The following is a 70,611-nucleotide window of genomic DNA, read 5'->3' on the forward strand; positions in this document are numbered from 1 at the left end:
AAATCGTGGTAATGTTGCAAACATAATCTTGTAAGAGTAGCATCAACTATTGTGCACACTCGTGAGAAAAATTAGGGTACCAATATGGGTATGCAGGTATTTTCTTCTCACTCCCTTCATTGGGAGGTACCAAGCAGTATTTTCGATAAGTCATTAAAGGAAATACACTTTAATTACTTTATATTCAATCACTTTATTCATTCTTTTTTTTTCCTCCTTCTTTTGGCACGCACATGTGCATATTTAGGTTTCATTTTCTAGTGGTTAGTTTTTTAATTTTATTTTTTGATAACATCTTTCAATTGGGAAAAATTAACCATAGTAGAGCATGGGGGCATAATTGTTCATCATCGAATAATCATTTGAAACTTTTATATATATATATATATATATATGTATGCATGTGTGTATCAGATTTACTTATAGGGAGAAGCTATGAATCGTTCGGGTGAAAAATCAAATTTAACACCAGCCAATCAAATGCCGCCACGTAGGAGGTGTATCAAGTTCCCATTTACACCCACATACACTAGATTCTCTGCTTATGTTTTTTGTTTTTTTTAATCTCTTCCCCCTCTTTTCTCTCTATCTCCCTCCCCCCACCTTGTTGCCTGTGCTTGCTTGTAGAGATTCCTCCACAGGTGAAACACACATGACCATTCCTCCGCATTCGAAGAAGGTAACTTGAACTAGAACCAAACAACTTGCTTGCAGAAGAAAGTAGTACAACATTTTCTGTTGGAGTAGAATAGCATCAATGGTTTCACCATGTAAAAGGCAGAGATCGAAGCATCTAAGGTGAGAAGGAGTTGGCAAGGAAGGCTTTGTTGCCTCTCTATTGATCATCTCAACTTTGATCTCCATGGTTAGCTATTTGGTTTGCTCACTGTTGTGCTCCTTCATTAACGGTGTTCAAGTCGTACTCAAGCATTGTTGGTATCTTAATATATATAATAATCATAAGTAATAAGATTGTCAATTACTGGGTTACCTTTCGGGGAAAATGAATTTTGGTTGCTCAGCTTGCAAAGGAGAACCAGGAAAGCGTATTTACGAGAGATGAGAGCGTATTTTACAGAGGGAGTGGGGGTTGCTGGCGACGAAGTGTGGGGAGAGAGAAAGAGAGAGAAGATGGGGAAGAAATAGAAAAAATAAGTAGAAAATTTTAGTGCTCGTGGGTGTAAATGGAGATTTGCTGCACCTCCTATGTGGCGAAACTTTATTGGCTTGTATTAAATTTGGGTTTCACCCGACCGGTTGGTAGCTTTTCTCTTACTTATAAGAAGTTATGCGCTAATATTATGTGTTCTTATTTTACTTCTATTTTATTATGTTGATGTGACATATTAAGTCTTAATATACAATTAATTATTATTATTTTTTTTAACTCAAGAGGTGTTCAGTGTACAATGTATTTCAATATAGTAAACTATAAATGAGATGAAAGTTTATTAAATAAGAAATTTTATACTTATCAATTTTGAAGCGAAAGACCTAAATGCAAAATCTCTGTTTTAAATCTATCCAAATTACCCATCCAAATGCAAAATGCCACGTACTGGTCTACTACATCTTTGTTGGATTGGATAGTTGAGAACTTGAGATAGGAAAGTCACTTGCAATGAGACATTATCACGTGCACCAATAAATCCGAAGAAACTCCAAAAGGCTTCCTTTTATTTCCAAGCACCAATTGGCTAAGTAAGTTGGAGGGAAACTCATCTGGCCGTCCATTCAACATCGAACGGCCATGATCATTCACACCCCCAAAATGTTTTTCTTTACTTGGAAGCTTTTAGCAAAAGAAACCAAACTTGAAGGAGAAACGGAACAGAGCACTGCAAAAAGAGACAGTTTTGTTGAAGACAACCTATTTCCTTGTTATTTTTGTTTAAATTTTTCAGTTTCTTTAGCCCTCAAAGATTGCAAAATCTTAACTCTGATTTTTTATTCTTTTAATTTTTCACTCGAATTTTCTTTTTTCTTTTTGATTTTGTCTGAGAAATTCCTACTCTTTCTTTCCAAGTCTTTGCTACCAAATGTAAACGGAGTCTCCTCCCTGTAATCTCTCTCTCCCTCTCTCTCTCTCTGCATTCCTTCATGGCTTGTTTGGTTGCCGAGAAAAAATCCTCAGTTGTAAAATTTTTTATTTTTAATGCTTAATCCTGATTGGATTCTATTTTCTTTCCACAATTTCTCAGCTACCAAAACAGCCTCGTTTAAGCTGATCGCTTTCTTTGGGTTTCCCGTATATTTATGTTTTAGGATTTCTTTCATGGGTTTTGCTTTTATGTTTAAAAATGCAGGCTGATTTTGAGTCCAATTCCATCGAACCCGTCCCTTTCTTTTTAGATCTTGAGGTCAGTAAGCATTTCTCCTACACAGGTTGCCACAATTTTCTTGCACTTTCCCCAAGTTTCTCAGCGTCTCTATCAGTTCCGAGGAAAAACCCTAATGGATGTCGGCTAATTTCTAAAATTTATGAGGTTCTGTTGCAGAGGGATGGAAAAGGAAGCCAAGGGTCAAAGAGGGCACAACAACAATAGAGCTGCAGAGGACTTTGGGTTGCAATGGGGGAACAGAAAGAGGCTTAGATGTGTGAAAGTCAAAGACCAAAGCTTAGCCAACAAATTGGACTGTTTGGGGAAGAAGAAAATCACTTCTCGTGTCGATCGACGCGTGGTTGGCACTGCGGAGAGAGACTGGGTTTCTCCGCAGCCGCATCGAGTCAACAAGTAAGATAAACAAATTCCCAGATGAAAAGTGCAACGACATTCTTAAATGCTTCCCATGAATGTAAGAACTTCGATGTAAATTTGAGGTCTTTAACTGTGTTTCTTCGAAAACAAATTAGGGATCGTACAAATTTCAAGCTTTGAACGGCTACAAAACCAATTTACCCTGTTCGGTTGCTAGGAAAGGGTAGGGAGAAAAGAACAAGGAATAATGGAGTCATATAACAGTTTGTTGTTGTAGTGGATGCCATGTTTAGGTTAGATCCATGAAGATAATTTGATTTGCTCCCTTTTTTGAATTCGCTATTATTAGTATATATATGATTGTTTTTATTTTGGTAGGTTAATTTATTCTAATGATGTATTACTGTAAATGGATTGAAACCAAAAAAAGGAAGAAATTTATTTCTGAAATGTAACTTGTTCAATGAAGTGGAGGTGCATTCCTCTGGGGCAGAACATTTGTGATTTTTTTTAACATTTGCAATTCAATTTATACTGACTGGATGTGAGGAAAAGATGGGAAGAATAGGAATCATATTGCAGTTGTTGACGGAGTGGTTTTTTATGGGATGATATGAAGGTACTCTTTATTGTAATGTCATAGAACTTGTTCACAAAATAAAATCAAATTGATCATTTGGAGGAGGAAGGTGCTAACTTCCTATTTTGGTCTTTTAGGAACCCTGACTCACCAATGAATCACCAGAAGACGATGGTGTCATCGCCAGAGAAGGAAGATCGATATTACACGACTAGAGGTTCATTGGGTTTGGATGATAATGGGAAGGTGTTGATGGATCATGTAAAGGAGGACAGGGGGTTTGTTTGGCCAAAGCTGTTTATTACACTATCTAGCAAAGAAAAGGAGGAGGATTTTATGGCCATGAAAGGCTGTAAGCTTCCTCAGAGGCCCAAGAAGAGGGCTAAGTTGATACAAAAAAGCTTACTTGTAAGTCTCTTTCATACCCTAAGGGAATTTTCTGTTTTTATGAGAAAATTAGGTAAATAGAACGTTTGTGGCTTGGATGTGTATTTAAGCCTTTTTTTTTTCCCTTTTTCCTGTATTCCATGTGCAGTTGGTCAGTCCAGGTGCATGGCTATCGGATCTGTGCCAAGAGAGGTACGAGGTGAGGGAAAAAAAGTCTTCAAAGAAGGTACTTATTGGTCTCTCTCTCTCTCTCTCTCTTCCCCGCCCCTTTTTTTGTGGTTGTTTAATGCTTCCCTTAGTCTTGGATGCTGAGAAAATGCAGTTAACAGAAGAAAATTTAATGGAAATTTTTAGAATTAATATCTGTTTTTAAATAGATTCGTAAGTGATTTGCCTAAAATGTGATGCAGAGACCCAGAGGATTGAAGGCCATGGGAAGTGTGGATAGTGACTCTGAATGACAAATTAAACGACCAATAAGGTTGGCAGGGAAATTTGATTCTTCTGTGGTCAAGTGCTAAGTTAAAGGAAGACAACGCGGTGGTTTTGGGGGGTGGGGTGTGGGATGAGTCTCTCATATTTGTTTTACTTCTGTAGAAATTGCCTTTGCCAGTTTTAACTTTTTGGAAATAATTTTCGTCCTCATTGTTCCATTTCCTTTAATAATATGCTTTTATCCACTTTTGATGCATGCTTTGCATTGCGATGATTTTCTTATCACGGGTAGGATTCTGGCTTAGATTTTAGGTCGAGCAATACGACCCCAGATTCCTTGCCCACTGAAATGGAAATAGGGTTGTCACAGGATATGATATTTTCTAATGCTTTCTGAATTGGGATTCAATGCAGTGATATGTGGCGGAATTCAGTTTTTGTTTTATATTAATTATTCTGGGTAACGGAGGAGTAATGAACTAATTAATATTTCTATTTGATTTTATGAGTAAGATATTAATTGATATTTATATTTTCTTGGTTTAAAGTACTAACTGATTCGTTTTAATTTTCTAAGCAAGGTGTTAATTGAAAATATTTCTATTTTTTGACCACGAACCTATTGACATTTACATTTTTTTTAATCTAAGGTAATAATATTTGATATCTTTGTACAAGAAGAAAAATTCTCCATGTAATAAATCAAAGGTTCCTTGCAAAAACACATGAAGAAAATCAACTCGATTGCGTAAAAGAAGATTACAACAAAATGAAATGGGGATGTCATATGCACAACAAGAATCATTATACAGCTCTTACAGATACAAAGCACTAGTACAAAACTGCAGCTGAAATTACCAGCCACAAATGCTTTCTGCATTGCATTACTAATTATTTTTCCTATTTCTTCTCAACTTTCTTTACACAATCACAGTCACAACTCCTATATCCCTCACAGTGTTCGTTCTTTATGTACAGAAAGCTCCCGACAACCCTCTCCAATGTCATGCATAAGCACATAGCCCCCGAGAGAGAGAGAGAGAGACTGCGAGGCTCAGGGAGCCACCAGATATAATGATAACCATTTCCATTTAATCATCCCTCTTCTCTGGATAAGCGCATTGCAGTTCATTCAGGAATAATAGTTTTCAAAGCTGACCTCGCAGAATGTTTAAGCTTATAGTTGCACTACTCCAATGGATTTATAACTCAAAGGCCATCCTCATAGCAGATAATCACGTCAAAAACCTGCCAAATTACATAAAACAGAAGTCCAGTGCGGGCAGCAACATTCCTCAGTAACCTCGTAACTTTATCAGGTACGAATTGACTCTTGAGATTGTAAGTGATCCAATCAAAAAAATTTCCGTTTTGTTTGTGAAGCGCGGCTAAATCGTGTACAAGGGAAAGAAGATGACGACGAAGACGAATAATTCTGCTCACTGAGGTCCAACAAAACCTGCCTGTAAGGAGTTCATGATCCACGGACAACCATAGCAATTCAAAAACTCTGCAAATCTCAGCCCAACGGACAAAATCCAATTTAAGAGCCATCCTGCATACTATAAAGATTCCAATATTATTGATGCTTTCGTGAAAACAGAGAGAACAAATGGTGCTTCTTCCCCAGGGTGTATGGTTGTAGGCACTATCGTATAACCCTTTGGATCCGGGTCTAAAACCATTTCACATGATATTTCTCTAGAATTGACGTAGTCTGTCCCACCAACTGATTCATGCAGGTATATGTTGTAAGCTGCACGACGGCCTTGAGTTTTGAGTATCCTCATCCCAATGTAGAACATCAATGAATCATGACTGGATTGATAATTTCTGAAGCCAGCTGCAGTTCTTGAGAAACCCACACCCTACATTCAGTCCTCAAAGAAGTTAAGGACACAGTGAAAAACATGTTCTCAAATAAAAATTCACTCAAGGCCCATTACAAGGCTTACTTGAGTTAAGGTTATGAACACATGGATTGGAAATGATGCATCCGATCCAGTGGCCCTCAACCGGAACTGTGGATTTTGATGCCATGTTTCGTAATCCTGGCAGCCACCAGCACTGTAACCACGCCATTGGCCATGAAAAGCATAGCGCATCTCTGGGGGGTAGACACGACAAACATATATTGATCGGAAATGAACCTGGAAGTCTTGCCAAGACATCCAGAATATACCATCTTTTGACTGTTTGAGAAATATTCAGGGAAGTAGCAATAAGATTTCGCCAAAGGTAAGGCAGTTCTGGATTTATAATAATGCATTCCTGTTAATATGAAATACCAGCAGATAGTACCTGAGGGATGTGCTTCAGCTTGTGCTTCAGCCTATCAGTCCATTCAGGTGACGTGTCAGACCAAGGACCATTCCACTCAACTTCATTAGCCCATGGATTTCTAATTTGAACAAGTTTGTGGCTATCAACTTCTCTCACCTAAATAATTTTCCATAGAAGAAAAGTGGTCACCTTCATGAAATGTTAGTTGGAATACAAGGGACAAATCAGACAAGTAGGCATCCGAAAATACCTGCAATAAAGAATATGCATGCCCTTGCACAATGCCACTGGAAGAAATGTGCACATCTGAACCCGAAGGACTCCCAGCACCAAGTAGGAACCCTTCTTGTTTGAAGCGCAACAATTGAGACCAAAGTCTACCACTTGCAAGATCAATCTGGGCCTGGGCACTCCTCATGTCAATTTCCTCACCAGCACCTCCAGTGAGGTCCACAAGAGCATCCTGAACCAGCCCGCCTTCCAGTGCCTCGAAAGAGCCATGCAATTTGGCATAGGCCTTCTCCAATATAGAGACCCAGAGCTCATTACCCTTCCTACTGGTAGCAAATGCAGGTTTGCCTGGTGCTTCGCATGGAATCCAATCATCGACAACAACTGGGACCCACTCACCCTATAAAAAAGGAAAAAGAGCACAGTAGGCAGTAATGAACATGCTAATTAGCAATAACCAACGGGAAATAAAAGCCTATTAAACTTTCTCGTCTTATACAGAAAATCTTGGAGTCAACAAATTGACAACACAAGTTCTCAAAATATAAATGTTATTTTTTTCCCAAGTAGAGTTTTGGTGCGTCCAGCAAACATAAAGTTAAAGGGCTTTCCTCTGGCTGCAGAAAAGTTAACAATTTTCTTTCATTACATTTAGAAAATGTCAAAAACAGGAAAGCAAGTTACAGTTTTACTCCATCACAGTCACAGATGCAGGCACACCATTTGGAAAGCACACTCCCAGGATTCCAATCCAAAGCAGACATGGAAAACATTTGATCCAGCAAAAACCCATCTTAAGTGCTGTTACCTGAATACAGAAGCGGACAGTGTAGATTCCTTCCTCATTATATTCTGGAGTAATAATAACTTCCGATATTCGTGAAGCCTCAGTTAAAACAGCTACAGCACTCAAAAACCAACAATCTCCCAATCGGCCCTGTTCAGTAGACAATTAAGAAACTCATTAAAGCAAGCAAGCAAGCAAGACATTACGCCAATCCTCATCAAGATGCAACTCCACCAAAATGCACATCATTCAGACCAAAGCTTCACGTGACATGTTAGATAAAAATATCCAACCTGACACACATCTGAAGGATTTGCTGTCCCAGAAAATAAGCACGGACCACAATCCAGATGGTTCTCTTTCACAATTTCAGCTGGCCTTGTCCACTTGGAAACAACCTAAGTTGGAAAACCAACGAGGCTGCAGCCATCAAAATAATAAACACATCTGACAGCAACTAACAAGCCAGGAAAACAAACCTGCAACTTGGAAGGGGGGTTTTTGGGATCTACAAACAAGGATTGATCACTTGGAGGAAATTCTTGATCAGTGAAATGTTTTTCTCCCCTTGCACAGAGGGCTTCTTTGACAGCCAGTTCCATTGAAAGCATCTGTTGATTGATTTCTTCTTGAGTTTCCATCCTAGGTTTTCTAAACCTCCTGGCAAAAGAATCCACATCGACCACAACAACATCACGTTCTGACCTCCTTTTTCTCCCACTTGAATACTGTCCATCCCAATCTACATCATCCCTATCATATAGATCTACATCCGCAGGATCACTATCCCACCCATCAATCTATATACAGCAAATTAAGCAGTAATTACTGAACAGTCGCTAAACATTAATTATTATCTTCGGCCTTTAAATTTTGCTCAAAAATACAATGACGCATAGTATTGAAAGGCACATACTCTAGAAGGAGAATCTGCCCATTGCCAATTATCTTCTGGAAAATTGATGGTGCTAAACTCAGCTGATCCAATAGCAGCATAAAGAGCAGCAATCTCGTCTTCAGTTAAGCACCTTCCCCAAAGGAAAACATCCATAATATGCATCTTGGATTCAACTCCTTCACTATCTGATCTCCCAAATGCATCCATATCTATAGGTGGTTTAACACCAACCCAAACATCTGTGCCCTGCTCCCAAATGGTATTACCTACACTCAATGGTAACCCAGTCTGGTAGCCATCAAAACCACCATCCAGAAAGCAGGTCGCCTCTCCTAAATCAGCATCAATTGTCATTGTTATAATATGCCACCTGCAAAGCATTTATAAAAAACAGTCCAGTAAGTTTTAGTTGAAGTACTGATGGTAATAGCACAATGAAACAATGATAGAGCACACAAAACATAATGGGTAAAAAAGGAAGTACAAAATAAATTCTACAAAAGAGAACCAAAGCACACGCACTACAGTGTCACAGATTAAGTTAAAATAACCAAGAAAAAGCCCAAACCTTCCATCAACAATACTTGTAGCACTAATACTCCACTCCTTTGAAACAGTTGTTTGTCTATCACCTTTAGTTATCAATCTAAGCCCCACTTGTCCAGCCTCAATACCTTGCTCAGAACCAGCTACCAGAATTTCCCAACATACTTTTTTCTGAAATTCAGTGCCCAAGAGACAAACAGGTCCAGATTCGGGTTGGATCATCACTGCGACGGAAAAAGTAACCTTTTGACTTTGACATACAATGGGATCAATCTGGCCACAGTTTCGGCCACTTGTAGTTGGTTCATCATCAAGAACACATACAGCACCAGCAACCCCTGTCTGCCAATGACAATTGACACACACTAGGTTCAGAGTCAGACAGGCTGATAATACCAAAAGGCAATATATATCCATTGACTAAGAGAAATCAGGAAGGCCCAAGTTAGTAATGGTGTTGAGACACTGCTACATTTCTATCATGTTCCCCAGAGTTTAAATCCAGGAAAAAATATCCTACGTAGACGATGGGAAAAACATGTGGATATGGATATGGCGCCAATAAGAAAGGGTGGTGCATCACCTTCCCATGGAAAGAAATAAATATTATACGGCCTGGAAAACATTTTTGGAACACCAATGTTCCTCAAGAGCAGACAGTGAGGGGCATGGAATACAGAGTGGTAATTGGAAAAGAATCCACAGAATGAAAATATCTTTTTAGATATCTCTGACAACATGCATTCCATGGTGCCTAGATCACTCGTGTTTGACTGGAAAAAAATTATTGACGTTAGACAAGCCAACCAAAAACAAAGTCATAACTAGAGAACTCAACCTGAACTGCTCGGCGAGCTAACTGAGCAATGCGTATTCTACGTGCAATGTTTGAAACCCTCTCTCGTGCAAAAGAATCATCAATAAGAGCATCAGCTCCAACTGCACGTACTGCAGCAGCCATAGCTGCTGCCTCTCTGCTGCCAGCATTAGGAATAGAGGAAATGAGTGAAGCTTCTATCTCCTTCCATTTACGTTCTTCTTTGTCCAGAAGAGCCTTCCTTCTTTCTTTACCTCTTCCCTCTTCTTCACGTCTCTGCATTAAAATTTCTTCTTCCATCTCTTTTTCTCTTATATAACTACAAAATTCATATAGATGGAGGTTCAGAAATACTAAATAAATTTAAGACTAGAAAAATAGAGAACCCAATATGCATAAGAGGCAAAATTTTCTTTTCTGACAAGTAACTACCTCTCCTGAATAATTTCAAACTGCCTACGGTCCTCTGGCATCCATTTTTTAATCTTCTTGGCGCTAAGGTTTGAAAACCCAATGCTATCAAGAAAGAGTCTCAGGCGAAACTCATCCTACAACAGCACAAAATCAATGATTAATCATTATCAACAATCAAACACCTTGTGCATAGTAAGCAGCACAGGGTTTATTTTTTCACCTGCACTCTCTCTGCCTTAGCAGTCAATCCAAGCAAAAGAAGTAAATAACCACCAAATTTATCCCACATGTACACCCATTCAGTATCAATTGCCTCTTCCAAAGCCAAAATACGTGCATGAGCACACATTTCTCTTCTGTGATCTACATCACTGGCAGGTTCACGGTGGAACGTTCTTCCATATCTGATTCTGCAGAAAAATGACCCAGCAACTAATTCCTCATTTCTTAAACGGTCTCTCAGTTTCATGATATCAGCTCTTGGAAGCACAAAATTTCCTGCCCTGTCACGCATTATGGTTGGATCTCCTACCAAAAGAGCTGCTGAACTGGCAGATCTCTGTGGAGCTGAATATGTTCCGGATAGTGCATTTCTGGTCTGCGAGGCAAATAAATTCAACTCCACTGAGCTTCACATTCAACTCACTCAAATAAAAAGAAAACATTCTATTAATGAAAATTAAAAATATATATTGTTCTCCTGCAAGCACTAAAACAAGATAAGTTCCTCACATTGAATACATACCATGCAAAGAGATATTAACTGATGACATCCTAGAATTTTCCATCAGGTGATTCTAAAATTTTTGGAGCTGAATAACGTGCATTTCTTTTGTCATGCAACATAGATATATTGTCATGTGATTCTAAAATTTTTGGCTTCTTGTTGCACCAATGCTAGTAGTTTCCTAGCATTCTAGAATGATCAACAGCAGCAATGATGGAAGAGGCAGAAAATGGTGGGGTTTTTATAAGTTTCTCACATAAAAATGTACCATGCAAGGAAATATTAATAAATTACATCAATAGAGGTTTCCATCAGGTAACTTCATTTGTCTTCATTTTCTTGCTATTCCAAGATTTTCAGTTTCTTGTTGCACCACTTGACATTTTCTTCAGAATCATTTTCTAATGTTAGTTTTTATGACATCTAGGAAGTCTGCCGAGGTTCTAGACAGCTTAATCCAAGCCTTTGCAGTATTTTATTATGTTAGATAAAACAAATCAGTCCTCTATTCCCTTGCATTTCAGAAATTGCCTCCAAATCATTAGTGAAAGAAATAGCTTGATACAAAATGTAGTGGAAATGCCAAGATAAAAATCAATAAATTCTTTGATTATGAAAACAGTAGACAGCCATTCCTGATTATGTATGCCAGCCAATAAAAAGCAAACTAATATCATTCATAACAAAGTAGCTACCTAAGTTTTAATTATGGTGCATAACTTTCTATTGATTATTTGTTCAATTCTCAACGAGTTGCTTGTACTGAACTTTCAGCAGCTACTATTTTGCCTTTAGAGGATTCTCTCTCTCCTTGCATGTCCATACGTAATCCCAGCTCCAGCACTTCTCGACAGAGTTAACCTTCTTTCTCAGTCTAATTCCTTTCTACATCTTTTTTTTTTTTTTTCATCCACTCCTTTCCTTTCTCTTCCTATTTTCCCACGTCTTTTGTTCTTTTCCTGCTGCTTTGATGGAGGGTGATAGCAGCTGCAGGTAGAATAAAAAACCTTTGTTTTCACAAATGTGGGTGGAAACGACATTCGTATCACCGAAAGTAGTAGAAGGACGGTTAAGTTTATTTCTTTAAGTGGGTCGTCGGCTCTATGGGTGGCAAAGGTGATAGAGGAATGCCAAGAACTTTTCCGACGTGAAGCTTTTTTAAGAGAACTGCAGATGGGTAACGGAGTCCTCACCATTCAACGCCAAGTTAAGGTCAGGGGTTGCTTTTTGCAACTGGCAGAATTTGGGAATGGTAGGAGAAGGGGTTTGCTGGTGATCCTTGAAGGTTCGAATGGCAACGGATGGGAAGGATTCGTGTATTACATTCGATTGCTCGCTGGCCTCAAAGCCCCTATTTCTGAGAATGCAAACAGAGTGTAGGATCCTCCCAAAGGTGCAAAATGAGTGCAGGACCCTCCCAAAGCCCGTGGAGGGGAATCTGGTAGTGGGAAGAAGATGGGGAGATCCTTCTCTCCCAATGGTGCCTCGTATGCCTTAGTGTTGAGGTCGCTGACATGGTTTCCGACAAAGAGCAGTTCCGCTGTGGTGGTAGGCACGAATCGCAATACGGGCATGATGTTAGGGGGTAAGGTGTTAGAAGAAGACAATGACTGTAGGCTCACTCCACTGGTGGACATTTTTCATTTAGTGCAGTCTGGCATTTGGGTGGGGGGGGGGGGGGGGGGGGGGGGGGGGGGGTTACATTGACAGGTGCTCAAAGGTAGGAGATGTGGAAGGGGAGGGGGGTATTGAGGGCTGTCAGAGCTCAGTTGGCAGGAGTCATGGAGAATGTTAGTTAGAGACCTAATGAATAAAGTAGATATGGGCTTGGGTCTAGGTTTAGGTGGTGGGTTGCTTGGGCAAGTGGGGAAGTCTAAAGTAAACACAGGCTGCGTTGATGGGCTGGATCTGAGAGGGCCGAAATCTAGGGGGTCAGGCCCAAGTAAACTTGACCCGTTCATCCTGAGTGGCTGGCTAAAACAAAGCTCAGACCATGTTAACGGGCCAAGCCCGAGTTCCACTCAGCTGGAAGGGCCAAAGTCTGGTGGGTCGGGCTCGCACACTAGGGGCCCGACTTCTTCACCAGTCCATTCTGAGAGAAGGAGGGGGGGGGGGGGGGTTCAATCTGTTATTGCGAGTTTGAGGCTTCTTGAAGGGACACTCTAGCTCTCCAGCGGTTGCTCCGCTCACCTCGTCACCATCATAGAAAGGGTCTCCGGCGCCAAATATGGCACAGTTCCCGGCCTTGGTAAGGTTGGCTCGGAAGGAAGCTTCTGCTTGTCCTCAGGTAGTTGGCAGCTCGCCGCTGACACATAAAGGGTCCCTGGCTTCCCGCGACCTCCATGTTCGCAACAAGGAGCAGTTTATGGCCTTGGTAGGGGTGAACAGATGCGAAGAGATGACAGCTTCAGTTGGGTTGGCTCGGATCGGAGCTTTTATCTGTCCTAAGGGCAACAATGGTTCCTCATGGCCTTCTGACTGCCCTCAGTCATCTACTTACGATGTCGCTGAAGTTATGGGCCAATTTTCAGTTGTCGATGAGGGTCCTTCCAGAGTCTTGTGTACTTTGGAAGAAGAGGATGGGTCTCTATCAGAAGATGAGGTGCTTTCGAATGATGGTTGGATGGGTCTAAATTGCAATTGGTTTGCAAGGAGTTTGGGTGTAAAAGTGAGATGCTTTCGGACGAGCCTAGCCCCATCTGTTCTTTGCCTCCAGTGCCTTTAGGGCTGGTTTACAGTCAAACTGAGTTCTTCAGAAGGTAGAGGAAATTCACAATTGTGTAGGGATTTCTTGCGAAGGTTTTGGGGATCAGTTTAATGCCCTCCTTATTGCCATTGAAGCAGGGCAGCCCCTTTTAGCTAGATATGCCCCTAAAAAATAATAGAAGAGAGGGAAGGGGGGGGGGGGGGGGGGGGGGGGGGGGGGGGGAGGGGGAGAGGGCACAATGATAGGGTGAATCTTGGTGTTTTATGAAACCTAAGATTCTTTCATGGAATGTTCGGGGACTAAACGATTAGAGCAAGTGCCTCTGGGTGAAGAATCTGATCAGGAAATGGAAGGTTGATGTAATTTGTTTGCAGGAGAGGAAGTTGAAGATAGTTTACAAAAATATAATAAGAAGTTTGTGGGGTTGCTCTTACACGGGATGGGTCTCTCTTGCTTCCGAGGGTGCCTTAGGAGGTATTATAGTGATGTGGGATAAGAGAGTAGTTAATTTGGTGGAGAAGAATGTCGGTGAATTTGTGGTGGCTTGTTCTTTCACGAATGTGGAAGATGGCTTCAGGTGGGGTTTTGCTAGAGCAAATGGACCTAATGTTGACAGTAATAGAAGGCTCCTTTGGATGAGATTGCTGGCTTGTGTATTGGAAAGGTCGAGGGACTCTAGTATTGGCTCTGCCATGGCTGACTTCTCAACTCTAATTTTTGAGCTGGATTTGGTTGATCTACCCTAGGCTGGGGAAGACTTCACTTGGTCTAATGGAAGGGCTAGGTCCAGATTGGACAGATTTATTGTCTCTCCTTCTTGGGAGGCTCACTTTCCTAACCTATGCCAAAAACGCCTTCCTAGGCTATGTTCTGATCATTTTCCCCTCTTATTGGATTGTAGGGATCTTCACGAGGGGCGGAGATACTTTAAATTCAAGAACATGTGCCTGAAAGTAGATGGGTTTACGGGCAAGGTTAAATCGTGGTGGTCCTCATATCAATTTTCGGGCACTCCTAGCTTTGTTTTAGCTAGGAAACTTAAAGCCCTGAAAAATGATTTGAAAAAATGGTACATGGAAGTCTTTGGGACCATTAATGATTAGTGGAATAATCTTTTTCAGGAGCTGCAGTGATTTGATGAAAAGAGGTTGATGGGGCTCTCTTGGTTGAAGATAATGCAAGGAAATTGGTTGTTGTGACTGAGTTGGAAAAAATCACCCTTATGGAGGAGATTTCTTGGAAACAAAAATCTCGGGCTTTTTGGTTGAAGGAAGGGGACAAAAGCTCAAACTTTTTCCATAAAGTAGCTAATTCCCACCGAAGGAATAATGCCATTAAGGTTCTTCATTCGGAAGGTGGGGTACTTACAAACAACGCTGAAATTAAGAATCATATTGTTCACTTTTATCATAAACTTCTCACGGAACAATACCCTTGGAGGCCTAAGGTTGACGGGCTGGTTTTTTATTCGATTGATTAGTCAAGCGCAACTTGGTTGGAGAGCTCGTTTGAAGAGGATGGGGGTGTTTAGTGTGTTAAGAGGGATGGACAAAGACAAAGCACCAGGTCCAGATGGCTTCTCAATGACTTTTTAAGGCTTGTTGGGATATTGTTAGGGAGGACATCATGAAGGTTTTTCTCGAATTTCACTCGTTAATGAAATTTGAGAAAAGACTTAACGCTTCATTCAGTGCTCTTATCCCGAAAAGGGCAAGGTCGGTGGAGGTGAAAGACTTCCGCCCCATAAGTCTGGTGAGTGTGGTATACAAGATCATTTCAAAAGTTCTTGCTAATAGGTTGAGTGAAGTCGTGGGGAAGATCATCTCGAAATCACAAAATGCCTTTGTCAAGGGAAGACAAATCCTTGACTCCATCCTCATTGCTAATGAATGCTTGAACAAGATTTTGGCATGATATTTGGTGTGGTGATGTTGCCTTGAAGAATGCTTTCCCTTCTCTCTATAGAATTGCATTGGATAAGGGTGCTGCAGTGGCTGATAATTTGGACATTTCTTTTGGTTCTCTCCATGGTCTGTGAGGTTTATTAGAGCTGTCCAGGATTGGGAGGTGAGGGATATTACTGAATTTTACAGTGCATAATATGCGCTGAATTTAAAGGCTGGAAAGGAGGTCAGGTTGCTTTGGTCTCATTCGGGGAACAAGAACGTCTTGGTTAGATCCTTTTATAAGGTTATGTCGACCCATTCTTCCATTGTTTTCCCGTGGAAGAGCTGTTGGAAAGTTTCCAAATTTATCCAGTCAACTCTCCTTGGATTATAGGAGAAATTTCTGTAATTATGTAAATAGTAAATATTCTTAGGAGATATTCTAGGAGATTTGTTAGCAATCGTCATTCTTTCCTTTTAGTTTATCCTTGTAGTCTATAAGACATACGGATTGTACCTTATTTTAGTTAATAAGAAATACTATTCCAATTCTTCTCCACTTCTAGATGGTATCAAAGCCTGGTTTTCTTTTCCTTTCGGCAGTCATAGCCTCTAAACCTAGGCCTTATTGCCTTAACCCTGTTCAGCCTCCATTATGTCTGAAATTTCCAAAACTTCCACCATGGCCAGACTTGAACCTGTGGTCAACACCAAAACTGAAACCAAAGTAGCCCATACCGCCCCATTCAGTCCAAATCACAAATATCCGTCTCAATAAAGCCAACTTCTTGACATGGTCTCAGTCAATTCGAATGTATATCCGCGGGAGAGGTAAGATTGGGTATCTTACTACTGAAAATTCCATGATTATAGCTTGGTTTGTGAATGCAATGGATGAAGATATTAGTGCTAATTACATGTGCTATCCTATTGCAAAAGAACTCTAGGATAATGTTAGTCAGATGTATTCTGACCTTGGAAATTATTCTCAGATTTATGAATTGCAACAAAAAATCGGCAAGGCCCAACAAGGGGAAGACAGTGTGACTAAGCATTTTAATGTCCTTAAGGGACTGTGGCAGGACTTGGATCTATTCAATGATTATGAATGGAAGAGCCCTGATGATTGCAACTACAACAAGAAGATGGTGGAAACTGTAAGAATTTTTAAATTCTTGGCTGGACTCAATGATGAGTTTGATGAAGTCAAGGGGAGGATTCTTGGTAGACAACCTCTGCCTCCAATCAGAGACGTATTTTCTGAAGTGAGACGTGAAGATTGACATCGGAATGTTATGCTAAAGAAAAAAGGGGCTGATGGAACAGTGGAGAACTCGGCTTTGGTTGCTGCTAATCCTACTGTTTTGGTTGCTGCTAATGCCTCTGTACAACGGTCATATCCCAATCAAAAATCTCGATTATGGTGTGACTATTGTAATAAGCCACGCCATACCCGAGAAACTTGCTGGAAACTACATGGAAAACCAGCAAATTGGAAGAGCAGCAAACCTGGACCTAGAAACAACCAAGGGTTTCCTAGAGCAAATGAAGCCCAAACCAATGTTCTAAGTTCAGAGCAGATGGATCATCTTCTTCAACTGCTGAAATCCAATCCGATATCTGGTACTTCTATTCTAGTTCCTTGGCCCAAACAGGTAATATGCCGAGTGCCTATTATAGTTCTTTAGCCTTTGCACCATGGATTATTGATTCATGCGCATCCGACCCTATGACCAATATATCTCAATTGTTTCAATCTTATTATCCTTGTCCGGGTAATAAAAAGATTAGGATTGCAGATGGGAGTTTTTCATCCATTGCAGGAACTGGTTCAATTAGAATTAAAATCTGTCCTTCATGCTCCTAAACTTACTTGCATTCTTCTGTTTGTTACTAGATTATCCCGTGATTCTAACTGTCGTATCATATTCTTTGATTCTCACTGTGAATTTCAAGAGCAGAGCTCGGCGATGATGATTGTCAGTGCTAGGATGATCGATGGCCTTTATTATTTTCATGATACCCTATTAAGCAATAGACAAACTCAGGGCTTGAGTGATAGTACTAGTTCAATCCCTATGTGTGAACAAATAATGCTTTGGCATCTTAGATTAGGGCATCCCAGTTTTTCTTATTTAAAATATTTGCTGCTTAGTCTGTTTAAAAATTTGGATTGTACTTCTCTTCATTGTGATGTTTGTCATTTATCAAAAAGTCACCGAGTTCCTTATAATTCAAAAGGCTACCGTGCATCAAAACCTTTTAATTTGATTCATAGTGATGTTTGGGGTCCCTCTAAGGTTACTACCTTATCTGGAAAAAAATGGTTTGTGACTTTTATAGATGATCATGTCAGCGGGAATGTAGTTTTCAGTGTACATATTTTAGTCATACCTTCCTTATTTAGCTTTCCTAATCTGTGTATATATACACTTCCTTACTTAGACAGATTATGTAAATAGTCCTAGTTTCCTTTTATAGACAGATTTGATTGCTATAAATTTGGCTTGATTCTAGCCTTGTATCACGCACACTTGTGCCTATATAATGAAAGGAAATCCTCACAAATGAGGTATTCAATCCAATTTGACATGGTTTCAGAGCCAAACCTTAGAAATATTTCTGGTTCTTCCTCGTGGAAATTTTTTTTCGTTGGTGGACACTAGTGCTACCATTGTCGGCACTGTCTGTGCGAATTGTGGCCTTCGATTTTGCTGGGCTGTGCTATTTCTTGGCTTTCGGCAGGTTTTATGAAGGGTTTGAGGTTTTCGGAACTTTCTGTGGTGGATTTGTGGCCTTCGATTTTGCTGGGCTGTGTTTTTTCTTGGCTTCCAGCAGGTTCTATGAAGGGGTTGAGGTTTTCGGAACTTTCTGTGGTGGATTTGTAGCTTCTTGGCAGTTTCTGTGAGTTGTTTTGGTTCCCAACGTTTTTTGTTTTTTTGGTTCACGGCAGTGCTCTTCTTTGGTTCTCGACATTTTGAATTTCTAGTGTATTCTTCTTGGCTGTTTTTTTATGAGCATCATGTCTTCGGACTTTTTTCATGTGAAATTCACGGGTAGGAATTATTGTGCCTGGGAATTTCAATTTCACTTATTTGTTTTGGGGAAAGAATTATGGGGTCATATAGATGGTAGTGATCCCACTCCTACTGAGCTTTCTAAATTGGCTCAATGGAAAATCAAAGATGCGGGTGATGACATGGATTTTAGGCTCTGTTAATCCTCTTATTATTCTTAATCTGAGTCCATATAAGACTACTAAAACTATGCGGGAATACTTAAGGAAAATGTATAATCAGGACAATTCTACTCAACGTTTTCAGTTGAAGTACAAGATCGCCAGTTACACTCAAGGCGATCTCTCCATTCAAGATTATTTTTCTGGGTTTAATAATCTCTGGGGAGAATTTACTGACATGATTTATGCCAAGGTGCCGAAAGAATCTCTCTGTTGTGCAGGAAGTTCATGAACAACGCGAGATCAGTTTTTAATGAAGTTACGACCTGAATTTGAGGCCACTCGCTCCAACTTAATGAACCGTAGCTCCATTGCCTTCTTTGGACGTTTGTTTTGGGGGAGTTACTCCGTGAGGAGCAGCATCTTGCCACATAGGCCACTTATCAGCAAGACAAAATGTTACCAAATGTAGTGGCTTATACGGCTCATGGGAAAGGCAAAGGACGCGACATGCAGAAAGTTCAATGTTTCAGCTGCAAGGAATACGGCCATATTGCTGCTCACTGTGCAAAGAAATCTTGCAATTACTGTAAGAAGCCGGGGCATATTATCAAAGAATGTCTTATCAAGCTAATGCTTATCAAGCCACTGTGAGTCCATCTACTTCAGCTAACTTTGCTATTGTTGGTGATTCATCTGCTCTTACTTCTGAGATAGTGCAACAGATGATTATTTTGGCATTTTCAGCTTTAGGGCTGCAAGGTAAAGGTTCACTACCATCCTTATCTTGGCTTGTTGATGTCAATGGACAGCTTTGCTGTCCATAATTAATCTTCTTTCCTTGTTTTACCTTTACGACATTTACTTAGGCTTGTACAGTTAGGATATTGACAGAATATGTAGTTTCCATATTAGGCTAGAATGCTAGAATCACTCGGCAATTAGTTTTCTTTCCATGTATAGTTCTCTTGTAAAGTTCATATATAATATACAGATCACTCAAAGACCAGGAATTCGGCTATTCACACAATATTTCGACTCACTTTGACAGTTGATTCTAGTGCGCCTAATCACATTACTAGTTCTTCTGACACTCTTAGCAATGTTCAGACTTATAATGGATCGTTGCATATTCAAATTGCTAATGGTAGTCAGTTACCTATTCATGTTGTTGGTGATGTTAATTCTACAGTTATAGATGTTTTTGTATCTCCTGAGCTTTCTACTAGTCTTATATCAGTAGGCCAGTTGGTTGATAACAACTATGATGTTCGTTTTTCTCGTGATGGTTGTTTTGTGCAGGATCAAGTGTCGGGGAAGATACTCGCGAAGGGGCCTAAAGTTGGACGATTGTTTCCTCTACATTTTTCCATTCCTGTTGTTATTTCTTTAGCTTGTAACACTATACACAATAAGGGTGAAGTATGGCACAAACGATTGGGTCATCCTAACTCTGTTGTTTTATCTCATTTAATAAACTCTAGTTTGTTGGGTAATAAAGATCAATTTTCATCTCCTCTTTCTTTTGATTGCTCCACATGCAAATTAGGTAAAAGTAAGTCCCTTTCATTTCCCTCTCATGGTATTCATGTTGAACGATGCTTTGATGTGATTCATAGTGATGTGTGGGGAATTTCTCCTGTTATTTCATATGCGAATTATAAATACTTTGTTACTTTCACTAATGATTATACCAAGTATACCTGGATTTATTTTCTACGTTCTAAATCTGAGGTTTTCTCCGTCTTTCAGCAATTCATCGCCTATGTTAAGATTCAATTCTCGTCAGGGATCAAAACTTTAAGGTCTGATTCAGGTGGCGAATATATGTCTCGTGAGTTTCATGAGTTCCTCCAACAAAAAGGCATTGTTTCTCAACACTTTTGTCCTTATACACCTCAGCAAAATGGTGTGGCTGAACGGAAAAATCGACATTTGTTGGATGTTGTTCGTACGTTATTGCTTCAGTCCTCTGTTCTGCCTCGCCTAAATTCTTTGAAAATCAGTCGTTCTTTTCTACTCATGTTGAGTCTTTACCTGAGATGCATGTTTTGCCGCATTTTGATGACTTGACTTCTTCTCCTGACCGATTCAAACCTGGACTTGTGTATGAGCGACAACGACCAACTTTGCCCCTTCCTGAGCCTGATCTGCCACTTGACCCAGCTCAGACTACCTCTTCTACGGATGATCCAGACTTCCACACAGTTCCTCGCCGTTCGACAAGAGTATCTCGTCCCCTTGATCGGTATGGTTTTTCACATACCCCTCTCCATGCTACTTTGTCTTCCATTCCCATTCCATCAGGTTATTCCAAGGCAGTTAAACATGAATGTTGGCGTGAGGTGATGGCTGAAGAACTTCGGGCTCTCCAAGACAATCACACATGGGATGTTGTTCCTTGTCCCGCTACTGTTAAGGCCATTGGTTGCAAGTGGGTTTACTCGATTAAGCTACGTTCTTATGGGACTCTGGATTGGTACAAGGCACAGTTGGATACTCGAATTTGTTGGGTATATTTGATGAATGGAAAATCTGAAGTTGAAATATTATTCAAGAATTGTTATAGTATGACCAAAAATCAATTTCATACAAAAATAAGCATACTTCGTACGGATAATGGTACATAATATTACATAATATTTCAACCAAGTTTTGGGAAATTTTTTGAAAGAAAGAGGGATTCAACACAACCCACGTGTTGTGACACCCCACAACAAAATGGCATTGTTGAAAGACAAAATCGTCATTTACTTGAGGTTGCACGGGCTATAATGTTTTCTATGCATATTCCAAAATATTTGGGGGATGCTATTCTAACTGCTTGTTACCTTATTAATAGAATACCTACCCGTGTGCTGAAGCATATCACTCCTTTGGCATGCCTAAAAAAATCCTTTCCTGATACTAGGATAATTTCTGATCTGCCTCTAAAAGTATTTGGATGCACTGTTTTTGTTCATATTCCAGCTCATCTTAGATCTAAACTTGATCCTAGGGCTGAAAAATGTGTGTTTCTTGGATATGCTCCCAATAAAAGAGGGTACAAATGTTTGAATGCAAAAACAAAAAAAATTCACATCAGTATGGATGTCATTTTTGTTGAAAATCATTCTTACTTTAACCAAACTTATCTTCAGGGGGAGAAAGAGAGTAGTGAAGATCAGTTTTGACAAACTTCTATACCAATGCCTAATGTTTTCCTTGACATTGGCATCCCTCTACAAAACATTCAAGGAACTAAAATTTTAAATAGTGAAAAAAAAGGAAATCCCAGTTTGCCTGTACAAAGCATAAGGGAATCACAAACAGGGGGAGAATTGCTACAGAATAATCCCTTTTCTGAGCTTCATGTTTATACTAGAGGCAGGTATCGTTCGAATACTAAGGATCATCCCAAAATTCTAGAGCAGAATCAATCATCACCTCCAAAAACAGGTCATTTGGAAATCCCAGGTAATCCTTCTACTACACTTCCAGTTGATCAATCTACTGACCTTGATGTACCTATAACCATTAGGAAAGGAGTTAGAACCTGTACCACACACCTCATTGCCAAATATTTATCTTATCACAGACTCTCTCATAATCATAAGATCTTTAAATCCAATATTTCTCACCTATTTGTTCCAAGGACCATTCAGGAAGCTATGGATCATCCGGATTGTAAGTTAGCAGTCCTTGAAGAGATGAATGCACTACGGAACAACGGTACTTGGGAAATTATTGAGTTACCAAAGGAAAAGAAAACTGTAGGTTGCAAATGGGTGTTTACAATTAATGCAAGGCTGATGGTAGTATAGAGAGATATAAGACGAGACTCGTTGCGAAATGATTTACTCAAACATACGAAATTGACTATCAAGAAACTTTTGCTCCAGTGCTCCAGTGCCCCAGTGGCCAAGATAAACTCAATCCGAGTGTCTCTCCTTAGCTGTACATTCTAACTGGCCCTTACACCAGTTGGATGTAAAGAATGCTTTTTTAAATAGAGATCTAGAGGACAAAGTGTTTATGGAATTACCACCAAGTTTTGAAGGTAATCCTGGCAGAGATAAGGTGTGCAAATTGAAAAAAAATCATTGTATGGGCTCAAGCATCTCCGAGAGCTTGGTTTGAACACTTTGGGAAGGCTATAAAGGGTCATGGTTACTGCCAAGGTCAAGCTGATCACACCATGTTCTATAAGCACTCAAGTGAAGGGAAGGTTGCTATTCTAATTGTCTATGTTGACGATATTATTTTGATAGGTAATGACAGCAAGGAACTTGAGAAATTAAAACAGATGCTTGCTAATGAATTTAAGATTAAAGACTTGGGTGACTTGAAGTATTTTCTCGGTATGGAATTTGCAAGGTCAAGAAAAGGTATTTTTGTTTCACAAAGAAAATATGTGCTTGACTTGCTTGGAGAAACAGGTTTACTAGGGTGTAAAGCAGCTGAGACACCTATAGAACCTAATCTTAAACTACAACCTGCCAAGCCTGAAGAAGTAACAAATAGAGACCAGTACCAAAGATTGGTTGGAAGGCTACTTTATCTATCACATACACGCCCTGACATAGCCTTTGTTTAGTATGGTAAGCCAATTCATGCACTCACCAGGGCTTGACCACATTAATGCAGTTTATAGAATCCTGATATATTTAAAGGGAACTCCAAGAAAAGGTCTATTGTTTGAAGACCATAAACATCCACAAGTTGAGGTATACACTGATGCAGATTGGGCTGGGAGTATAACCGATAGAAGATCAACTTCTGGTTATTGTGCCTTTGTTGGTGGAAATTTGGTTACATGGCGCAGCAAAAAACAAAACGTGGTAGCCAGAAGCAGTGCAGAGGTAGAATTTAGAGCAGTTGCTCATGGAATTTGTGAAGAGTTGTGGATTAAAAAATTATGGGAAGAATTGAAAGTCACTAATCCACTACCTATAAGACTGTATTGCGATAACAAGTCTGCCATAGCCATTGCTCACAATCTAGTGCTTCATGATAGAACAAATCATGTTGAGGTTGACAAGCATTTTATAAAGGAGAAGCTGGACAGTGGACTGATTTGTTTCCCCTATATCTCTACTATTGAACAAGTAGCAGATATACTAAGGACTACAAAAGAAGCAATTTGAAAATTTGATCAGCAAGTTGGCTATGGAAGACATCTTCAAACCAACTTGAGGGGGAGTGTTGGAAAGTTTCCAAATTTATCCAGTCAACTCTCCCTGGATTATAGGAGAAATTTCTGTAATTATGTAAATATTCTTAGGAGATATTCTAGGAGATTTGTTAGCAATTTTCATTCTTTCCTTTTGTTGTTCTTTCCTTTTAGCTTATCCTTGTAGTCTATAAGACATATGGATTGTACCTTATTTTAGTTAATAGAAATACTATTCCAATTCTTCTCCACTTCTAGAAGAGCATTTGGAGGAGTAATGTACACCTCAAGATTGCTTTCTTTGGCTGGCTCGCCTTCCATGGAAAAATATTGACTATTGATAAGCTGAGAAAGCGTGGTCATTTTATAATCAATTGGTGTTTTATGTAAAAGAAACGGAGAATCGGTGGATCATCTTCTTCTTCATTGCGATGTGGTTAAGGCTTTATGGGATGATATCTTTACAAGGCTTGGTATCGCATGGGTAATGCCTAGGAGGGTAGTAGATTTATTGTCATGTTGGAGAGGTATTCGGGGCATTGGGAGGTCGCTGTCTATGTTTAGTGCCTCTTATGGTGCACTTGGAACAAGAGGAATGGTCACTGTTTTGATAATAGGGAACGTTCAATGGGAGGGTTCAGGGACTATTTCTTTCTTTCATTGTTACTTTGGGCCTCGGCTATTGTATTGAATGAGACTAGTTTTAATGACTTTTATGTTGTTTTTCACAGCGCTTAGCTTGTAATTAGATTCACCTCTTGTATACTTCCTGTGCACTTGGACCTTGCCTAACTACGTGGATCAATAAAATTCTTCTTACTTGTCAAAAAAATAAAAAATAACAACTTTCTATTGATTAGTTGTATGGTGGATATCTGAAGTAACAAATTTGAAAGAATCACGAGATCCTCCGTGATCACGGCAAATCTCTAATCATTGGTCACAGCAAAATGCAACCACTACATATGCCTTGGCTAAACGAGAGCGAACAAAAAAATCTTATACATTTACAACTACAAGTTTTATAGGTGCTTACAAGTACATGCACACGCGCACACGAATGAATCAAATCTTCACTTATCTACTCCACTTAAAGGATCTAAATTCCAATAGCAGTTTAACTCATATTGCTCCGAATGCAGAACTGATGGAAGAAGTTCACATCACTAGCAAGCTCAAGGACTTCTTGTCTATAGCCAGTTAAAGTTACAGCACAAAATTTATTGTACATGCTAATTGCTAGATTAGACACCACTCTTAACGATTTTCTGAATACAGCTTCAACACCAGTATAACACCATAAACCAAAACAAACAAAATGAGGAAAAGAACAAAGATCAAGTAAACACCATTGTCACAAATTTTACTATACAATTTATACAAAACTGATAAAAAGACATGAACTCAAAATAAACAGACAACAATTTACCTATGTATTTACATGTTCGGTTGTCTGAGAGATAGAGAACCAAATAGAAACAGTAGTGCAGATCACCAAAGCTATTAACAACTGACTACTTGATATACCAAATAACATGATAAATAACAAGCTAGTCTTCATATAATAAATCTCATATCACAGTGATGAACCACTCCCCCATCACAAAAGAAAAAGAACACAAGTAATTATCTGGAAATCTAAGGATAATGTAAAAAATCTAGTCTGTAACAACCAAGAAGATACCTTTGTTGCAGATCGAGCAATTGCTTGAACAATGGTTTCCTTACTCAGAAAGTGCACGGCATCTTCCAGAATCTGGATATCAAAATTAATAAAGTCTTAGACGGAAGAAAAACTTTGAATATAGACATGGGACATTAAAGCAAATTTTTCTTTCTATAACTATCTCAAAATCACCTTTGATGCTTCCAAGTTGTAGTCGAACATAGAGAAAGAATACTACTTGTTATTCATTGATGTTCAACAGCATATATATCATATAAACCTAGCTTGGAACAAATAAGTTTTAACCGACTATAACACAGTGGTTTCGTAAACATATCTGCAAGTTGATTAGCAGACTTCACAAAGGGTGTAGAAATGTCACCACTTGGATACAAAAACTATTACACCTCATCTCATCTCATCATTACACATTTTCCAAATTCTCACACAAAATATAATAAACAATTCAACATTTCAAATCCCAAAACAATAATAATATTAAAAAATAGTATTCTGACAATATTTTATTCAATTCATCTAAAACCATCTCATCTCATCTTATCTCACTATCCAAACGAGCCCTTAGTATCTTATCCCGAAGTGACAATTAATCTCAATGTGTTTAGTCCTCTCATGGAACACAGGATTAGACGCAATATGCACTGCAGCTTGATTATCACAAAACAACTGAAAAGGGATAGGAGCTGAACACCCAATCTCTTGAAGAAAGTGTTGCAATCGTGTTAGCTCACTAGTAGTGTGATTCATTGCTCTATATTCAACTTCTGCAATAGACCGAGCTAATACTGTTTGTTTCTTACTCTTCAATGTAACCAAGTTACCTCCCACAAAGGTACAATATCCAATAGTCGATCTTCTATTTGAAGGAGATCCTGCCAATCAGCATCTGAAAAAGCTTCAAATTCTAAGATGTCAATTTGGTCTATATAACAATCCAAGGCCAAGAGCTCGCTTAAGATAACGAAGAATATAGATTACAATGAAGAATATGGATTACAACATCCCATTGTGAGACCCTGGGCATTTGTAGAAATTGTCTCACTACACTCACTGCATAAGAGATATCAGGTATAGTGATAGTAAGATAATTCAATTTTTCAACAAGTCTTTGATACCGACTTGGATCTCCAAATTGTTTACGATTTGGGTCCATAGGAGTGTCAATAGGCCGTGCACCCAACATGCCAGTTTCTTCCAGAAGATCAAGTACATATTTTCTCTGAGATAGGTTAATACTTTTTCTAGATCTACCGACTTCAATTCCAAGAAAGTATCTAAGTTAGCCCAAGTCTTTTATCTGAAACTGATCATGTAAAAATTGTTTTAGCGCTGTAATTTCAGCTGAGTCACTCCTAGTAATTACAATGTCATCCACATATCCAACCAACAAGATATGACCTGCATCACTATGTAAGTGAAATACCGAGTAGTCTGCTCGGGATCTATGAAGATCAAATGTCAATACAGCATCAGAGAACCTCCCAAACCATGCTCGAGGAGATTTTTTCAAACCATATTATGCCTTTTTTAACTTACACACAGTACCTCGACGCTCCCCTGAGCAACAAACCCATGTGGTTGCTCCATATACACTTCCTCATTTTAGTCGTCATGTAGGAATGCATTTCTCACATCCAACTAAAATAAGGGTCAATCCAAATTAGCAGCAAGAGAGACCAATACTCAAACAAAAGAAATTTTGGCAACCGAGGAGAAAGTCTTGTCGTAATCAATGCCATAAGTTTGAGTGTAACCCTTAGCAACCAAGTGGGCTTTCAGACGTTCCACAGAACTATCAGGATGGAATTTGATTATATATTCCCATCTACAACGAACAGGTTGTTTACCAGGTGGTAGAGGAACTAGATCGCATGTCTCATTATGGTGAAAAGCATTCATGTCATTTTTCATAATTGTCCTCCATCTTGGATCAAATAAAGCATCCTAAACTGTCTTAGAAACAGAAAGTTTTGAAAGTTAAAAAGTAAAACATGAAAATGATGGAGATAAGGCATGACAAGAGACATATTGGCTAATTAGATGTTGAGTAACACAAGAACAACTACCTTTTTGAAGAACAATAGGTGGAGAGTCTGAAGCACTCGGTAACTCAGGATCTAAAGATGGAGACAAAGTTGGTGGAGGCATGGTAGCCGGGGCCGCAAGCGATGCGAGTACACCTGTAAAGAAACAAGGGAAGGCACTGAGAAGGGTTGGGTAAAAGTGGGTGAGTGTGTAGGAGAAAGGGTAAGAGTAGGTAATGGTAGAGGATCACATTCAACAACCAAAGATGTGTTCGAGAGATAGGGTACAGACTCAGACAAGGTGACATCAACACTCGTGAAGTAATGTCTAAGAGTAGAACTATAGCAACGATATCCTTTTTGAGTCCGAGAATAACTAACAAAAAAATACTTGGTAGCACGTCGATCAAGCTTATCAAAGCCTGGGCCAAGGTTATGAACATAGCAAACATACCCAAAGATTCTTGGAGGGAGAGAAAAAGATGGAGAGGAAGGGAACAAGATGGAGAAGGGAGAGGAACCATCGAGGACTGATGAAGGCATATAGTTAATAAGGTGACATGTAGTAAGAACACTATCACTCCAAAAAAGTTTAGGAACATGCATTTGCAGTAAAAGTGCTCAGGTTACATCTAACAAATGACAATTTTGCGTCTAGCCACCCCATTCTGTTAGGATGTATAAGAGCATGAAATTTGATGAACAATTTCTTTATTACTTAAGTAAGTAGCAAAGACACTAGATTGATATTCTTTAGCATTGTCAGAACCCAAAACTTGAACTTTTTGTCTAAATTGAGTTTTAATTTCTTCCTGAAAGACTTTGAATATAGAAAGAAGTTCAGATCGTGCTTTCATTAGAAACAACCATGTCATACGAGAATAATCATCAACAAATGTAACAAAATACTAAAACTTGTTTAATACAATGTTGATCGGTCCTCATATATCAAAGTGAACCAATTCAAAAGGACTAGATGCTCGATTATCAACTCGAGGTACAAAAGACACATGATCGTGTTTGCTAGGCTGACATGCTTCACAAGAAAAGGAAGACACATTTCCAAGATTCCTAAATTGACGTTTCAAAAGAGAAAGAGATGAGTGTCCAAAGTGGCAATGCCATTCAAAAGCATATGATGATGAGGATGTGAGGGCTTGAGTGGGTGACTGTTTGACATCAAGGTAATACAGACTACCTGCTTCATGCCCCATATCAATCTTCTTCCCTGTCTTGAGATCCTGAAAGATACGTACAGAGGGATAAAAGGTCACAGAACATTGAAGAGTTTGAGTAATTTTATTAATGGACAACAAACTAAAGGGAAAACTAGGAACGTATAGAACAGATAACAAGGATATAGAATCAATGAGCTTAGTGGATCCAATGCGTGTAACTTTAGCAAGAGAACCATTAGCAAGAGTAACACTCTTTGGAAATGTCATAGTATCTAACTTAGATAAGGAATACGACAAACCGGTCAGATGTTCATTAGCTCCTGAATCGATCATCCATGGATCTTGAGTAGATGAGACAAGACATGCAGACGTTGTACCTGAATGAGCAAGAGTAGCTATGGAAGATGAATTCGCCCGTGTGCGACCCAAAAGCTGATCATACTCATCCTTAGATATGCTAATCATATCTGGAATTAGGTTGGAGCTCGTTGACGAGGATGTAGCATCTTGGAAAATGGCCTGATTAGCTGACCCAGATGGTCTACCATGTAGATCCCAACAATAGTCCACTTAGTGGTTAGTGAGACCACAATGGGTACACTTAAAAGATTCATGACCTCGAGTGGGATTACCTATGCCACGTCCCCCACGTGCACCTTTACCACCCCAGCCTCCACGCCCCCACCAGGAGCAACATAGGAGGTAACTAAAGTAGATCTCTCATTACTCTGATCAGAAGACAAATGAGATCCTTCTCCAAATATTGTAGCTCGCTGAAGTTGGGAGAACACGTCAAGAAATTAGGGAAGCCGTGGACTTGCCAAAATTTGAGAACACACCGACTCATACAAGAAACCGAACAACATTAAAATCTTCACGTTGCTGTAGCATACTTGAAACATCAGAATAGATAGGTTGATACATTTTGAGTTCTTCACATATGCTCATCACTTGATAATAATACTCTTCCAAGCCCTAAGCACCCTGTTCCAACCCAAAGAATTGCTGACACAACTCATAAATATGAGTTATGTTCCCAGCACCCGAATACATCTGTTTGAGATGCCTCCACGCCTCTTGAGTGGTGTCAAAATGCATTAAGCCAGTGCAAATATTAGGCTCAATACTGGTCAACATTAGGGTCAAGATTTGAGCATCTTCTTGCTCCCATTGAGCAAATGTAGAACTGGTTGAGTCAAGCATTGGATCAACGAAGTGGGTACGAAGAAGGTCCTTGCTTTTCAAAAAAAAATTCAACAGATTTTGACCACAACATATAGTTTTTTCCATTCAAATTCACCTAAGTTATAGGCAGATTAAAGTTTGGTGCAAGAGGTAGTGACTCAAATTTAGTTTCCATGGAGAAAAGTATCACAACAATTGAACTTGGAGACAGAATCCACACAGAATATGAAATATGGATGAAAAACTGAGAAATACAATTTAGAAAAGTAGAATCAGCTTAAGAACCCAAATTTTGGATCTGTATCGGGTGGAATCAGCCTGTACCGGTCAAAACAAGCACGTAATCGGCTCAGAATCGGCATGTATCGAGTCTCAACCAGTCTGTTTTGGGTCTGAACTAGGATGCATCGGGCTTGAACTGGCCTATATCAGGTATGTTTCGAGTATTGTCGGTACCAGCTTCAAAACTAACCTTAAACGAGAATAAGTTATCCTAAACAAGGATAAGTGAAGCTGGGTTTAACGTATTCTTGTTACCAAATAGGTGTTATTCCGGATATGAATAAGCTCTTCCTCCAGGTTGAGGCATACACCTGAGGATTGGATAGTTGAGAACTGCAACCAAACACCCTGAGACTTCGACGTCGCTAGCGATAAACAAGCCTTCCGACAGCCAATGACTACGGGAAACTCACCGGAGTGCACAGACAACGACTGCGAGCTGGGTTCTAGTGCCCAGTACTGGAGACAACACCTAAGGTCACTGGAAACACCTTGAAAAAAGCTGCCAGCCACCAACGACCAAGAGGAAAAACCACACTAACCACCACAGACAAAAAAGGTGATACCACACTAACCACCACTGACCACTCTGCGCCACTAACCACCACTCGCTCCGTCGCACAATCACCACCAACAGACTACTCAACTCTCTGATACCATGTAGTTGAACATAGAGAGAGAATACTACTTGTTATTCATTGATGTTCAACAACATATACATACTATATACAAATGACAATTATACCCTCATAAGTTACACTAATTACAACCATGTCCTCTAACACAAGTCAAAAGAATATTGTAAAATAACTCTTAAGTTAAAGCAATGTTGAACTTTAAAAAATTGGTTGTTATTACACAAACCTTAAGACTCAGGCATGGACGAGAAACAGCAAATCCAAAGGCTACAACAAGAGTAATTGCTGATACAGCAGCACCAGCAAACGGTGGATAAATTTTCAAACTGGCAACAACACCCCAGCCCTCAGTTGCCAAAGCAATCGCATAAAGCATGAGAAATGCAGCACTGTCAAGCCAATGATTTGACAGACAGTAGGTGTGAATAAATAATACTAATACAGAGGATAGGTAGAGCAAAGTAAGTTAAGAGTTAGAACATGCTAACAAATTAGAGACAAAAGATCAAGAGGACAATTAACAAACCTGACATTCTTTCCACAATCAGCATGAGCATCATATACATACACAGGCAGTACTCTTGGAGAATAGACCACAATTGGAGGTGAAAGAAGAACCTGCAGAAAAAGGGTTATAATATAATGCAAACCAAGATGAGAAAGAATAACCAGAAATTGGACAAGATCAAATATAAATAAAAAAGATTCCAACTTTGATTAGAGAGAGATTGATATAACTCACAGTCAATGCTCTTCCAGCAAGAAGAAACAAAAATAAAAAATAACCAACAGATGCTCCGACAAATGGTTTATCTGAACAGGAAGGGTGAAAAAGTTAATGCCATAAGCAGCATTATCATATAGGTTTTAAGAACTAATAGACTAGGAAAATTAAATAGGGTGGTGATGGATTGCCAATCTTCACCTTCAAACCAACCAACAAGAAATGCTGCCAAAGCTAAAAGACAAGCGAGGAAGCAAACAAAGAACGTCTGTGTTCTGGTTAAATAAAAATTGTTTGACGCCCAGTGGTGGATAGCACCAATAGCTAGTACCATCATGAGAAGAACCAAAAGAAATGCCACACCAATCTGTTTTTTATTAAGAAAAAGTTGCAAAGTTAGACACGTTCGTCACAGCTTAAAGCTAAAATTCACTGCAAACATCAAAGTGATCCTCACAGTCCAAGGTTTGACAACAACTATAATGGCTGATATTGCACAAAGCAGGAGTAGAAGACCAATGCTTATAAATACAGATACACCACGAGATAGTCTCCAATCATCATCTTTCCTGCAATATGTCCCATAGCACATTAGAAGGTGATCAAGCAGCCCTAAGGCTATTGAGCAGAAGTTATTGAAAATGCCCGAACATCGTGCTTGTTTAAAATTTGAACAGGAAAGCCAAGTTGCTAAACCACAATCACATGAAGAGTTACTCACCATTTATGCAAACCGGAGCAAAGAGATAGTACAGCTGGAATACAAACCAAAGGAATTAAAGCAGCTAGGAAATCACCCTTAGCTGGAACCTGGTCATCCCTAGATTTAATGACTTCTAAATAGGATGCACCACAAAATGCCACGAGAACGACTACAAAGAAATTGCAGAAGCAAAGAATATGATCGATTAACATCTCACTCCAACCCGGTGGAAGAAGCAGGAATCAAAACCAAAGCAAATTTAGATAGACTACCTGAAAATATCCCAACACATATGGCAGAGGAAAGGGAAAACTGATATGTTGAAAACCATGAAAGAATTGGCAGCACGCCAGTAACTACTAAAGCAATTGCAGATGCCATTGCCCAGCCAAGGTACAAAGATGATGCATAAGGAGAACTAAAGCTTTTCTGCTCACCAGTCCATCCCTTGTATCCTAAATCATCTAAAGGCTTTGCAGATACTATTGCAGCTAGAGCTAATACCGATCCAGCAAACAGTGATATGCAAAAGACAAGAACAACACCCTGAAAGAGAAGAATATTTAATTAGAACAAGAAAGGAAAGCTAGACGATACAAAGCAAAATCCAGGTAGAAAAGACACCAAAAAAGTGACCAAAAGTGATAAAACTCTCCGACAATAGATTTCCAAGTCACAAGTGCCTTTAATTTAAAAAGAAACAACTTTTGGTTCTTCAGGTAATTGCAGCTAAATGCAAACAGCAAATAAAGATTCCACTACAGAAACTATTCAGTATTTAAGTCCATATCAGATGATTTACGTAATTGGTAACATAGAGAAGTCATAGTAGAGAACAAAACTGAAGCAAGAAGATTTCTTGCATCAAGAACTCTCAATAACCATTTAGGGGAGAGAGAAAGGAAACAAAAAGTTGAAAAGTTAGAGAAGTGGAAAACACAAACAAAATGAATCCAAAGGCAAAAAAAGAAATAAAGACCAGTTACAGCCTAAATCATCAGATATAATAATATGCATGTCAAGGCAGTAATATGGGAAAATGTAGCTAGTAAAAAAGCAACAAGAAGCAGAAGAAGAAGAAGAAAAGAAGAAACATGCATAAAAGGAGAAAAACAAAAGGCATAAAAGCAATATACAGAGAAATAAAAATACAGAAAATTGAAACCTTGATTTTGCGCAAATGGATACATGGGTAGCATAAATAACATTGGGTTGGATTGGACATACATGGTCAGGTCTAGATTGGACAGATTTTTAGTATCCTCGGATTGGGAAGCTTAGTATCCAGAAGTATGTCAAAGGAGGCTGTCTCTTCTGTGCTCAAATCATTTTCCTATTTTGCTTGATTGTGGTGGTGTATCCAAAGAGGGCATCGGTATTTTAAATTCAAAAATATGTGGCTGAAGACTGAAGGTTTTGTGGACAGGATTCAGCAATGGTGGTCCTCATATCAGTTTGATGGAACCCCTAGTTTCATTCTTGCAGGTAAACTGAAAACTTTAAAAAATGACCTGAAGATTTGGAACAAACAGACTTTTGGCAACATAGGGGAACGAAAGAAGTCCATATTGGAAGAGCTTCGAGAGCTAGAGAGGACACAAGAGGGCCGGGCTCTTTCCTTGGAAGAAATATCTTGAAAGTCAGAGGTGGTTACTGAATAAGAGAGGGTTCTTTTGCTGGAAGCAATTTCATGGTGCCAAAAATCTAGAGCTTTGTGGTTGAAAGAAGGGGATTGAAATACAAATTCTTTCATAGAGTGGCCAATTCTCACAGGAGAACCAACACTATAGAGATGCTGAACATAGAGGGTGCAGCATGTACCGAGGCCCTGTAATTAGAGATCATGTTGTTGGTTTCTTTGAACATTTGCTTACAGAACAAATGGGGTGGTGGCCCAAGTTCGATGGTTTAGCTTTTGATTCTATTGACCCATAGGATGCCTCGAGGTTGGAAAGGTCATTCAAGGAGATGGAGGTTCATGATGTGGTGAGGAAAATGGCCAAAGACAAAGCACCTGGGCCAAATGGATTTTCTATGGGATTCTTCCAAACTTGTTGGGCAGTGGTGAAGGGGGATTTAATAAAGGTGTTTCAGGAGCTGTTTATGGCTGAAAATTTTGAAAAAAGTCTTAACGCTACATTTATAGCACTAATTCCTAAGAAGATTGAAGCATCGAATGTCAAAAAATTTTGGCCCATTAGTCTTGTGAGTGGGGTGTATAAGATCATCTCTAAGGTGCTTGCAAACCGATTAGGGGAGGTGTTGGGGAAGATTATAACAAAACCCCAAAACGCATATGTATGAGGAAGGCAAATCCTAGTTTCAATCCTCGTTGCCAATAAGTGTCTAGATAGCAGACAAAAATCTGGTAACTCGGGGATCCTATGTAAGTTAGATATGGAGAAGACATATGATCATGTTAATTGGGATTTCCTACTCTACTTGCTTGGGAGGCGTGGGTTTGGGGAGGGATGGTGCTCGTGGATTAGATGATGCATATCAATAACAAGATTCTCTGTGCTAGTAAATGGTAGTCCAATTGGCTACTTCAATAGTTTTTTTTTTATATAAATAAAAATATTATATATATATATATAAAAATCAATAGGAGTAACCAAGTACACTAGACGTATACAAGAAAACACCTAGTCCATACAAGAGAGCCCCTAATGATCCAAAAATCCCATGAAACCTACCCAAAATACACCAAGCCTGAATTGGAATGTAACACACCTCCCCAACCCCAACCCCTTCTTCAATAGTCACAAATTTGAGTATTTTCTTCTTTTGATTGGCATAGGGTGTCCAGAACAAAGTCAAGACTAATCCCGGGGATGCAAAGACTCTCTGCAAGGAGTTTCCCGCAAGCACACCTCAAGTAATTCAAGGGGAAATGCCCTAGTTTGATGGCCCTTAGAAATTGTTTACTCCAATGGTTCGAACCTTAGACCTGAGGATAATTCATGAATTTCTAACACTTTTTCCTTTGGCTAATACTAGATCTCTCGTATACTTGTTGTATACCAGGGTACTCAATTGTTTTTTAAAAAAAGTATCTTTTGAAGATAATTGTGTGGTTGCACTAATGTAGGGAAGGAAATAGACAGATCAAACCTCCTTTGTCCCAGGCGTATGATGATTTCCAGCATTACCAGCACATTGCACTTGATTAAACCATAACTGATAACCATTACGGATCCAAATAGGAAAGGCAATAGAAAGGCAAGCGACCATAAGGGGAACAGTCAAAGACAATCCAAGAAGTATTGATGATTTGCTGCAAGACAAACACAAAAACCAATGCATAATCACTTTAATGTCAACCTTCTACTTATCCCAAAAAAATCAAGGCATAACAGAACATTCAATTAATGTAACAGCCATATCAAAGGGTCATTGTAGTATATAGTAGTTTTTCCCCTTTGTAAACCCTAGTGTACTTGGGTTGTGCTCGTAGTGCTTATCAATAATGCTCTTTACTCATGGAAAGAATAGATAAAAAAAACTTAAAGGAACCAAATTTATTTTAGATTATAGCAAAGATCCAAATTAACCGTCAATCTGATTCATGGATATAAGGACAAGAAAGAAATCAATTAAAAAAATCTTAATAACCATCTTGATTTTCCATTACACTTCATTTGTAATATCTGAGTTCACTTAAACATATCATTATACACACTACGCTCCAAGACATTCTAGAAGCCCAGCTACAAATGAATCAGTGCTCTTAACCTCAACACAGAAAAGGTCTTCACGCTAACCAGTATAGATTGACTATCAACTAACATTTACGGACAAGTTCAAATGCTTTCAAGTTTTCACAGTATTTTTTTAACTACAGTACATATTAGTTGTTCTCTTTTACCCCACCACACATCTACATACTCATGACCGTATGAACTATGAACGGAGACAGAAGGGCTGCAAGCACATGTAATCATACAGAACCAAAGCAAAATTCTTACCCTGACAACATCTACTTAGGAGGAAAAAGATAGCCAAGAGCTACTTTCACAACAGTATCTTGGAAAAAGGCACAAAAATAAGGAAAGAATAAAGAGTTGATACAAAACTAAAGGTGTAGCAAGCCCATTGTAACCACATCGTATCAATTACATATCCTTTTTTGCCCTTCTGCTCAACCTACATGCAGTAAATTATAGACCTTACTAGTTTCCTCACTAACCTACGTCTTTTGCCCTTGTTCTAGCCATGGAGTGCATCTGACTTGATCTTAATCAAAACTGACCAATAACTTTTTTGTCACCATGATTGTTCTAAGGAGATCTAACTTGATACATCATAGTCCATGAGTTAAAGACTATGCTTGTAGCCAGCAAGTCCTTCCATTTAGTATTGTTTTCACCTACCGTACACACTGATCCAATTGCACGTCTCCAATTTAGCCATTCTTCTGGAGCAACATTGCTTTTATATACCCACTCTAAACTGTAAACAATAAGATAAAAAAAATTAACTAAATACGTCGCTTAGGTCACTGATCAGTACCTTATAGCCATCGATCTTATTCATTCCTTCAACTATACTATCTTTTACCAAAATCACACTAGAGAATCTTTTTTTTTTTTTTTTTATACGTAATAAGAAACTTTATTCCCAAGAATAGGCAAAGCCCAAGTACATAGGACGTATACAAAGGAATCTACTTAGCAGTCCAACTAATATGGAAAATCTCTTTTACTAAATCATTTCTTCAATATTGCAGTGTTTAGTGTTTACCGAACTAGTTTTCTTATACTAATATGCTGTCACTCACTCAAATATCATGCATGAAAGGAACTCAATGCAAAGTGACAGCCTAATGATTGAGAGGTCATTCCATGAGCATACTAAGCAATCAATTTTGAACTTAGCACTGGTATATTCTCACCCATGCCGAAGAGTATGTAAGATAACCAATTAACCTGGTTAAATAAAAGAAAAAAGAAGATCAACAAATGCCTCAACAAGCTGTAGTTCATAATACAACTAACAATGAAAATGGAGGATTCATTTTGAGCATTGATAAACATGACCATGGGAATTTACATTTCTTTCAAAAAGTACGAGAGTAAATTATATGTTGATTTAAAAAAACACAAAACATTTTCTGAATGCCAGGTACTAACATGTAGTCAACCATTCAAATGGACCTAAAACAATTGTCTAACATCCCAGAAATCATTTTATTCACACATCAAAGAATATAAGCTCCACACAATGACACAATAGTATCAGCACAAAGGAAGAACACGAAGATATGTATGATCTATTGAAGAAAACGAGCCATACCTTAAGAAAGAAAGCAACAGCCCAACACAAGTGCTGAGTAGCCAAGCTATAAAGCCATACTGCAGAAACATGGCACAATTGACGGTTAAAACACCCAATAATGCCATTAGAATAGCCCGAGAAAAGGGAAGCAGGACTTGTGAAAACAACTGCACAGTTTTTTTTTATCGGTAAAAAATATTACTGATATTATACATATTGCTATATATAGCTTTTTAGTATTAAAGTAATAAGTAGTAATTGCTTTTCTGATGATGTACTATCAATGCAGGAGTTAGCAATTGAACTTCCATATTTATGAACTCACTTATCTATGAGATAGAATAAAAGCCAGCCTTTCTTAAAAAGCTTTTACTCTGTAGTCTGTAGGGAAGAATGCTTTGAAGAAAAAACAAAAAACTTATGAATGCAAAATCGTTGTAGGCTAGTATCAGCCTTTTTTCATATGTATTCCTTTTCAAGAAAAGCATTTTCATGCGACTGATATTAAACCATTCTTATAACAGACATGCAAGTAGGCCTCCTTCAATACAAAAACCACAACATCTCCAAGCACATCATTTTAGCAAATGATCAAGCCAAAGAGAAATTGCAAAGTAATGGTACTATCATCCACCGGATTAACTCTGGTACAAAAATTCCTTAACTTCAAATGTAAAATCTATCAGATTTAACATATGCAGTTGTACCTTGCGGGGTTTTGATGTCATGGCCATTTCTTCTGCTTTAAGTGAACGCAGGAAAGCCAGGATTGAACAAACAACCGGAGAAAGAAGCAACACCGCTAATCCGAATTCAAACTGCAAAGATAACAAATTTCAAATACTTAAATGAGGGGCAAGCCAACACCAAACAACCATGTATCCATTTAGCTTCCAGCATTAAACTGGAGTGATTTATGAACCAATCAAGATGCCACCAAAAAAAGACAATTAGTTCAAGGAAAAAGAATCTTGCTACCTGTTGGTGTGATGCATTCATGATTTTAATCGTCTTTGGACGAAAAATTGCAACAGCGATTGTTTCAAGGATGAAGACAAAACTAAAAAGAACCCATGCTCGCTCTGGAGTACTTGCTATGTGGTGCAATACAAGTCTCGCCAATTGAAGCCACTTTTCAAGCCCATGAAGCCTCAGTTCTTCCGATAAAGATATTTGATTGGGCAAGGGATTGTCAACACTGTTTGAGTCAATGGTGATATCAATGTTGTCACAGTGATCTCTATCTGCATCCAAACTACTCCTCTGTAGCAATGCAAGGATAGTAGGATCCAAACTCTTCTCCTTCAACATCATGGCAAAATTAGGATCCAATCCTTTATCTTGCAATAAACTAGCCAGTTCTAGGTCGCCATGCCTTGCCCTTCTTTTCAACATAGATGTAATCCTGGGGTCATTCAACCTTTCTTGGAATGCAAGAGCTAAATTCAAATCTAGCATCTGTTGATTCACAGATGTTGAAGCACCAGACTCACAGCCTTGGCTTTCAAGACCACTGCTAGAACAAACCACCATGGTGCTAGTAGGTTCAACATTTTTATCAGCAAAGGATGTCCCTACTTCAGGCTCTTGAACAACAGAGCGACAAGAACTACTACGTAATGCTAAACTTGGCCTTCCACTATCCATGCTCTTATCACTGTTTATTCCCTCTTGTGAACTAGCTTGACACAGGGCAACATTATTCCAATTACCGCCATAAACTGTGCAATGTGCCATACTCCTGTTGCTTACTTCAATTACATTACCGAGGTGACCCTGTTCAATGCTACTGCTGCGTTTCATGCTTGAGCCGCAACCTTCAGAAGAGCTTGATGAGCTGTTCTGTTCCTTTCTACGAAATCCCTCTCTTAGGCGAATCACCGTGCTCTGTAATGCATCCCTCCTTGCAGCTAATGGGTTTGTCACCGATAAATGACGAGAAACAGCAGCTCCTAAAAGCACAGATGCTACAACTGCATAACTAACACAATGTCCCAAATACCTGAAAAGGAAAAACCAGACTGACAACAGTGACCAAAACCAGCAGAATTGCAAGCTTTGCAATCAGAAACTACCAAAAAAAAAAAACAAACCAGTAATGCACTCCAAAGCAAATGAGAAAAACCCGAGATGTGCCAGCTACAAATAGTGCCACAACACGACTGCTAAGAAGCTTAAACCCATACAGGCATGCACCCATATTCCAATCTACGTAACAACAAATCCGAATGAATAAATTAGCACCATAATTATATCTACGTTATTTACAAAGACACCAATACAAATTGCTAGTTGCATACTAACAGAGTGAATGTAAACAGACCAAGAATGATAATTGCGGCTGATGTAATTGCTCCAAGCCAATGTGCGTCCTTTGCCGTCACGCCATATAAGATGGAATACACAAGAAGTACTATAAGTGAGCCAAGGTAGAGAAGTCCCAGATGTGAAGCCCTGTAAAAACAAAGAGCAAGACCAGGAACACATGGAAAAAAAATTTATAAATAAATCAAATATGCACCATAATTGTCAACCAAGTTTTTTTCTCAAGTAACAGTCTGCAAAAAATTAAAACAATCCAATCTAACAACCAATCTGAACTAGAATCAACCACATTCTCCCTCCCCAGAAGGCTAAGGAATTACACAACAGTACAATCATTACTACCAATTATCTATAGCATAAATGCTATTTTGCACCCATTTTACCTAAGATCACACCTCACATGTATTAAATCATGAAACACATTGTGAAACAAGAGGTAGAATTATCAAAATCACCACCATGCCAGCCTACTAATAACCAATAGCCAGTGGCAACTTAAAGATCTGTCAACAGCTTTTTTTTTACAAGTAAGATCTGTCAACAGCTTATCAACTAGCTTTTCATCCTTTCCAGATTTTATGAATTCTTGTTCTCCCGTCCTGTCTTAACTTGATTTTCTCTTTTGTATACTTCTTGTGTACTTGAGCTATGCTCCCAGCACTCTTTTTTATCAAAAAATACAACATAGGACAAATAAAAAGAACTTGCCTACTAGACTGCCGAGGATATAATTCATTGGGGTCTGGGGGCTCAGGTAAACAAGCCACAGGACCCACTTCTATACAATCAGAATAAGCAAATTTATACGCCCGCCGCACATACTCATCCACATCTAAGCCACTTCCTGCACGGATTGGGAGATCAAATAGTTACAACAAAAAATATATAAAAGCAAGGAATAACTACAAGCTAATGCCAGCAATGACTAAAAATTAATTCATCAGCAAGATTCATTTTTTTATATAAGTAATGCATCAGTGAGGTTCATGCCAAGTGGTTTGTGAAGTACCCTCGAACAATTACATCCCTGTAAGCTGGGGAATGGGATAAAACAAGCATCATGATGAGAAAATTGCAGGGCTCACCATTAAATACCATTCTGCAAATAAAGAGCATGTTGATCGCCAAGGCAATTGCCGATACACCAAAAAAGAAACCAGAAGATGAATATTGCTCAGATGCCCTTGCACCAGCAGTAACATACACAGCACAAAGTTCGTATGCACAAAGTAGGGCAACAGCCAGAAGAAGTAGAATAGCAACCGCCCCTGTTGAAGCCAAAAGGAGGAAATTTTAAGTGCATTGACAACATCATATTCACCTATGTTCTGTGCGCATATGCATGCGTGTATGTGTGTGCCTTTGGAGACAGTTTTAAGGCATACTACTATAAAAAAGCACTAATGCTTAAACAATAAAATAAAATTACTTAGAAGTAACAATAAAAATTCCCCCACCCTCTCATTTGTCTTTATATGCAGCATTAACAAAACAATTTAACAATTGAAACTTGTAAAAGAAACAACAAGAGATAGAAACAAATATGTCTGACTAGATAAAATAAAATCCTCCATAAACCATCAGACATAACACATTTTTTAACAGTTATCGAAGAATATTCTTGTTTGTTTTAACCACTCTTTCATCCTCTTTCTCCCAATAGGTTGCTACACACCTCCACCCACCATTTCCCCATATTACTTTTTTATTGGTAAATATATACGCTCAACAACAGGAGCATTCCGAGACCTCAATTTTCCCTCTGCCTTCTCAAACCTGTATTTAGAAGATGTTTGGGGAATGAGATGAGATGATAAATTTGTTAATAGTAGTGAAATAGTTTGTGAATAGTAGTAAAATGGTTTGAGTTATGATGTTTTATAGGATTTTGGAAAAGGAGAGAGAAAAAGTTGAATAAAAATATTATAAAGTTAAAATATTATTAGAATATTACTTTTTAATATTATTTTTGTTTTGGAATTTGATAAATTTGAATTGTTTTTTGTATTTTGATTGGAAGTTTAAGAAAGTTGTAATGATTAGGTTATGAATAGATGAAACAGTTGAATATTTAAAATTGAAAAATATTTATTTGAGTGATGTTTGGAAAAGAAATAAGATGAGATGAGATGGGATGGGATGAGATGAAGGCTTCGTTTGGATGATTAACTCATCTCAACTCCTCTCAACTCATCATTACAATTTTTTCAAATTCAACACAAAATATAATAAACAATTCAACTTTTTCAAATCCTAAAATAATAATAATATTAAAAAATAATATTCTAACAATATTTTATTATATCTACTCAACTCACTTCAACATCCAAACGCAACCGAAACCATCCCATCTTCCAAACAACCCCTTAGTCTTTCTACATTGCCTCTATCTTTGTCTCTACCCTCCTTGAGACCTCAATTTTTCTATCAAGATCTTTGCTTAAAAAACAATAAACATGTAAACCATTAGCTATTAGTAGATGCTTCTTTTTAATTGTGTTTAAGTTATATGGTTCACCTTCTTTTACCCTACCACACATTATTAAAAAACCCAAGGATCCAATTGCAATAACATTCAATAAGCCTTTAGAAAGAGCCTTCAAAATATTTTTTTTTTCCTTTATTCATACTTCACAAACTTCTGTTTTTTTATTTGCAAAGACCAGTCAGATTACGACAGGGAGAGAAGATTAGATGTGTTGGTCCCCTCCAAGAAAGGGGTATTTAAAGTGATATTGCTTTACTGCATGATGACTCAACATGAAAAAATTCATTTCCCACAGAACAATATTTGGAGTAATGCTCCCTTGAGGGCGACATTCTTTGCTTGGGTGGCAGCTATAGGTAAAATCCTTATATTGGATAATTTTTTTTTATAGGTAATCACAAAGTTTTATTCATAAGAAAGAAGGCACAGCATTTTTTTCTCCATAATAAAATTATAGAAATTTTGGTCAAACAACCCTGTGTGCTATGGGTACTTAGGATCTGGCTTCTGTGTAATTCTTTTTAAGAAATAACCTCATATGCTATGAGTCACTGGGAAATAGGTCCTTCATTTGTTTTTCATCCATTAACGTCAATTGAGAAATGTCGGGTGTTTGTTTTTCCCCACATCTTCCATTTCTCTCAAGCCAAATGCACCACATAAGACAAGGAGGAATCATCTTCCAAACCCTTCCACCCTACCAATAAATCCACCACTTCTCTAGGCATTACCCAATGTAATCCTGTCCAACTCAAAATTCCACAAGAATCTTGTCACTTCACAATGAAGAAAAAGGTGATTTACAGATTCTCCATCCCTTTTACACATGACACACCAATCAGCAATAAACATACCTCTCCTTCTAAGATTATCAGTAGTCAAAACTTTGCCCAAAGAAGCCACCCAACAGAAAAAAGCAACCTTAGAGGGAACTTTCACTTTCCATATACTTTTCCAAGGAAAAACACAACAACTTTGGCTTGACAAAATTCTGTAATAAGTAGAAACTGAAAACTTAGCATTTCCAGCAGGAATCCACACCATGCTATCCTCTCTTTCTAACACCAACTTTGAACTGTAGAGTTTAACCAGCAAAGCCTTAACTTCATCCACTTCCCAATCATTAACGTCCCTTTTAAAAATGATATTCCAATCAACCTTGTTGTTACTACTACAATTGGAATCATAAATAGTTGCATTATGATCCCTCGCAATACTGAAAAGGGTAGGAAATTCCAGCTTAAGAGCAATATCCCCACACCACAGATCATGCCAAAAGAGAATCCTCTTTCCATCCCCAACCTTCAATCTGAAATTATTGGAGAAGGAATCCCATCCTTTTCTAATAAATTTCCACAAACTAACCCCGTAAGCTCCACTAGCTGCTTTAGTACACCAACCTCCCCTCAAACTTCCATATTTCACTTCTATCACATTTTTCCAAAGGGCTTTACTCTCCATTTGAAATCTCCAAAGCCATTTCCCAAGTAAAGCTCTATTAAAAATCCTTAAATTTTTAATCCCCAAACCACCACAATCCAATGGTTGACAAACCTTCTTCCAACTAACCAAATGAAACTTCTTTTCCTCACCTTTGCCTCCCCATAAGAAATAAACTCCCAATTCTCTTTTCAACCCTTGCCGGAAGAGGAAAAAGAGAAAGGAAATAGGTGGGCAGGTTGGACAACGTACTCTTTAAAAGAGTTAGTCTTTCCCCCTTAGACAAGTAGATCCTCTTCCAACCAGATAACCTCCTTTCAATTTTTTCAATCACCCCATCCCAAATGCTAACAGCTTTAAAAGAGGCTCCCAAAGGAAGCCCAAGATACCTCAAGGGCAAAGAAGAGATTCTGCATCCCAATAAAGCCAAGTCTGATAAATTCTGAACATCACCCACAGAATTTCAGACTTAGATAAATTAACTCTTAATCCCGAAACAGCTTCAAAACACAGCAAAAGTGCTCTTAAAGCATGTATATTATCCAAATCAGGCTCACTAAAAATCAAAGTGTCATCGGCAAATAACGAATGAGAGATCTTTAGACTATTCCTAGTCTCATTACCCACCACAAAACTGGACAGAAGATTACCCTCCACAGCCTTCTCAATCATTCTACTCAAAGTCTCCATAATCATAACAAAAAGAAATGGGGAAATGGGATCACCTTGCCTCAATCCGCGGGAGCTACAAAAGAAACCAGCCGGTTCTCCATTCACCAAAATAGAAAATTTTGAAGTCGAAACACAATGCTTAATCCACGAGCACCATTTAACACCAAAACCAAATCTCCTCAATAAATAATCAAGAAAATCCCAGCTTACATGGTCGTAAGCCTTTTCCATATCCAATTTAATAAGAATACCAGCTTGCTCCACCTTCAATCTACTCTCCAAACATTCATTAGCAATTAAAACAGAATCTAAAATTTGCCTACCTCTCACAAAAGCATTTTGAGATGGTGAAATTATCCTCTCCATCACCGTACTCAAACGGTTTGCCAGACCTTAGAGATAATTTTATAAATACCATTCACCAAACTAATAGGCCCAAAGTCTCTTAACTCCACAGCCCCTGCCTTCTTCGGAATAAGAGCAATGAAAGTAGCATTCAAACTCTTCTCAAACCTCATATACGAGTGGAACTCGGCAAACACCTTCAAAATATCATCTCTTACAACATCCCAGCAAAATCGAAAAAATGCCAAAGTGAACCCATCCAGACCCAGAGCCTTATCCTTATCCATACCCTTTACCACATCTAGAATTTCTTCTTCTTCAAACTCTCTTTCCAACCACACAGCATCCACCTGCTCTATAGAATTAAAAACAAGGCTGTTCAGTTTTGGTCTACAAGAATAGTTTTCTGAAAACAACTGCTCAAAAAAAATTCATAATGTGGGCCTTAACATCTTCTTGATCCATAATCAACCTGTCCCCATCACGAAGAACCTCAATCGCATTATATCTTCTATGAGAGTTAGCCATTTGATGAAAAAATTTAGTACACCTATCCCCCTCCTTCAGCCATAACACCCTCGACTTTTGCCTCCAAGAAATTTCTTCCATTAAGGCTAAATTTTCCAATTCAGAAACCACCCCTAATTTTCTGGTTCTATCCTCTTCCAACAACCCTTGCACCTCCTTCTCTTCCAAAGATTGCATCTCCTCCATAAGCCGCTTCCTCTTGGTGTCCAACAGCCCAAACTCCTCTTTATTCCATCACATCGGCCTTCCTTTGACGCAATCAATATTTCACCCTTAAACGCTTCCTATAATCATTTAAACCCCGAACATTCCAAGAAATGATTTTGGGCTTTATGACATACCAGATACAGCGCTTTCTTTACCTTTTTCCCCCCCTTCCATCTTTAGACTTGTAGGTGACAGAACACTCCAACCTTTTGAGTTCCCTCTCCTTTTTAGCAGCAGATTTAGCCAAAGCAGGTTGACCCGCTTCTATAGCAATTAGAAGAGCACTGAACTGTTCATCATAACCATTACAAGAAATCCCCACAACATCTTTGATCTCTTCAACCTTCCTCAGAACCCAATCAAAAGAGTTACAAGGCCATTCAAGAACTGGATTCAAATAACTCAAAGGGACAGGATTTACATCCTCATCAAATTCTAAAATCTCCCCTGACTCACACGAAACGGAGTCTTCACCTCCCCCCAACACCAACTGTAAACCAGAATTATTAGGAAAAGTGCAGGGCACTCCATCCACAGATGAATCTGACCCTTTAAACCTTCCCTACACTCCTCCATGGCCCCATCCCTAACATCTTGAGATAAAGCATCATCTGCCTCCACAATCTGAACTAGGCTCGATCCCATAAGCTCTACCGACGACACTCCATCCTCCAACCCTTCTAGCACTAACACAGACAATGTCGGGATACTGCTAGAAGACCCCCCCCCCATCTCCATCGACCCCTTCTGTAAAGGCACTGACGAGATCGAACCCATTTCCTCCCTGGGCTGGGCATACACCAGCTTTGCCGCAGAAATAAACCCCCCAGCACTATTCACAGCCGTCAATCTTGGCAACTCTAAAGTCCCCGTCGACTCGCACCTCACCGGCGACCTTTTCTATGAAGATAGACCAGGACACTGACCATCGCAGTCCACCATAGCCGAAGGAGAAAACCCAGGGACTATCAGGCGACGACAATCTTTGATTCCATCTCCCTTTGCAATGTTCACGACCGCAAAACTCATCACCAGAATGGACCCGACGGTTCGCACCTCGCTGGCGACCTTGTCTAAGAAGGATCAAACTTCTGAACCGGGGAAAGCCTCGTAGCCGAGGGGCGAAATCCAACCCCTTTCTGGCGATAAACAGGGGAGGCCTCAGAGGGCTTTCCAATTGGGCCTCTATTTGGCCCAACAATCATACTCCCAGAAGGCTTAACAGTCTGAGGCCCACTCTTCACAATTCCCTAGTCCATCAAGAGACCCAAGCCTTTATCTACTGAAAATAATAAAGAGCCAATTTTTTCTTCCCAACCCATTAATTCCGCCCGAATGTGCCAAAGAGACCCCTCAACTTCCCTAACTTTTTTCCACATCTCGGAACTCCAAACGTCACCCTCAACAGAAGAGACCCTACGACTGTTCATCTCCTTCAATACCTCCTTGGTTCTTCCTGATGATTCAACCAAATCACTCCTATTGATGTCGAAATCAACATCTGCAAATTTCTTGGCAGCAACTAAGTAAGGAGTTTCTCTGGTACTTTTCTTCCTCACGGCATCAAATGGGCCTCTTTTTACTTGAACAGAAACAGAGGGTCTAGACCCGGCAATCTCACAAGCCTTTTGCATGAAACCAGACCAGCCACAACCATTTTTCCCTTCAGGAACTACGTAATTCCTTTCCCCTTACCCTCACCCAACTCCATCACTTTAACAAATCTTCCATAAGAATTATGAGAAAGTTGGATTAGGAAGACTATTACCCTCCCTTCTGGTCTGAAAAAAAGCTCTATTACTAGTAAAACTCAGACGATCCTCAACCACCTTAGCCATCCAGACCATTGCATCTCCACTAAGGTACAGAACCTTAATAAATTTCCTACACTTCTCGACAATACGAATAAGATTACCCCCCTTCTTTCTAAACACAAAAGATTTAGCTTCCACCCTAAAACTACACTCCATCGATACCCCCTCCCAACACCCAACTCAAAAGCCAAGAAAAAACTAACAACTAAACGCAAAGAAAGAAAAAGAAGAAATTTATGTAAGAGGAAAAGAAATTTAACGATTATTCCCGGCGAGAAGCGCCGGAAAAATGACGAGAGAAAACATGAAAAAGAGAGAGAGAGAGAGAGAGGAACATGACAATTCTCCTTATTTTAGGGAGATCTTAGGGATTTTTTCTTGAGTACATTGAGTTCTTGGGCTAAAGCTTTTGTAATGGTGGATAATTTCCGGCTTCTGTTTTAGTTTTTCTGGTGTCAGTTTCTTTTTGTTTTTGGAAGTAGTAGGTGTTTCCTTTGTATACGTCCTGTGTACTTGGGCTTATGCCTATTACTTTGAATAAAATTATTACTTATAAAAAAAAAAGTCAATTGAGAAAAGTGGCAATCCAAAAATGCCACATGGAAACTTTTACTTTCAAAAAAATAATAAATTATAAATTTTTTTAAATAATCATTTAATTTGAAATTATAAAAATTGTTTTGTACTTTTTTACAATATATGACTTCATTAATATCTACAAGTGGGAATCACATGCAAAATGGCATTGAAACAAGCCAAGCAGCATCTAGATCTCATAGTGCAAGCAATAGGAAACATCACCATGGGAAGTGGGACTCACACAAAATGGCATTTATCTATTGAAACGAGCCTAGAATCATGTGCCCTTTTTTCAGCTGAAGAAAAATATCCATCTTTGAAATCACAAATTAAAACCCAGAACAAGCTCCAACATGGGATATGATTTCCACGCAAATAGGATTAGTAGAAATTAGTTTGTTCGATGATAAATAATAACAACAATTCAAAAAATCAGCAAATTACATACTTGAGCTTTGCCACTGGGTTCTCCACCAAAGCATGATTGAATAGAATGCCAATAAAAGAGCAGTGCCAGCCATTATCACAGCCAACCCAATTATATCTCGACCCAATATAACAATCAACCAGGATCCCCATAAAATAAGCACCACAACCGGAGAAATTACAACCATCCAAGCAGACAAATTCAAGAAACCACAAAGTAAATGGAGGTGCAGCCCTTGCAAGATATCTGGCCATTTTCTAGCAAAATCCAACTGGAAAGAGAAACCAGAAAACAACAGTCAAGAGTACCGTATTTCAAGTTAATTACAGGATAAGCAAGAAAGGATTGACAGCTTGAAATAACTCTAAGCAAAATTAAACATATCACTTACAGCCAATGATCAAAAAGAAAATTTACAGGTCATAAAAATAAGGAGAGAATTTATTGACTCTAACAAACAAGGTGACTAGCTGTAGAAAAGAATCTGCAGAAAGCTTCCCCACCACTCTAGAGTCTTTCACATCTGTAAGAACGTTAAGGGACAAAGACAAACAGGATGCATAAGCAAACAGCGCACTGATCATCTTTACTTTTAGATGAGTTCACTACTTTCTAAATTTTTCATCTTCAAGTAATATCTACACTGAACAGTTCAGTTGGAGCCCAAAATTGTGTGGACTCTGATCTGATGCTATTTGAGTGGAGGAAGCCAAGTGGATGGAGAGAGAGTTTGAAAAAAGTGAGGCCCTTGATTTCTTGCAAGCTCTAAATGGAGAGAAGGCACTCAGTTAGGACAGCTTTTCTATTGCTTAAAAGTGTTGAGAGATACTCGAGGCAGACCTAATGAGTGTTATCCATGAATCCATATGCAGGGTAAGTTTGGAAGATGTAGGATCAACAACGAGGGGTGGCCACTGGAGAAGATGATATGGGGGTCATCTTGCAAGTATTTTTCCACATTATGAGTCCATCTCGGAACTTTCAATGTCGTGAAGTAGAGAGGAAGCAACCTCTGGCAAAAAAATTCACTGTCAAGCTCTATTCCTAATCAAAGACCTATGGTAAGGTTAATACGGAGGGGTATGCTCACTTTGTGATAGCTAAATGGAGTGCGCAAGGCAAATGCAAAGTTGGAGGTGCAAACGAAAGTGAGCAGCAAGTGAGTGGCATCAATACTACGTAGGGTAGGGTCTGGGTTACCCAACCCAAACATGGTGAATGCATTCAGATGTGAATAAGAAGGGCCCGCATCCATATTATTTAAATGGCCCATACACGCTTGTTTAGCAAACCCAGCCCACGACTTAGGTTTCCACTAAAAGTTTTTTTTTTATCGGTGAACAAAATTTTATTGATCGTTAGAATAGGCAAGAGCTCAAGTATACGGGACAAAGGTTTCCACTAAAAGTTGGGTTGGGCCTTCTAAATAGAGTATCGAACCATGACATAATTCTTTTCCTTTTAATTTTTGAATGCCCACTCCAGATGACATAGAGCCCACATGGACCACCTTTAAACTTCCAATACACACGTCTATTGACCCAATCGATTTACTTAACTTACCCAAGCCCATCTCCAAGCTTTTTAAAACACCACTGAGCTCCATCTTCATCTTCTCCAACTAGCCTTTTACATAAAGCAGATTCTTTTGAAGCTTTTGGTACACAGCTCACTCAGTGGGATTCTCGAAAACACTTTTTTTTATAAGTAAAAGTAAGATTTTGTTGATGGTAATCCCCATCACAAACAATGGCAAAAGCCCAAGAAAATAGTGTGGCAAAAAAGAATCTCTTCAACTTGTCCAAGAAACGCTCCTTGTCTTCAAAGCACCTATTATTTCTCTTTATCCACAAACACTACATAATATAGTGAGATATGAATTTCCAAACAGCGGTGATATGAACATTACCCCTAAGACTTGTCCAACACTTAAAAATATCCAGTACTCTTCCGGGCATAACCCATGCCACACCAATCCAGCTAAAGATCTTATCCCACAAGAACCTAGCCACCTCACAATCTAACATGAGATGATTCAGAGATTCCCTGCTATTCTTACACAAGAAACGCCAACCCGTACTAATGAGACCTTGTTTCCTCAAATTGTCAGCGGTGAGGATTCTCCCAAGGGACGTAGCCCAAACAAAGAAAGCAATCTTGGGAGGAACCTTACATTTCCAAATACTTTTCAAGGGAAAGCAATGATCATTATGAAATCCCGAAAGGGAAAGCAAGTTGATCATAATTAAAATCAGCATGCCAAGTTCATGTTTAAAAACAGTCTAAGAAAAGCAATTACAGTCCCATATATCAACTAAACAATTATAAATGCCACAAACTCGCTACTTACGGGTCTTTTGTTATATAAAAGTTTAGAGCTTGTTCAGAACCTGTTCTTCCCAAGTAAATTCTTCAGAAACCAGGATTCATTATAAATACCCTACCAATTATATTAAGAATTCCAAAAATCACAAAAACTTTGAGAGAGAGGGAGAGAGAGATAGCTTACCAAATAGTGCATTGTAGTGTTTCTGTAATTATGCATTTGAAATCCATTAAAGTTAAATCCAGAAATTTACATATAAGCATACCCATCTTTAGTTGATGGTAGAAAACCAAATACAACATAGTCTAACAGTGAAAACTTAGATGAAGTTCCAATCCGGGCTAGGAAGCAGGCACAAAAGCTTAAATTTGAGGGAAAACGTTACCTGTAAATCCTCCAGGGCCTCCAATTAACAGCCCAAAGAATAGAGAACGAAGCCGAACCCAAAACCGCGAATAGGGTCCCCGGAATTACACAAGCCAGCAGAACCCCATGCTCGTCCCCTTCCATAGCTTCCCCCTCCTGGCTACACCCAAATGCACCAAATCAAAAAGCCCACAGAAAAGAAAATTAAATTAAAAATATATACCAAAACTAAAACCTTTATAGAACACCAGCAGTGTGAGTGGCTTTACCTAGCCTGAAATGGCAATGACATGATGACGAATTGAGGGAAAATGGGTCATCTTGGGCGTGGATTTTTGGGGACAGAAACTAGGGTTTGGAACAGAAACTTGAGATGGGCATGGAGTGTACAAGGTGGGCGTTAGCTGAGAAGCGGAAAAGCTAGGAATGAAGGAGAAGAACGAGAAAAAGAAGCTTGGAATTTATGGTATGGGTGGGAATTGTTCATCCTTGGTTCCCTTCAGATTAAACCCCATGTTGGTCTTTCTGTATGTGAGTGTGAGTGTGAGTGTGAGTGACAAGTGCGATGAGAGAGAGAGAGACAGAGAGGACGACAACAACATAAGAAAATGAGAAGAGAGTTAAGATCACCTGTTCTTCTGTATGCAACCGCCGGTGCGGAACCGGCGCGGAACCGGCCACGTCAGCTGCTAATTTATTAATAAATAAAAGAAAACTCAAACCAAGTGAGTGAAATATGCGAGAGAAATGGAGGGAAAGCAAAAATAAAAAGTGAACCTCCGATTCGTTTTCTCTGAACCAAGAGTCTGTGGTCGCCGCCGTGGACCAGACCGGTCTCGCCCCCGTTGCCTTCTTTACGGTTCCAAAAACACACTAGCCACTGAGTGAGGAGGTGAGCAAAGTTACGTTCATGAAACTTTATGGATTACTCTCTCCTCTGCTTAAAATCAATGTCAAACAGAAAAGGTAAGGAAATTGTTCCTACATAATTCCCAGGTTGAAAAGCTTTCAAAAGTGTATGCATCACTTTATCAGGATTTAGTTCAAATGCTCGGGAAGAGTGTTTATTTCTCCGACTTGGATTTTCTTTTTTGCACTGTATTGTTTGTTTTTACTTCTTCGTGTTCTTTAAAGATAATGTTTGTTGAAGCTTGACACACTCCTTTTGTATCTGTTTTATAAGTTTAATGCAATCTCGATGACCCAAAAAATAAATGCCAGTATTTGACACAAGGGACAAGGGTTACAAATGGTCCTGCAGAATGATTTGGATACGCACCTAAACCTACAGAGTTCATAAAATCACGTGAAGCCGTGAGTATTTTCCAAAACAAACCACTTCAGGCTCCGTTCCAACCTCAATGTGTGCAATGCAAAGCGAAGTTTATGTTGCCTATCCAACCTGATTTCGAACCGCCTTATATACTTGCTTGTTGTGATGTTGGAGCTTGTACCTGAGCTCTTGCATTTTACCTGTTTGATAAGATGTGTGAAAGAAATGTTAGCAACCAACGCTGGAGCAGAACACTCTCGTCTTACTTCAAAAAATTAGTTGACTTGTATTTTCATTATTTGGAAAGTAAAAAGATGTTAAACTCAACACTTGATTCTAATATTGCTGATAAATCAAATATAGTTGCAAAAAGTGGTTGCAATGCTTATAAAAACATGTGATTGCAATGCACCACTAGCTCCAGTTCTCTGAACCAAGAACTCTGTTTTTATATCTTTATCATGGTATCAGTCGGCCATTAGGACCAGCTAGCTATACCTCTAAATTTAGCATCCTCCTCTAGGTAGGAACTCTTTAGTTGGAGTCAAAAAGTTTTCCATTTCTTAGTTCGAGTTTAAGGTTGGTTTTTTTTAACAATAAAACTCCTTATTTTAGCTAAACCTTTTATTTCCCTTCCTTTCCAAGGTGCTTGGTACGAGATAGAGTAGTTGCCTGCAGAAAGAAAGATTCAGAAATAAGAGATTTGAAGGAAAGATTGTGAAACTCAGTAGCTACGGCAGGCAGTTGGAGAAGCAAAAAACAGAACTTATACAAAAGGTGAAGTCACAGGTAAGTGCATTTGGCCTTTAATTCAAGCCGTGCATTTATCGGTTTGTAGTAATTAATTGGATAGTTTATTTTTGCCAAACTAATGGGTGGATAAATAAATGAACAAAGTCAGTGTCTCAAAGTCAAGAAAGCGTAAGTGGATCGAAACTATAACGGTATTTTAATGATCATATTAGTCGGCAGCACATTAATATGAGTTAATATTTTTTACAGATGCAATTTGGATTTGATGGATCACAACCACGACAATGATATGATCATTGTGGGTATGTATATTTTTTGATTTAATGACTAATTCTTGTTTGCTGAGAAGACTTATATGTAGATTGAATCGCTGCCATCCTGATTTAGGTCTAATTCACAAGCATTGGAAGTTGCATATTTGGTCTCTCGCTTCACTCTATCAGGCCAAGTCGGATACTCTTTTAAATTTCAGTGTCAAGTTTGTTTTGGTTTAATGTGCAGTAGTTGTTTATATGCTGCATGGTACTTCTGCATGCACCAACTACTACATGTAAAAAGATATATAAATGGCAGCTACCCATAACTTGTATATATATATATATATATATATATATATATATAAATATTGTTGTTGGTTGGATAATATTCTTGGTAAATGGCAGCTACCCATAACGTAGATATATATATATATATATATATATAAATATTGTTGTTGGTTGGATAATATTCTGGGTAAATGGGAATTAAACAATCTCAATGTTTGAAAGCAGCAATAATATTACCACCAATAAAGTTGCCTATATTGATTTTATTGATGGCATATATTGTTTGGTTATTTAGTGGTTTGTTCGGCATTTGAGGTAGTTTTTATTGATTGTGTTGACAGATAAGTTTTTATTGATTGTGTTGACAGATAAGTTTTTATTGATTGTGTTGACATATAAGTAAGCACGAAGACTGGAAGCAGTCACCTGAACCCAAGAAATGTATAGTCACAATGAAATTGCTCCGTTTGGTCTGCCCTTGTTTATATATCCAAGGAGTTTTGAGTCCTTGATGAGCCAAAGTAGCATACAGCTGGGAGTCATGGCTTGTATTCTGATGCCTACCAAGCAGTTTTTTTCCCTTCAAGAATTATGGCTATGTATATGATCTATCTTAAAATGTATACTGACTTATGCAATCTTAGAACTGTAGGTTCATATAGTATGAAGAAACTTCTCCAGGACGTCTATGTATGAATGCAGTTGGTTTTACTTTTGGCTTTGATTTGTAATGGGACATTACATGGAAATTACATGAGAAATTACAGTTGGTTTTACGTCTATGCACCTGTACGTTACATGGGAAATTACTCCAGAGATTTCATTGCTACGTAGACAGTAAACACAAAGAGATAGTATGTCACAATACTCCATATATTCAGCTTGTACATGGCTTTGATTTTTCAAAACTAACAATAAACGAAAAATAACAGTAAAAGAAAACAGGTTTCACAAATAATTTACACACTAACAATAACGTCCCATTTTTACACAGGTTTCACAAATTATTTACAAAACAAGTTCACAAGATGAGCAAAACAAAAAACAAACCCAAATACCTAGTTATATAAACCAGCCAAAATGAACCTCTACATGGATTAATGATCTAATCCAACAAAAGGACTTTTTACATGAAATTTATCTAAACCAAGCAAACACTATTACAAATGTGACAACTTAATACAAACACAATAACTTTCGTTTTTCCTTTCTTAGATTCTTCGCCATCTCTCTCACTTTATCTTCCCTTTTGCGAACGACATACTCGCACTTTAATACATCATCCCACGTCTTCGAAATCTTATTCTCTCTTGATAAAATGTACTCTTCTAACAACTGAAATATATCCGCATATACAAAGAATTCACACATCGCATCTCCCTGCACACAGTACAAACTCCCAAGTTAACTATGACATCATCATTATTGGGATGATGCCATGCGTGATTCTGAAAAACCAAGCCATGGATCCCTTGTATTAGTCAATGCATATTTAAAATTGATAAGCAAAGCCAATAACATAGCCCTAAAATAATACGTTAGGGCGTTTTTTCTTTCATTTTCTCTAAACAAAACATATATTTGTTCTGCAGTACACTAGCATATCAGGATAAAAAACAAATGAAGATAAATACAGCCAAAACAAGGAAAACATACTTCTTCACAAATTATTATTAACTACACAAACAAACAAAGCCATTTATCACTGAAACTGAGTGAAGTCAGGCCATCATTGAAGAAGTGTCGAACAAACACAGACAAAAAAGTCCAACAAAGTCTATACCCATTTTTAGAAGTCTTAGTGGGGTTTATTGATAGAAATTATAATGACTTCACAATATTTAGGATCACCATATTGATTGAGTCACTCAAGTGCACATCAAGGTCTGTATTCTGAATTTTATTAAAAATAAAGGTGCGTGTTTTGAATGTTGTTCTCCCATAGAAGTTTGGGGCAACGAAGATAAGGCACTTGATTTTCATAAAAAAGTGAGGACAGCTATAAATTTTAGAATGTGCCAGAAAGATTTAATAAGGGATATGCACATAAAGAGAGAATGAAGATGTCATATTAGTTCAACTCGATCAAAACCAAAAATATTTAATACATGATACTATTAGTTCAACCCGATCCAAACCTATTAGTCAACCCTAATCCAACCCATAAATATTTTAGGGCTAGGGTGTTGTCTACAATATCTAAGGATCTTGAACCCAATTCCACAATTGGTAGAGAAAATATCCACCTCCAAAAATTTAGAAAACCCCCCTCCCCCTTACCAATTATTGTAAAATGTTATATAACACATCTCTACCTCTTAAGAATTATAAATATTAAACACATTTTTTTAAATATTATGAAGTTCATATGTTTATATTTATGCTAAAATTCAAAACTCAAATCTCAAAGTTTTATGAAAAAGAATGTGATTCATTGCTAAAAAAATACATTTTTTCCATGTGAATCCTACATTTACCTATTTTTTTTAAAGAAAGTGTTCGACACTTGCACACAAGTACTCTGTCTAAAATGGGGCAGGCTGCAAGGACGTCAAATAATGCAATTTTTTTTTCGTTTTCCAAGCTATTTTCATGCTTTATATATGTTGAGGCTGAAACCAAGTGCATGCATAGTACTAGGAGTATTCAAACTTTAGTTGAAACTTTGCTTAACTTAGGGTGGGATCAGGTTAATCATTTAGGGTTGAAGTAAGTCACATGACAGCTAGGTAAAGATATTAAAAAGTTGAAGAGGGTTTAAGCCTAATGGAATTAAAAAAAGAAAAAGAAAGAGAATAATATTGGTAGATGTGATGAAGAGTTTGAGTGAAATGTCCATATTCTAGTACTATTTATAAGTTGGTAGATAAAACATCAATTATCATGGATGATGTGATCACCCATTTTATAAAGTTACTAAAACGTTTGTGAATAAACAGACTTGCAAATATATATATTTTTTTAAAATAAGTATATATATGAGTACTACCTCTTCTTGAATAAGATTACTTGCCTCTCGAGCACTATGAGATTAATACTTGCAACAGAGTGAACACTAAAGTAACGCAAAAACTGATATACAAATAAAAATTCCAACAAAGTCAATCCACTACTTCTAATTTTTCTTATGATTCTTCACAGGGATTCAAAGTGAAGTTCTTAATCGGACCCCAAAAATAGAAAAGAAAATATAACAATTAGATAACTAACCTGATTTTGAAAATCGGCCCGATTGATGATTATGCCAAATTATTTGGGGTTAGGGTAAGGTTAGGGTTACGGGTTAGGGTTAGTGTTACGGGTTAGGGTTAGGGTTAGGGTTAGGGTTAGGGGTTAGGGATTCGATGCTCTGTGGGCTTCACATTTCAGATCTAGTGTTCGAAGACGACAGGGCTTCGTGGGTTCAAATATGTGGTAAGAGCCTGAGATAGCAGGGTTTGTGGGTCTTGGGTTTGAGGAGAAGAGGAGTAGAAGTGCCTACTTGCTCTATAGGGCTTCGGATTGCCGATATGGTGGAGAAGACGAACCGGCTTCGTGGCTCTAGTGGAGAAGACGAAGTGGGTTCGTGGAATGGATGGGAATAGGGAGAAGAGGGCGCCGGCTTACTGGTTTCGACGCTGATCGAACCAGTGCAGAGGAAGACGATGCGATGGGATTGGGGAGGATGGGAATGGGAAGGAGGGAAGAAATCGAGCGGGAGGATGGGAATGTGAAATGTGAAAATTGGGTGAAGCTCCGAACCGGTCGGGTGTGTAATTTTCTTTTACACCCACCTATTAGAAATTGCCACATAGACATCTTAGTAAAATACATTTTGTATCTGCATGTAGTTGATCCCCCTCTCTCTCCCCTCTCCCCTTCCCCCATCGTTCTCTCTCTTTCTCCCCCTCTCTCCTCTCTTTTTCTATTTTTTTCCATGCCGACTGAGTTTTGGCATATGCATCCAATTTTTTGTGCTTTTCTTTATGAGTTTGCAAATGTTTATGGATAGACAACAAATACCCAAAAAGATTGAAGCACCAGCAAACGCCCAGACCCAGCATCACGGAACCATCTTCTTCTTCCTCCTCGAAGACGCTATATGTAAATTTACTACCAGAAAATTTACGCTTCGAAAAAGCTTTAAAGCTGCTGTGTTCTACTCCCAGCAAGAAGAGAAGAAAAAAAATTAAGAATTTGTACTGTTGTGTTCTGCTCGCAGTAAGAAGAGAGAAAAAAATATTAGATGCTCCTAGCGAGCAATGGCAGAGTGAGGAGAGAGAGCACGACCAAGGAGAGAGATGAGAGAGAGAGAGTGTGTGCGAGTGTAGATATTTGTTCTGCATCTCTTACGTGGCCAATTTTTATTGATGGGTGTAAAAATAACATGCTCACCCGACCGGCCTTGCGTTTTTCTCGTGAAAATTCTAATTAGGCAGGAAAACGAATTCCCATCCTCAAGTTGCAAACGACGCCGTTATCGCCACGTAGGACACGGTTCCGCAACCGGTTCCCCAAACCGGTTGTAAGTAGAATTTTTGTTGAGATTACAACCACACTTGAACTTGGCTCGTGTTAAACACGCTCCAGCTAGAAGCAACAAGTTCAGGTTTGTTTTCATGACTCTTCTCAATTTATTTTATCTCATCTCATCTAATTTTTATAATTTTTTTAAATTCTTACATAAAATAAAATAAACAATTCAAAATTTTCAAATCTCAAAATAAAAATAATATTAAAAATATATATTCTAACAATATTTTATTTAACTTTTATCTTTTATCTCAACAAATCTCAACTCATTTATAAAAACTAACTAAAAAAAGTTTTATAAAATAAATTTTACGAATTAATATAATTTATTATTTTCCCTTTAAATCCTGCATTGATTTATAATTTATATTTAATTTAAAATAGAATTATACAAAAATTTAAAAATTATATCTTTGTTATTTCCTTTAAATTGGAGGTTCACCCCCTTTCTTAATTTCTTTCTTTTAGTGTTGGCCAATTGTTATTTGTGAGAATTGTTTGGAGCAATTTTCAAAAGAAGAATGAATAATATTTTTTTAGAAAATATACAAAATTTAAGTGGGTATTTTTGTAAAACAATGATAAAAGTATAATCGTTTAATAAAAAATACCTTGACTTAAAAACATGATTATGTAAAAAGTTGTGAAAATGATTATATATTTCTCATTTTCCTTCTCAAAATTCTTTGTAACCAAACTTAGCCCAAAGCTTTTGATTAATCTATATAATAATTCAAGTTAGGAAAATTAGTTATGTTGAATTGAACTTTATATCAATGAACAAGTAAGATCAAACTTATTCGTTATGATCACATGTGGGGCGCGATTAGAGCGTGTTTGAATTTAACTTGTTCACTTTTATAAAAAATTTCATCTCATCTAATCATTACAATTTTCTTAAATTCTCACACAAAATAAAATAAACAATTCAACTTTTTCAAATTTTAAAATAAAAATAATATTAAAAAAATATTAACAATATTTTATTCAACTTTCAACTTTTATCACAACTCATCTTATCTCATCTGCGAAAATAAACGAGGCCTAAATCTTTAAAGCACAAGGATTGGAGTTCTATGGTTCCATGAAGAAAACTAGTCATGATGAAGATTACATATTATATTACTTTAACTGCCTAATTTTTAGGTAGTATCAAAATATTAATGAAATAGAATATTAAAATATTAATTATTATTTTCAAGTGAATAAAGAAATGAAATATTAAATCAATATAAACACGATGAAAGAATGCATATAATTAAAACAGAAAATGGTTAACCATTAGAAGATGATGTTAATACTTTAACATTTATATTAACTAAGCATTTTGTTAGAGACCCTATCCTAATCTACACTTAGACAACTTAGCAAAGAGTTTATTAGCCTGTAGTATCTCCAACACAAGTTTGAGATGGCCTAAGTGTTCCACCCAATTTTTACTATAAATTAAGATGTCATAAAAAACAACCAACTCACATCTCCTCAACAATGGTATGAAAACCTCATTCATTAGGCCATGGAAAGTAGATAGGGCATTAGTGAGCCCGAATGGCATCACTAAAAACTCATAATGCCCCTCATGAGTACGAAAGACCGTTTTCTCAATATCCTCCTCTACCACCCTGATTTAATGGTAACCCGACCTAAGATCTAATTTAGAGAAAAACTCAACCCCATGCAACTTATCTAACAACTCGTCTATCACGGGAATTGGGAATTTGTCCTTGACAATTCCCTAGTTCAAGGCCTGATAATCCACACATAACCTCCAGCTTCCATCCGCCTTGCGTACCAACAATACTGGGGATGAGAAGGGGTTGGAACTAGGTCTGACAATCCCATTGTTTAACAACTTAGCCCCTATTTTTTCTATCTCAGATTTCTGATAGTATGGGTAGCCGTATGGTCTGATGGAAATCAGTTGCGCTCCCTCTTTAAGTACAATTTTATGGTCTTGGGGCTTGGATGGGGGCAACCCTTTAGGTTCCTCAAAAACCCCTCTAAAATACTTAATAATTTCTTCAACTCTACATTGTTCACTTCTGACCCCTGCCCACTTCCCTCCTCTTGAATATGTAAAAGGAACCCTTTACCCCTTGATAATGAAGTCATAAGGGCCTTACAGCTGCTCTCAAAGGTGGGTTGTCTCAGTTGGAGTCCCTTAAGTTCAACTTATTGTTTCTCATGCTCAAACCTCATAGAAAGTTTTGAAAAATCCCAAGTTATTGGTCCGAAGGTTTCCAACCAATTTACCCCTAGCACCATATCACAACCACCCAATTGGAGCATGTAACAAGAGGGGTAGAATAGTTTACCTTGCACTCTAAGCTTCACTGAGTCACAGTGGCCTTCACTGTGGATCACAGCCCCTTTAGCCACCTTCACTGCTAGCCTCTTAGCTCCATCTATCTTCAACTTGGTTCTTTGGACCACCGATGGGTTTAGGAAGTTGTGTGTGCTTCTTGAGTCCACTAAGATGACTACCTGGACCCCTTCAATCAGCCCCAGCAGCTTCATCATACCGGGACTTGGTGTTCCAGCAATGACTTTCAAATAGATTTCAGGTTCCCATTTCTCTAGCTTCTTTTCCCCTTTCATGACCTCGGGTAGAACATCTTCCAGCACCCTCTCCCCACCATCCTCCTCTCCTTGTAATAAGTATACCTTAGGAGTTTTGCAAGTGTGAGAGTGGTTCCACTTTTCATCACAGTAGTAACACAACTCATTTTTCTGCTTCTCATCCATCTGGGTAGAGAATATTTTCTTTTCTGGCAGCACTGCTCCATCTATTCCCCCTTCACTGGAAAAAGGGTATATGTAATAAGTTGTTTGGATAGTCATGACACTTCTCCCCTCCCCCTGTCTTCCAACTTCTCTTGGTTGTTGTCATAAATTCCTCTTGGATCTTGGCAAGGCCAAATGCTGCATTGAGACTCACGAGATTAAACATACATAGGAGCAACCTTATCTCATCCTTCAGCCCGCTGATAAAATAGCTAAGCTTGTGTGCTTCAGGAAGGCCCTTGAGCATGTTCGAAAGAGACTCAAATTGAGCATTGTAAGCTAAGATCGTGGTGGTTTGTTTCAGCCTGGTTAGAGCTTCCATGGGATCATCCCATGCCGTGGGTCCAAACCTGATTTGGAGTGCTCGACTAAAGTTCTCCCAGTTTGTAAAATGGCCACTCTCCCAAGAGTCTTGGTACCAGACCAAGGCCTCACCAACCATGTTAATAAGCCATTAATAACTTATGAGTTGGTTGTGTTTGATGGAATTCAAAGTAGTTATTAACTTTGAATAACCATTCTGTTGGGTTTTCCCCATCGAAATCGAAATGTGGAAAGTCTAACTTTACTCATTTGCAGGTTATTCTCCTTGGATTGTGGGTCTCCAGATCCCTTTCTGGATGGTGTTTGTGATTGGCCATCTCACAATGGTGTTCCACTATGATGCTCAACATATCGATTATTTGATCCATGCGATCTGTGAGAACTTGGAATGCAGCAACTTGAGTTTCGAATTGCCGCTAGGTGGAGTCTTGCTTTGATCTGGTGCCTTCAACCATGAGGATTGCCTGTCTCTGGGATACCACTTGTTAATTTGTTGGTTGACATTATATGTAATTGCAGTGAATTGCAATAGAGTGAAGGAATGTACTGTATGCGTGATGATGGAAATGGATAAAGGAAATTCTGTATTTCATAAAGTCAATGACAGGGATGATTCGAGGCACCCTAAACCTCCATATACATCCAAAAGGATCTGACAATTTCCAAAATGATTCCCCTTTCTTTTTACCCCACTAAGTACTCGTGTTTCCCTTCCCTAACAGACTCTTGCGTAAAAGACTAAAAAGACCCTCTAAATTCTATACCAAAATGCACAGTTCAATACAAATAAAACTGCATATGAAAACCATAAATTGTGCCGTTTAAGGCTACAACAGATGACTCTAAACGACAAGGTCTCCCAAACAACTTCATTTATTCCTCTTCTCCAAACTACACCATTTCTTCCACAACAAATCACTTTCACTTATACGTTGCCCTTGTACTTCTCACTCACGAACTCTCTCTCTCTCCATGCTTAGACAAGGTGCCAAGATCCCATCTTTCCGCCATTCTCACCGTCAACCCCTTGAACATCTTGACAGAGTATTCTCAGAATATTCTACTATCCAAACTAGCCCTTAAGCTCTCTTGGATATTATTGCCATTCATAAGAAAAGCTTAAAGATTAAATTCTCTTCAAATTAATAGTAATAATTGGTAAGATTAGAAAAAAAAAACCCCTCAAAATTGTGTTTCTTATAATCAAAAGAAGGGTATGAGTAATGCAATTTTTAAGTTTGGATTTACGAGGTGGTGGATTTGTGGTGTGCAGGACACATCCTCAACAATGATATATAATAAAATAAGAAGATAGCTTTGAGGGTTCTTTTGATCTTTTTTCCTCATTTAGCAGCTGAGGTTAGATCAATAAAATAAGAAGACAGTTTTGAGAGTTCTTTTGATCTTTTCTCCTCATTTTGTAGCTGAGGTTAAATCCATTGTTGAGGATGTGTCCTGCACTCCTCATTTAGTAGTGTGGAGTACACATCCTCCTCACTTTCAAATGTCACTAAACTTTTTAAAATAAGAAGATGGCTTTGAGGGTTCTTTTTTCCAAAATTGAGAAAAATAAAATGCTTGCTAACACTCCTTTTCTTACTTTAGGAAGCTTGACGATTGTTTATAGCAAGCAAAATCTAACCTCAACAGAGTCCACATGTCACAACTGTGGCCCCAAAAAAGGAAGGTATATATATATGTTGGGAATAAGTGTAGCTAGGACTAACACGAAGTATAGTAGCGGAACTAAAAAACAAAAGAGATAGATGACAATCACACAGAATGAACACCAAGAATTAAGTGGTTCGACTCAAAACGAGCCTACGTCCACTGGTGGGGTCGGTATCGAAGATTTCACTATCAACAGAGATGGAGTACAAATCAATACAACAAAACTTCACAAGGAAGTTATCTCTCAAACTCACTCTAGACTTCTTCTCTCAAGAAAACACTAAAAAACAAATGCCAAATGAATTCTGAAGAAGTTGAAATGAGAGGGGGCGCCGTTTGATATTTATAGCAAAAAGTGAGAATTCACTTTTGTGAACATTGGCTCGAGTGAACGTCGAGCGAGTGTCGAGCGAACGTAGATATTCTGTACTTCGCTCAAGCAAACAGTTGTGCGAGAGTCGAGCGAAGCTCTCTGCCTGAATTCGCTCGAGCTGAATGTCGAGCGAATGTCGAGCGAAGCTCTCTGTCTGAATTCGCTCGAGCTGGGTGTCGAGCGAATGTCGAGCGAAGCTCTCTGTCTGACTTCGCTCGAACTGAGTGTCGAGCGAATGTTGAGCGAAGCTCTCTGTTTGACTTCGCTCGAGCTGAGTGAACCTCCGCTCGAGCGAACGTACGACACTTGCACTGTTCAATCAGAATTCAAGCCACCTCATAACAAATCTCCACCTTGGCTTGAACTCTGCCAAAACACCAAAAAAACCTCCGACCACAAAAAAAAAACAAACCCCACCACCAAATCCCTTACGGGAATAACAAAATGCGAACACCAATCAAGTCCAAACAAAGTTTGAACTTGTATACTGCAACTGGCTTAGTCATCATATCAGCTGGATTCTCTGTAGTAGCAATCTTCAGAATCTGTATAGCACCCTCTATAACAATCTCTCTGAGAAAATGGTACCTGACATCAATGTGCTTCGTTCTTTCATGATACATTTGATTTTTGGTCAAATGTATTGCACTCTGACTGTCACAGAATACTGAGATCCCATCTTGTTGTAAACCCAAATCATTGACCAAGCCTTTCAACCAAATGGCCTCCTTAACAGCCTCTGCTGCTGCCATGTACTCTGCCTCGGTAGTTGATAAAGCAACAGTGGATTGCAGTGTTGCTTTCCAACTGATAGCTGACCCACACAGAGTGAAAACATAACTTGTCAATGATCTTCTCTTATCTAAGTCTCCAGCATAATCTGAATCAACAAAACCAGTAACTTTGGAACTGAGATCAACATCTCTATCAAATATTAACCCAAAGTTCAGGGTTCCCCTCAGATACCTGAGTATCCATTTCACAGCCTGCCAATGAGTCTTACCTGGGTTAGCCATATACCTGCTAACTACGCTCACTGCCTGTGAAATGTCTGGGCGGGTGCAAACCATTGCATACATGATGCTGCCAACTGCACTTGAATAAGGAACACTAACCATAAACTGTTCCTCTTTAGTTGTCTGAGGAGATAGGGAAGCTGAAAGCTTAAAGTGCGTAGCAAGTGGTGTACTTACTGGTTTGGAATCAAACATTCCAAATCTCTGAAGCACTTTCTCAATGTACTTTCCCTGGGACAAGTACAACTTTCCAGCTTTCCTATCTCTGAAGATTTCCATTCCCAAAATCTTCTTTGCAGCACCTAAGTCTTTCATTTCAAACTCATTTCTGAGTTGGGTCTTTAACAACCCTATGTCAAATATGCTTCTAGCAGCAATAAGCATATCATCAACATATAATAGCAAATAAATGAAAGACTTATCAGATAATTCCTTATGATAAACACAACTATCATAGTTACTTCTCAAATAACCATGATCAATCATAAAGGAATCAAACCGCTTATACCATTGCCTTGGCGACTGCTTCAAACCATATAAAGACTTCTTCAATCTGCACACATGATCTTCTTTGTTTTCAACAATGAATCCCTCTGGCTGATGCATGTAAATGGTTTCTTCAAGTTCACCATGTAAGAACGCTGTTTTAACATCGAGTTGCTGTAGCTCTAAGTCATACAATGCTACTAAAGCTAGTAGCAATCTGATCGAACTGTGTTTCACCACTGGAGAGAAGACTTCAGTGAAGTCGATGCCTTCTCTCTGACTGAAGCCCTTAGCAACTAAGCGTGCCTTGTACCTTGCATCTGTATCACCCTGGATTCCCTCTTTTCTTTTGAAAATCCATTTGCAGCCAACAGTCTTTACCTTCTTTGGCAACAGAACCAAATCCCATGTTTGGTTTTTGTGAAGAGACTCAATCTCTTCAGTCATAGCTGCGCACCACTGTGCAGATTCTACGCTCTTGACAGCTTCTGAATAACTGGAAGGTTCCTGACCAACTATATTCTCTGCCGTAGTAAGAGCATACATAACCATATCTGCATGAGCATACCTCTGAGGTGGTCTAATCTGCCTCCTCTGTCTACCAGTCGCTATACTGTAGTCTTGCTCACCTTGTGCGCCGCTACTTGAATCAGAATCATGCTCATCTTCAAAAGCATGATCTTGGGCGCCGTTGGGCAGCCCTTGTGATGCCTCCACCTGAAACTCCACCTGCTTTCTAACATCCTGTTCTTGTCCTGTAGACTCAGAATTCTCCTTCCTCGGACTAAGCATGGACTTTTCATCAAAAGTGACATCCCTACTGATTACAAACTTGGGTGATTTAGGATCAGTACACCACAACCTGAATCCCTTCACCCCACTGGCATATCCAATGAATATGCCCTTCTTTGCCCTTGGCTCAAGTTTTCCATCATTAACATGGAAATATGCAGGACAACCAAAAATTTTCAAATTTGAATAATCAGTAGGAGTATCAGACCATACCTCATTCGGAGTCTTCAAACCAATCGCTGTGGCTGGTGAGCGATTGATCAAGTAACAGGCCGTGTTGATTGCTTCGGCCCAAAAATCCTTAGCCAAGCCTGCATTAGAAAGCATGCTGCGAGCTCTCTCCAAAAGGGTCCTGTTCATCCGTTCAGCTACCCCGTTTTGCTGTGGAGTATGTCTAACTGTACGATGTCTGGCAATACCCTCATTTCTGCAGAATTCATCAAACTCACCTCCGCAGAATTCCATACCATTGTCGGTGCGAAGTCGCTTGATTTTCTTGCCAGTCTGATTTTCAATCAAAGCTTTCCACTGTTTGAAGTTAACAAATACATCACTCTTCTGCTTCAAAAAGTAGACCCAAACCTTCCGAGAGAAATCATCAATGAACGTAAGCAAGTATTGAGCTCCACCTTTTGACGGGACGGAAGATGGGCCCCAAAGATCAGAATGAATGTAGTCCACAGAACTTTTGGTTCTGTGAACCCCTGTAGAGAACTGAACCCTGCACTGTTTGCCAAACACACAGTGCTCACAGAAATCCAGTTTCCCTATCTTCTGATCACATAACAAACCCTGCTTACTCAGAATTGACATTCCCTTTTCACTCATATGACCCAACCGCATATGCCACAAACGAGTGACATCTGAATCTGGATCATCTGACACTGACACTGCAGCTGCACCTGTCACTGTAGAGCCCTGAAGGAAATAAAGACCATTTGTCTTATCTCCTTTCATCACAACCATAGAGCCCTTACTGACTCTGATAGCTCCACCTTCACCAGTGTACTTATAGTCCAGAGAATCAAGAGTACCCAAAGAAATGAGATTCTTTTTCAACTCTGGAATATGTCGAACATTAGACAATGTCCGGACAATTCCATCAAACATCTTGATTCTGACTGAACCAATTCCAGCAATTTTACAACCCATATCATTCCCTAACAAAACAGAACCTCCGTTGACTGATTCATAGTTAGTGAACCAGTCCCTCTTGGGACACATATGGAAAGTGCAAGCTGAGTCCAAGACCCACTTGTCACTAAAGCGACTATTGGAGTCGCTTATTGCTAGAACAAGATCTAGGTCGTTAGACCTATCATCAGCAACACTAACGGCATTAGATGAACTAGTGCCGTCCTCCCTGTTTTTCAATTTTGGACACTCGTTCTTGTAGTGACCAAACTTATGGCAGTAATGACATTTGACGTTTTTCTTACTAAACGTTGTTTGTGAACTGCCCCTGGATTTCCCCTTATTCTTTTCTGAACCCCTGTCATTCGATCTACCCCTGCTTGAGGACCCCTTAACAAACAAGCCACTAGCTTGTTCATTAGTGTTCTTCACACTCAATTTATTCCTCAACTCCTTAGAATTCAAAGCAGACTTTACATCTACCAAGGAAATTGTATTTCTACCATACAACATGGAATTTACAAAGTTCTCAAAAGACGTGGGTAATGAACATAAAATAATTAACGCTTGATCTTCTTCTTCAAGCTTAATATCTATGTTCCTCAGATCCATAATGATTTTGTTAAATTCATCTAGGTGTTCAGAAATAAGAGTACCTTCCTTCATTTTGAGAGTGTATAACCGTTGTTTCAAATACAACCGGTTAGTGAGAGATCTCTTCATGTACAGATTCTCAAGTGCTGACCAGAGACCAGTTGCAGTCTCCTCATCAGCAACCTCTCTTAAAACTCCATCTGATAGTGACAAAAGAATAGTACTGTGTACCTTTTCTTCTTCTTCTTTCGAAGGAGCCGGAGAATCTTCAGATACCGAGACTTCTAATACTTTTGACAAGCCCTGTTGTCGCAGTAAAGCCTTCATCTTGATGCGCCATAGACTGAAACTGTTCTGACCGTCAAATTTCTCCACTTCAAACTTAGCCATAGCCATCCCTCCAGATCCTGAGCCAAGCTCTGATACCAGTTTGTTGGGAATAAGTGTAGCTAGGACTAACACGAAGTATAGTAGCGGAACTAAAAAACAAAAGAGATAGATGACAATCACACAGAATGAATACCAAGAATTAAGTGGTTCGACTCAAAACGAGCCTACGTCCACTGGTGGGTCGGTATCGAAGATTTCACTATCAACAGAGATGGAGTACAAATCAATACAACAAAACTTCACAAGGAAGTTATCTCTCAAACTCACTCTAGACTTCTTCTCTCAAGAAAACACTAAAAAACAAATGCCAAATGAATTCTGAAGAAGTTGAAATGAGAGGGGGCGCCGTTTGATATTTATAGCAAAAAGTGAGAATTCACTTTTGTGAACATTGGCTCGAGCGAACGTCGAGCGAGTGTCGAGCGAACGTAGATATTCTGTACTTCGCTCAAGCAAACAGTTGTGCGAGAGTCGAGCGAAGCTCTCTGCCTGAATTCGCTCGAGCTGAATGTCGAGCGAATGTCGAGCGAAGCTCTCTGTCTGAATTCGCTCGAGCTGGGTGTCGAGCGAATGTCGAGCGAAGCTCTCTGTCTGACTTCGCTCGAACTGAGTGTCGAGCGAATGTTGAGCGAAGCTCTCTGTTTGACTTCGCTCGAGCTGAGTGAACCTCCGCTCGAGCGAACGTACGACACTTGCACTGTTCAATCAGAATTCAAGCCACCTCATAACAATATATATGTATTTATCATGCAATTGTGAATTTTTCTGAGTAACCAAATTGATATCCATAGTCTACTTTATGTGTATTGGATCATTGCATATTTGTCAATCGTTATACTTGATACAATCAAAGTGAAGCCCTAATTAATGGAGAATTTGTTGTATATAATCTCGACCAACTAGTCGCTCACTTTGTTGTTAGGGATCTAGTTTTGTAATGGGGCCAATTATTGGGACTTCATTGTTAGGGACTTTATGTATATTGATATAGACTTGGTGTTAAATTTGGAATGTCGAATGTTTGGTAGGGATGCTTGAGTTTCTAATGCAGACTTTATTTTATGATTTTTTATTTGTTACTACTCTAGAACCATTTCCCAAAGAGAATAAACTTCAGATTGCCAAGCCACTCAAAAAAGAAAAAACTCCTGTAAGCCGAGACCTCCAACTGAGGTGATGCCTGTAAGAGTACAATAAGAGAATAAGTTAAAAATATATTATGTATTTATATATCTGGATCCTCATTTTTGACTGCTAGCTTTGACAAGTTCCACCATATCTGGATCCACTTGTCCCAGACTCCCACTAACGAACACTTCACATGTGATTTCAAGAAAAGAACATTCATGTGTCTCACCATCCACCAACCTGCTCTTTTATTTCCCAACAAAGAGGCAGAAATACAAGACTTGGAAATAAATCAGTGGGCATTCAAATTATATCTAACTTAGATTACACAACAATCCACACATTGTTCATCGTACATAGCATCAATAATGACACCTAAAGTGTATAAATACATCAAAGTAACAGTATCCCAAATTAACATAAGTTCCTTGTACATAGTATCAAGAATGACACCCAAAGTATAAAAATACACGAAAGTAACAAGATCCTAAATTAATACAAGGACCAGTGGATAGCATCAAGAATGACACTCAAAGTGCACAAATAGATAGCGATTCAACTTCTCTCAAATCTGGTGAGACCTCCTTAGTTTCTTCCACATGTCTTGAACTTGTAGGGTGAGCATCATCGGCTCGACCGATTGCAAAGGCACACAAAATTTGGTCAAAACAATTTCAGCCTGCATCCATATAACAAAACACAAGGTAACCCAATTGCAAAGGCACAAATAATTTTATAACCATAATTCTCTTTGGCATCTTGTTCCTCACCACCCAAAAACCAAATACAACAATAGACACATCAAACTACAGGGCAAATAATTGTATATGCAAATCTATTTGATTTTAAAATTCTTTGTTTGGATGGATTTTAGAAATGACTGGATTTGAAATTCAATGTAACTTATTTTTTAGAATGATTTGAAATTCCTTTTCAATAAATAGAATTTGAAATCCAAGATTTTGAGTAATTAAAATCTGCTTGGAAATCCAAACCCACTATTTATTTTATGTACCAAAGGAGAGATTTTGATTTTAAATGCTAAAATCAAATGAAACCCTTCCCAATCCATCTATCCAAATGTATCATAAATGAATTTCCTTTGAGCTTTCTTCAAGATCAGCTCATTAACTCATAGAAACGGATTTTAACAATCCCACATCTCCATTGTTATCTTCAACATATTACAAAGAGCATATCCAAGATCAGCTCATTAATATCATTTCCAATAAAAAAATATTTCAAAACACCTCAAATTCATTGCTAGCATCCCTTGCTTTCAACGCAGTTCTACCTCTTGAAAATACTGCTCTAACTTTTCACCCTTTTGTCTCAACCTTCTCAAAGCCATCAGCATCTTGTATTCTCAGTCTTTTCTAGGTTGTACATTTTGCATGGTCCACTTAGATCTAAGTAGTTGACAAACCTCAACCAAGTTTTTACCTGGACTACCCATAAATTTTCAGCAAAATATTGTGTCCCATCCATGATCCTTTTTTTTTTTAATTTAATTTAATTTAATTTTATTATTATTAATAAGTTGTAACCCCATAATGCATTTAATATTGTTGGGCAATTATTCATATAGCAAAAAGTCTTTCTTTTATAAAAAATTCTAAACGCAGGCATTCAATAAAATCCAATTTTATCCTCAAAGTAGAGCAACCAAAAAGGAGAAGTTAAATAAAAGGAATAACAGTTTCGTCCCTATCTTTTTTTTTTTTTTTTTTGTTCAAAAGCTCTCTCCGTTTATATTTTCTCACTCTTTTCGCTTCAAACCATTCGGAGCTGAATTTGTTTTCTCTTATTGTAATATGTATATAATCAACAAAAATCCTGCACTGAATTTTTCTCAGGGGCTAGAATGCATTCACCAAATAAAAAGGAGAAGTTA

The 70,611-nt window shown here is 38.6% G+C and overlaps 2 protein-coding genes across 5 annotated transcripts; one reads left to right on the top strand and one right to left on the bottom strand.

Moving 5' to 3' along the window:
* The first annotated feature begins 1,633 nt into the window (after positions 1-1,633).
* On the top strand, positions 1,634-4,510 carry LOC121241579. Its single transcript, XM_041139403.1, has 6 exons — positions 1,634-2,061; positions 2,307-2,360; positions 2,499-2,735; positions 3,417-3,687; positions 3,815-3,892; positions 4,077-4,510. Exons 3-6 carry the CDS (start codon positions 2,503-2,505, stop codon positions 4,125-4,127), a joined length of 633 nt encoding a protein of 210 aa, XP_040995337.1. The 5' UTR covers positions 1,634-2,061; positions 2,307-2,360; positions 2,499-2,502; the 3' UTR covers positions 4,128-4,510.
* Positions 4,511-4,860: 350 nt separating this feature from the next.
* LOC121241498 (calpain-type cysteine protease DEK1-like) lies at positions 4,861-51,572 on the bottom strand. Of its 4 annotated transcripts, XM_041139279.1 has the most exons (32): positions 51,212-51,572; positions 50,962-51,102; positions 50,221-50,230; positions 48,272-48,521; positions 40,836-41,018; positions 40,459-40,594; positions 39,749-39,879; positions 39,519-39,633; positions 38,404-39,427; positions 38,133-38,243; positions 37,444-37,502; positions 35,263-35,425; positions 32,421-32,694; positions 32,167-32,317; positions 31,903-32,014; positions 31,647-31,812; positions 31,464-31,534; positions 31,248-31,339; positions 30,948-31,110; positions 25,412-25,483; positions 10,298-10,675; positions 10,096-10,211; positions 9,685-9,982; positions 8,869-9,188; positions 8,319-8,670; positions 7,882-8,202; positions 7,696-7,800; positions 7,424-7,552; positions 6,635-7,015; positions 6,403-6,540; positions 6,057-6,293; positions 4,861-5,969 (listed from the first exon to the last, which is right to left on the bottom strand). In XM_041139279.1, exons 1-32 carry the CDS (start codon positions 51,232-51,234, stop codon positions 5,664-5,666), a joined length of 6,528 nt encoding a protein of 2,175 aa, XP_040995213.1. In that variant the 5' UTR covers positions 51,235-51,572; the 3' UTR covers positions 4,861-5,663. The 4 variants fall into 4 exon arrangements, with proteins under 4 accessions (XP_040995213.1, XP_040995211.1, XP_040995210.1 ...); XM_041139277.1 differs by lacking the exon at positions 50,221-50,230 and having other exon boundaries at positions 50,962-51,098; XM_041139276.1 differs by lacking the exon at positions 50,221-50,230.
* Between the last annotated feature and the right edge of the window lie 19,039 nt (positions 51,573-70,611).

This window comes from Juglans microcarpa x Juglans regia, chromosome 7S (genome assembly GCF_004785595.1).
Source record: "Juglans microcarpa x Juglans regia isolate MS1-56 chromosome 7S, Jm3101_v1.0, whole genome shotgun sequence".
Taxonomy (NCBI): domain Eukaryota; kingdom Viridiplantae; phylum Streptophyta; class Magnoliopsida; order Fagales; family Juglandaceae; genus Juglans; species Juglans microcarpa x Juglans regia.

What these genes read in the sequence shown, in the direction of transcription:
- LOC121241579 (XM_041139403.1), top strand. Translation starts at nt 2,503, where the DNA reads ATGGAAAAGGAAGCCAAGGGTCAAAGAGGGCACAACAACAATAGAGCT. An exon ending in CAGCCGCATCGAGTCAACAA is followed by an intron (nt 2,736 to 3,416) that starts GTAAGATAAACA and finishes TTGGTCTTTTAG; the next exon opens with GAACCCTGACTCACCAATGA. An exon ending in AAAAAAAGTCTTCAAAGAAG is followed by an intron (nt 3,893 to 4,076) that starts GTACTTATTGGT and finishes AATGTGATGCAG; the next exon opens with AGACCCAGAGGATTGAAGGC.
- LOC121241498 (XM_041139279.1), bottom strand. Translation starts at nt 51,234, where the DNA reads ATGTCATTGCCATTTCAGGCTAG. An exon ending in AACCCAGTGGCAAAGCTCAA is followed by an intron (nt 41,019 to 48,271) that starts GTATGTAATTTG and finishes TGGCTTCAACAG; the next exon opens with GGGCGGTTGCTATTCTACTT. An exon ending in ATCCTTCAGATGTGTGTCAG is followed by an intron (nt 7,553 to 7,695) that starts GTTGGATATTTT and finishes TCTACTGAACAG; the next exon opens with GGCCGATTGGGAGATTGTTG.